The sequence below is a fragment of the Amaranthus tricolor genome, chromosome 11 (assembly GCF_026212465.1).
Source record: "Amaranthus tricolor cultivar Red isolate AtriRed21 chromosome 11, ASM2621246v1, whole genome shotgun sequence".
NCBI classification, from domain to species: Eukaryota; Viridiplantae; Streptophyta; class Magnoliopsida; order Caryophyllales; family Amaranthaceae; genus Amaranthus; species Amaranthus tricolor.
Genome location: NC_080057.1, coordinates 16883604 through 16944326, shown reverse-complemented (window position 1 = coordinate 16944326; position 60723 = coordinate 16883604). Strand labels below are relative to the sequence as shown.

Genomic DNA, 60723 nt, shown 5'->3' with positions numbered 1-60723 from the left:
GGTCGACCCATATTTAACCCATTTATTAACTCATTGAAAATTTTTAAAAAAGTCATAAAGAAATAAAGAATAAAGATGATTGCAATTGGGACAGTAATGTATTGTGCCATTGTGGTATTACTGGTATATAAGTCATATGACCCGTCTAGACTCTGGTACATTAAAAACCCTAAAAATTGCGGCGCCTTCTTCCTCAATTCCTCTCCACTCTCCAGTCTCCTGCTTCTTTGTGCGACTTTGGAGTGCGCCTTATTCCTTCCCTCTTCTCTGTGGCGGCACCAAGGTAAGAATTATTTCTTTGTTTTCCCATCTTTCTATTTTTTTTTATCGATTTTTTCTGATTTGGATTGCGTTCGTTTTTTCGATTTTTCAGTTCAATCTACCTGATCTTTCAGCACTTTGCCGCGTATTAAATCAGCTTCTCTTTCTCTTTTTTTTTGTGATTCATATGTTCTTTGATTTTTTCTTGTTCTTATTTTCATGTTCTTTATTTTCATATGATTGCTCTTATTTTCCTGTTCAATTCAATCTTCAATTATTCTTGGTTTTCCTGTTCAAAAAATTTAATAAAAATGCTTCACTAAAATGGTGTTTGGATTGAGATCTGGAATCTTTCTTTATGATGCTTGTACTGTTTTCGATTTTCAACTCCATTAATGGATGAAAGTATGTTATACTGTGTTCGATTATCAACTCCAGAAAAATTATTGAAAAAGTATTTCACGTATAAAAACATTTTTCGCAGTAGCATGAACAAATTCAACTCCAGCATATTGTAATGTTTTACAGTGTTCGCCATAAATTAGTTTATATATTGTAATTTTGTCATATTGTAATTTTTGTGTGGAAGTTTAAACTATTTTTTGTATTTCTTATTAGGTAATGGATACCATTGAATCTGAACATGTTCAAGTTGATTCAGAAGAAGATTTGGTGGAGGTTAAGAGTCCATGTCAAAGTTTCGATCAACATGAATTCAGCTCAAAAGCATCTTCCTCAGCCACCATATTTTAGATTATGATGATTTATAGAAACTAGAAACTAATTATGATACTTTTGGTTTTGGCTTGTCAACTTAACAATTTGTTGTGCTATTTTGCTTGTTTGTTGAGTTTTGAAGACTTTTAAGAACTTTAAAGCATGTTTAATTTTATTATGAAATATGAATATAATATATGGGTCAAATGGGTCAAATGACCTAAAAATATGGGTTCAATGACCTGAAAAAAAAAGCAGGTTAAATAGGTCATTAGCAGGTTGACCCGACCTGCTACAGATCAGGTCGGGGTTTCAATTTTTGACCCATTTAATTAAATGGGTCAGGTTCAGGTCAAAGGTTTATTGATCCATTTATATATGACCCAAACCTGAAAATGACCCAACCCGACCTGTTTGACACCCCTAAATTTTATTTGTTAGTCGATGTAAGTTTTCACAACAAATATTCATTACAATAATTAAGAAATATATTAAGAAATATATGATTTTTTTTCGATAGTAAATATATTATTTTATCGAATAATAGTTTTGATTGAGAAAAAGTGGCAATCATAAACATTAAAAAATATTAGAAGAAAGTTAGTGGATAAAATATAAAGATTATAACAAATATAAAAATAGTTTTATAAAGTTAGTGGGAAACATGCATGGACCACAAGTAATATGTTCAAATGAAATTAGTGGAAGATATATAATGTTATGAATGGTGTGACTTGAGTGCACAATTGATGTGTGGATTCATATGTGTAATTGATTGGTTCAAATCCTATGGGATTGGTTAATAAGAGAATTAAGTTAGTAACTTAATGTTTATAGTGTTTAAAGTGTGATTTAATACTTGAAGTAATCATGGGAGTTATGGGTCTTGATGATGTTTAATGAAGAAGTGCAAAAGTTTTTTGAAGATGCTTTGCAATATTTAGTCGAGCAGAATCTGTCCAGAAGGTACCTGTAGGTCGCTCGACCGAGCGAGTTTCTTTGGTGGGTCGAGTGGACAGTCAGAATGCTTCCAGTAGCCTTCGGTATCTCGCTCGACCGAGCAAGCTCTCTATTCTAGTCGAGCGGTTCCTCTGATGCGTTAGGATGTTGTTTTTGTCTTTTCAAGTCCTTGGAGTTGCTACAACTCATTCATTTTTTCAGCATTAAGAATGTATTAAGTGAGAAATTATCACTGAATGTACTTAGTACTATAAATAGAGAGGTCTTATACTCATCCATGATATCATCAAACACAACCCCTAAGCCAAACACATAGCTTTTGTTTTATCTCTCACTCAATTGTAATACTTCATTCGTAAGAGTATTTTACTCCATTGAAATAATATAAACAAGAAACTACGCACCACGGAGGACGTAGCCGTCATGGGGTGATCCACCTTAAATCATTATGTCATTTTGCAATTTTATTTTTCATCAAACATATGTTAGTTCATTGTAAACGTTATCGTTTATCAAAGTACTTCGTATCGTGTCGATCTTAGTAATTGTTTCAATTGGTATCAGAGCAAGGTTGTTGTTACGGTGATTAAGAAGTCGTTGTTGGTGAAACATGTCCACAATGAAGCTTGACATAGAGAAGTTTCATAGAAGTGTGAATTTTGGCTTATGCCAAGTCAAAATGAGAGCCATTTTGATTCAAAATGGTGTGCAAAAGGCTGTTGATGGTGTAGACAAGATGTCAGAAGGATTGAACACGGCAAAATAGAAAGAGATTGACACAAAGGCTCTATCGGCAATCCAATTATGCATTTACAATGAAGTGCTAAGAGAGGTTGTTAAAAAAACTACAACCAAGGGGATATGGGAGAAATTGGAATCACTCTGCATGGCCAAGAGTGTTACCAATAGGCTACTTTTGAAATGTAGACTCTACGATCTACGCTTGGAGGAAGGTAAACCTTTAAAACCTCACTTAGCTGAGTTTTATTCCATTGTTATGGATCTTTAAAATATTGAAGTCAAGCTTGATGATGAAGACTTGGCTACTTACCTCTTATATTCTCTACCTCCATCTTACAAGAATTGTAGAGAAACTCTACTCTATGGTAGAGAAAACTTGAGTGATGATGATGTAAAAAATTGCTTGACACAAAGGGATCTCATTGATACACAATTGTCACAAAAATCACAGGGTGGCTCGAGTGATGGATTATTTGTGAGAGGGAGGACGTTTGAGAAAGGTTCCACTAGTGGAAATGGAAACAAGGGTAAAGGAAGGTCAAAGTCACGAGGGCCTAACAAAAATAAGACTTGCAACTATTACAAGCTTAAAGGCCACATCGAGAAGGATTGTTGGAAATGGAAAAAGAAAAATGCTAATGATGATGGGGCTAGGGACGCAACTAGGGATGGGCATTTAAGGGTATGGGTCGGGTCTGGACCCTACCCGAATCTGGATCCTAATTTTAGGGTAGGGTCCAGACCCGGACCTTGATATTAAGGGTCTAAAAATTTAGACCCTGACCTTGACCTTAAGGGTCTGGACCTAAACCCTGATATTTGGTGACTCTTTCGTGATTGAAAATGACTTCTTCTTTTCTGCATAATAATGACATAATATAAAAGAGAATGTCAACTACTTAATCTTGGGTTTATTTGCACAATATCAGAGCCAAACATACCCTCTTACACCTTTCAACCATCAAACATTTTTATCCTCCATTATATCTTTTGTTTATGTTCTTTATTATTAGAGTTTTTGTTCAGTAAATGTGATGGTGGAATTCAATGTTGTAGGAAGACATATATCCATTTCAACTCGAATTTTAGCAGTTATTGCTGCAGGAATTGGGGTGATTTTGATAATCTTGATTCTGTTGTGCTGTTGGTGTTGCTCTAGGCGTAAACAACGAAAACAGAAGAAGAAATAAAGTCACAATATCCCATTACACAAGCAGAAGAAGAAGGAAGATGATGAATAGTGTTAGGATAATGAAAATTCTGATTTTCATTTTGGCAAAAGAGAAAAAAAAAGATATTATGAAAAAAAACATAAAATAAAATGAGGAGGGATTAAATACTGTTTTATAGTTAAGCCTAATTTATTTTCTCAAATGTTACAAATTATACTCTCCAACCCAAAAAAAATTTAAAAAATATAAAAAATAAAAAGGTCCAAGGATCAGGTCCGAGTCTACCCGGACCCGGAACCTTATAATATTTCTTAGACCGGGAACCTTAGGGTCCAAAAAAAATAGACCCTTACCCTTAAAAAAGGGTAGGGTCCAATAGGGTCCGAGTAGGGTCTTAGACCCTTGCCCATCCCTAGACGTAACTAGCAATGCATATGCTAGTTACCTGAATGATAGTGATGATGGTGATGTATTAGTTGCCACACATGGATACAAAGATAGTGATGAATGGATTCTTGACTTGGGGTGCACATTCCACGTGACTCCCAACAAAAATTTCTTCCAAACATTTGAAAGTGTTGATGGGGGAAATGTGACCATGGGGAACAACACAACATGTAGGGTGGTTGGAGTTGAGAGCGTAAAAATGAGAATGTTTGATGGGATGGTGAGAACCTTGACCGATGTAAGGTATGTTCCGGATTTGAAAAAGAATCTCATATCTTTGGGTTCTCTTGATAAAATAGGGTGTAGGAGCACTTGTGAAGGTGAAGTTATGAAGGTTGCTAGAAGATCACTTGTGGTGATGAAGGGAACGTTGAATGGGAGTTTGAATGCTCTTGAAGGTTCAATTATCTTCGGCTCGACAAATATTTCCACAAACACAGTGTCTGATTATGAAACAAAGCTTTGGTACTTGAGACTTGGTCACATGGGAGAAAGAGGTATGTTTGAACTCTCTAAACAAGGTTTTTTGATGGTAAAAAGTTCGGGAACATTGGGTTTTGCGAACAATGTGTTTATGGAAAACACAAAAGGGTTAGTTTCAAACCCACCATACACAAAACTAAGGGGATCCTTGACTATATTCATTCCGATTTGTGGGGAATTTCAAGAAAGCCCTCTCTTAGTGGTTGTAACTATTTGTTGACCTTCATTAATGATTTCTCAAGGAAAGTTTGGTGTTACTTCATTAAACACAAAAATGAAGTATTTGATGTTTTCTTAGAATGGAAGAAAATGATAGAGAAAAAGACTGGTAGGAGCATCAAGACCTTGAGAACCGATAATGGTCTTGAATTTGTTAATAATAAATTTCTTTAATATTGTGCTACTGAAGGTATTGTGAGACATAGAACTTGTGCAGGGCGTGCTCAACAAAATGGTGTTGCGGAGAGGATGAATAAAACGTTGTTGGAGAGGGCTCGGTGTATGCTAAACCAAGCCAAATTGGGGAAGCAATTTTGGGCCGAAGCGGTGCTACGTATGCTACTTGATCAATCGCTCACCTCATGCCACGTTGAAATTCAAATCACCACAAGAAGTGTGGTACAACACTCCGATAAATTATTCTAGTCTTAGAGTCTTTGGTTGTCCGGCTTATATTCATGTTAATGATGGAAAGTTAGAACCAAGGGTTAGAAAATGCATATTTGTGGGATATGGAATAGGTGTAAAGGGGTATAGGGTATGGTGTAATGAGTCCAAAAGAATAATAACCTCTAAAGATGTTGTATTTGATGAAAAAAACATGTTAGTCACTAGTGAGGAAAAATTCATAGAAAAAGATATTGTTGACATTGTAAATCCCATTGATGCACAAGAGGAGGATCAACCTCCCAATATTGATGAAAATGAAAATGATGCTGATATTCAACAAAGATCTCATCCTTTGTCCATAACAAGGCAAACGAGGAACATCGGAGCTCCAAGGAGGTACATTAAAGAGTGTAATTATGTTGCATATGCTCTCAACATTGCTAGTGAAGTCGAAGGGTTGCATGAACCAAGTACATACAAGGAGGCTATGGCCTCAAATGACTCAAGCAAATGGTTGATAGCTATGAAGCAAGAGATGGAATCAATTGCAAAGAATGAAACTTGGGATATCGTTGAAGCACCAAAGAAAAAGAAGATCGTTTGGTACAAGTGGATATTCAAGAGGAAGGAGGGTCCTTCTAGTGGTGTTCCTCCCATCTACAAATCAAGGGTAGTAGCTAAGGGATACTCTCAAATTGAGGGTGTCGATTTTCATGAGGTATTTTCATCAGTCGTGAAGCACTCTTCTATAAGGGCACTACTCGCTTTGGCGGCGATGGAGGATTTGGAGTTGCATCAATTGGATGTGAAAACGGCGTTTCTTCACGGTGAGCTTGAAGAGGAAATTTTTATGAAGCAACCGGAAGGTTTGAGGTCGCAGGTAAGGGAGGTCATGTGTGTAGATTGAAAAGATCATTGTATGGGTTGAAGTAATCGCCAAGGCAATGGTACAAGAGGTTCGATTCTTTCATGATTTCACATGATTTTGTTAGAAGTTCTTATGATAGCTGTGTTTATCTTAAGAAACTTAAAAATGGTTCTTTGTTGTATTTGCTCTTATATGTTGATGATATGCTAGTAGCATGTAGTTCTTTGTTTGAGGTGGAGAACTTGAAAGTGTTGCTTTCAAGTGAATTTGATATGAAGGATCTTGGTGAAGCCAAGAAGATTCTTGGAATGAGGATTTTAAGAGACCGGGCTAAGGGTGTCTTATACCTTAGTCAAAGAAAGTACATTGAGAAAGTTTTGCGACGCTTCTCCATGGATGATGCTAAAGGTGTATCTACTCTTCTTGCCTCTCATTTCAAATTGTCCAAAAGGTTGTGTCCACAAACAAAGGTGAAAGAAGAGCAAATGGTAAGAATTCCGTACACTAGTGTCATTGCTAGTGTGATGTATGCCATGGTATATTCTAGGCCCGACATAGCTCATACAGTGAGTTTGGTAAGTAGATACATGTCTAAACCGGGGAAGGGACATTGGAAGGCACTAAAGTGGTTATTAAGGTATTTGAAATGTACTTCTAATGTTTGTCTCATGTATGGGAAGGATTCAAGCAAGCTAACCGGGTTTTGTGACTCGGACTATGGAGGTTATCTTGATAATAGAAAATCCACAAGTGGATTTGTGTTCACATTGGGTGGTTCAGCGGTAAGTTAGAAATCATCGTTACAAGATATGGTTGGCTTTCAACAACCAAAGCAAAGTACATAGTCGTTCCCGAGTCATTCAAAGAAGCAAAGTGGCTTAGGTCTTGTTTGGTGAGATGTGCAACAAGTTGTGTTCGGTAAGTGTGCATTGTGATAGTCAAAATGCAATTCACTTGGCTAGAAACCAAAATACATTCCATAGAAGGTCCAAACACATTGATATCAAGTATAATTTCATCCGGGATGAAGTTGAGCACAAAAGGGAGATTTTGAAGAAAATTGATACAAAAGATAACCCGGCCGACATGATGACAAAACCATTGCTTACAACCAAGTTTGATTTGTGTGTTGACTTAGTTGGTCTAGCTCCTTGCTTGAAGTGATAGCTTTTTGGGGCATTTGAGGTGTGTATGTTATTTTAAGCTTGTTTTGTATTCTTGTAAGATGAAGTGAATTGATGAATGCTTTGACTTGGGTGAACTCAAGTCAAGATGGAGATTGCTATGAATGGTGTGACTTGAGTGCACAATTGATGTGTGCATTCATATGTGTAATTGATGGGATGGAATCCTATGGGATTGGTTAATAAGAGAATTAAGTTAGTAACTTAATGTTCATGGTGTTTAAAGTGTGATTTAATACTTGAAGTAATCATAGGAGTTATGGGTCTTGATGATGTTTAATGAAGAAGTGCAAAAATTTTTTGAAGATGCTTTGCTATGTCAGTCGAGCAGAATCTGTCCAGAAGGCACTTGTAGGTCGCTTGACCTATGCGCTCGACCGAGCGAATTTCTTTGGTGGGTCGAGCGGACAGTCAAAATGCTTCCAATAGCCTCCGATATCTCGCTCGACCGAGCAAACTCTCTATTCTAGTCGAGCGGTTCCTCTGATGCGTTAGGATGTTGTTTTTGTCTTTTCAAGTCCTTGGAGCTGCTATAACTCATTCGTTTTTTCAGCATTAAGAATGTATTAAGTGAGCAATTATCTCTGAATGCACTTAGTACTATAAATAGAGAGCTTTCATACTCATCTATGATATCATCAAACACAACCTCTAAGCCAAACACATAGCTTTTGTTTTATCTCTCACTCAATTGTAATACTTCATTTGTAAGGGTATTTTACTCCATTGAAATAATATAAACAAGAAACTACACACCATGGAGGACGTAGCCATCATTGGGTGAACCACCTTAAATCATTGTGTCATTTTGCAATTTTATTTTTCGTCCTTAGTTATCCAATGTCTCATAGTATCCTTCACCGCACATATCTTTTTTATGGTCCCACTAGCTATGATAGGGGCGTTAAAGATCTTCGAGATCTTGTTTTATTCGTTTCATTGCATATTTTTTAAATATTAAAATTATAAGATTTTAATATATAAGTTTAATAAGTTGTCTATAATTCCAAACAAACACATTAGAAGGTATAGAAAGGTGTTTGGGTGCAAAACAATGTCGTTCAATGTCGTTCCTAACCATTTTTGGGCCCTAGGCAAAACATAAAAAATGGCCCTTGTATAAGTAAAGTTTTGGTTCTTTTGTCTCCAACTTTGCATTATATAATTTCTTTGTTTTCCATGACATTAATGTGAAATAAATATACAAACTTAAGATCATATAATAATATGATACTTATGTACAAACTAAATTTTTAATATTAAAGATTTGCTCAATTAGGGCCCCTTTATAAGTTGGACCCTAAACGGTTATACCTCAAAACTACCCTTAGAAACGACCCTAGTGCAAAGTAAAAACACGAAGGAAGTATCTATATTATATAAAAGATTTCATTTTTTTCATAATTTTCGTGAATTTTCTTATGGAAACATTAAATAAGAACAAAAGGAGTAACAATCAAATTTAATAATTTATCATTTCAAAGAAAATTTTATAAATTTATCACTTTCGCTATCTCTAACAGTTTTTAATAGTATATTGTTAAGAAAATAATGAATACTATTCTATATTTTCACTCTTTTTTTTGATTAAATATTTTATTACAAATTCTTGTGAGAGACGGTCTCTTTGAGATATCATTTCTAATTGGACCGACCTATAATATATTTTTTAAAATATTGTAAGTAGACATTAAAAATGATGTAAGTAGACATTAAGAATGATGTAAGTAGACATTTAAGATATTAAAAGTAACCATTTAGGATACGGTAAGTAAGCATTAATGATAATGTAAGTAGGCATTAAGCATACGGTAAGATGTGTTGAGCTTGAATACGTTTTTTAAAGAGACAGTTTCTCAAGAGACTAGGTGTACATTTATAAAGTTTATGATTTCAAGTTAGCCTTTTGTAACTTTTAAAAATAAGATTTAAAATTTTCCTTTTTATCCTCTTTGATAATAGAATTTGATCTTTTCATTAATATGTAAAAATCTATCTTTAAATCATTTATTCATATAAATTATTGTCTAATTATTTTTATTGTAATATAAGATTGTATAGCCAGGCCCACATTTCTTGTTATTACACACCATGTTTGCATCAATGGTTGCCTGATAGGTCTTCCATGTGGTGACCGAAACTTTTAAAAAATTCACGCGGTAACTCAGATTTTTACCAAATTGTTCCACCGTGATCTTTTTGCACATATAACGTTTGCAAACTTTAATTTCGAAGCTTTAAGGTTGCTGTACGCCTATTTATACGACTAACCAATTCAAATGCCATAAGTTTTAATCTTTTTCCCCCAAAGCATAAACCCTAATTCTACCATCTTTGGATTTTGGGGTAAATATGATTTGGATGAAAGATGGTAGAGTTAGAGTTTATGATTTGGGGGAAAAGATTGAAATTAATGGCATTTGAAATGATGAGTCGCATAAATAGGCGTACAACAACCTTAAAGCTTCGAATTTAACGTTTGCTAACGTTTTATGTGCAAAAAGTTAACGGTGGAACAATTTGGTAAATCTCAGAATTACTGCGTGAATTTTTTTAAAGTTTTGGTTATTACATGAAAAACCCAAAACCTCAGGATTACTACGTAAAATTTCCAAAAACTTACATTAACAATTAAATTAACAAAAGTACATAAGATAATAATAACACAAAAAATTGATTTTTTTGTATATTAATTATAAGATGGAATTTTTATTTTAGCCAGAGTAAAGGCGATACTTTTAAAATTAAATTTTCCTTAAATTTTTGATAGTTCAACGTAGTTCATTCGTCACCCATATTCTTTGAAGATTGCTACACATAAATTTAACTATTAGAATCTACATTGATTTTTAGATTCAAATTTTATTGAATGAAATTTAGAAAATACAAACTATAAAATATGTAATAAATTGTTTGATATGTAATAATCTGTAAGGAAAAGATATTCATAAAGTTACGGTTGAATTGAAAAATTACATTATCATAAAAAATGTTTTTCAATGTAAAATTATCCCCATATTTATATTTAATTGAAAAATATGTGCAGGAAGCATAGATTTGTTTGGATGCCAAAATATTATTATTTTAATCTTTTTCTCGGACAAAATGAATATATTTACCAACTGAACAATGTTTTGTTCTTGAATTGCAAAGGGATAATTACAAGCTTATGTTCTCAACAAACGATACAAATCATAATATCGTGTTGTAAGTGTTCAAGAATCAATCGCAACATTCGAACACAATGGAGAATTGCTTTCTTACGTTCTATAATCTATATGTAACTGAGCACCTGTAATTCACTTGATGCATCGCCATGGCTCCTAATTGCTCTTGCTACGTTGCCTTTTATTTCCAAAACCTAGAAGACGAAGCATAAGAATTGAAAAGCATGAATAAACCTTGTGGTTTGGTTTAGATGATGCGAACATATTTGACCCTGCACACAAACCCGACACTAACAATCCCATACGGTGATAAACTAACCAAAAAAGCCCACGGGCTTGACCTGAAATCCCAGCCTAAACAGGCCTAGAACCCGAAGTTTACCACAAACCAAAGTAATTGGAAGGGAAAAAATCGAAATGCCTAGTACATTGGAGTTATTCAGTTCATCACATCATTAAGTTTTATCAAGTACTAATGAAGAAGTACCTCTGGTCTTGAATCGAGAACTCCACTCGACATCCCTACATCAACACGCCATATGCTACAGTTGTATTCACTGCAACAGTTCGGAACAACATCAATTATGTAAATAAAATAAGTAGTCATGCTAGAAATGTTGTAAGCTGCTAGTTTATAGAGCACAGAGGGGTCTTTGAGGGTGTATGAGGTGATTGACCGCACAGGGACCCTCTTTCTCCCGTATGTGAAAAAGTTAATTAAAAAAAGAAATATGTTAAGTTTATAAATAAAATAAATATATATATATGTTAAAATAAGGCGAAAAAAAAAAAATTTGCACAAGCCCTCAAATTTTTGAAGACGGCTCTGAATCGAGCACATACCAATTCACCCCTGCGGTCTGAGGTGTATGACCGACCACCATAGCCTTCGCATCGACAGTTTGTAATGTTTCTTGAAGGATATCGTGTATCTTCAAACCAAAGTCAAAAAAGCACCAAAGAATTTAGAAAAAAACATTTGTATCATCGTATGATCAGATATATGCTCGTTTTCCAGACAATCAATTGGGTATTGAGTATTTAACGTAAAAGTCTGAATCAAGAAAAGGCTTGCCTGTTTAATCTGATGATCCGCATAATCTGAAGAATCTCGGGAATACAACCGATTCCAAACAACACTGTCGTATCCTCTGGTGGCTATGAAAGACAGTGATGAAGTATCTTCGTCATGCAAACCTCTCATCCAACGGGAAACATCGTTGTTCATCCTCTCTATACCATAACCAACTAACAAAGTAACCAATTTCTTGTTAGATATTCGAGGTCAAGAAATCATACAAAAACTGTTCAAAACATATTTGATATAGCCAAAACAACTTATGAGCGATGTTCAAAGCATATACCGTGATGAGGAAGAAGGCCGCCATGACAAAAGACCCAATCATTAACTTTAAGGACAATGGGATGTCGGGCTAATTCACGAGCAAGCGGGCCTCCTGGTTGAAGGAGGACTGACCGTGCAAGAACTCCCCTCTGCCTCTGTCCTAATACGTATTATTGCAAAATTATAGTCAGAAAACATCAGGCATTTTACAGTTAGTTTTTTAAACATCGTATCAAGCAGAACATACGGTCCCAATACCTCCACTAGATTCCAAGGACCGAAATAATTTCGAGATTTTAGATGATCTTCCTTATATTTCTCAGAGATAGTGACCCAGTTAACGAAAGCGTCTTCCCAGTTGTGATTACGCTCATTTAGATACTCCAGGAAGGCTGTGCACTCATCGAATCCACCAGAATCGACATATCTAAAATCACCTTCCACATTCATGGTTTCATGATTTCCGTTCACCTGATATGAAACGGTTTTATTAGAAAATTTTAACGGAAATTTGATCCATTCTTGACGCTAAACCTTTTAACAACATGTAAATGAACTAGGAATATCGGAACAATCATAAAACATTTCAAGATCAGAATATCGGAACATTCCTATGACTTAAGAAAGCAACTCACAACAGACCTGAAAGACAGCTCCCCCTTCTAATCGTGCCTGCATATCCAGTGACCGCAACAATGACAAGATTGCGATTTCATCCTCCCCGCGATCAAGTATATCACCCAGCTGTACTAATACCTATGTCATGATAAACAATGCTGGAATAACTGGTCCATTAGAAGAAATAGTCAAGTTTCCGATCCATAAATCGGAATGAGCGTCATTTCAAAGCGTGAACTCATGTTTATGCCAACATTTTGGATTAGATATGAAAGGACTTGCCTTAGATAGCATATGTCATGGACAAGATGTCTTCTGTTTAAAGAAAAAGCAAGCCCTCTATCCTAGCAACATATTGTATTCCATGAACTACACAATGTCCAAGATATAGGTGTTCAAAACAGATCCGAGGATCTGATATTTAAAATAATGTAAAAATCAATGTGGACATAAGACTCGATTTTGAACATATCCGAAACATGTGATCCGAAATTGACCTGATGACACCAAATGAACACCTATAGTCCAAGGTATAGTTACTCAAGTTGTTTGTTTAATCTCTAGCACACCACTTGACAGCTGACACCACTCAAAATTCAGAGATGCTTTGGACACTCAACCCTGAAAAGTGGAACATCTGAGTCTCATAACAATATGAAGACATAAACTGATACCCAAGTTTGCATATTCCTAAGTCATGTGATTCAATCAACACCGGAAACTATATGAAGACATAAAGTGTTAAGTATCAGTAGTTCTTAATTTTCTTGCAAATAAAACAGACATTTAATATGAACACATGAGGTATTGAGTAAAATTTAATGGACTGGTATCCACCATGTACTTAGTTCATTTACACCATTATGTATAGATTGTTTCATTTAAGAACATGGCATACCGTCTCACCACCAGTCCATGAGTCGTGACCATCTGCACTCAAGACTCCTGCCATGTTGAGTGCCCATCGCGCCTTGGATAAATCTCCATGCAAATCCCCAACTACACATTTCAATAGAATCAAATCAAAAATAAACAAAAATTAGAACTTGAAATTAATTGTTCTACTTTTCGAGAAATAAAAATAATGTTAAAGTATTAAAGTATAACAAATCATAAGGTTTCAACCATTAGCTTATCACACGAAAGCCCTTTGGATTAGAAGCATAAATGGTGCTCTTCATACTTGGCGTGCATATTTCACTTTAAATCTAAGTGAGATTTGAACTTCTGACCTCTTATCACGTTGACTTCTTATATCAAGAAAACAATTTAACTAAAAACTTAAGCTAATGGTTGAGACCCCAAATTACATTACATACTCTAATAGATACATGTCCAAAAAAAGTGATAATTCAAATTAGATTTCATAATACACACTCTATTACAGACTACATTGTCATATCATAAAAGAAGTAGATAGAAAATCTCAACAAAATAGTGTCTTGTATACTCTTGTCATTAGTATAATTTCAAGGTTACCATAACAACACACTTAGGCCAGGCAAATTAAAGGAGGGTGAGTCCAACTTTATCATTGAAAGAAAAAACAAACAGATTACAAATATTATTTATGTGTTACAAAGTTACAATAGAAAGTATCATAACAATAATAATCACTTTCCAAAATTGGAATGATTTGTTTAGTATAAAATGTAAAGGAATGAACTTCATCCCTCCTATCCTTCCATTTTGGTAAACAAATGAGGAAAATGTCATCCATCAACTTTCCTCCCCTTTACTTCTCTCGCAATTTTCTTCTATCCAAACATAGTGTTATTGCGCCATTTAAAGGCATTGCAAGTTGATTCTCATCATTTGGAAAACTTTGGAGTTACCTTGTTAGCAAAACATAATACAAGCAAAATTTGTACTTTTTCTAGAATGGTGTGTTTAAGCAAACAATTTTTTTTACTTCCCATCTTATGGAGCTCCATGCAATTCCTAGGAGTTCATATAAATATCTAATGCCCCATCAAAGGAATAGTTTTTTAGAAGTTAAGTTATACTTTTTCATTCTACTTGCAACCGAGAGTGACAAAGGCGGAAAAAATAGCAATCAAAATTTAACATCAATTAATTTTAAACCACTAATCAATAATATCATAGAAAGACACGTTATCACCACTTATATTTGATAATAAATTATAAGGAGTTTTTTATAATACATGAGACTCTGTTATTTATGGGCCCTAGGCAATCACATTTTGAAACTGCCTAGAACCGCCCCTAAATAGTTAATTTTTTTCATACAATATGTCAAAATTGATGGATTTCTGTCTTTTGATCATTGTACTTGATAGTATCAGATTTTTTCAATCAAATCCAATTTTAACATAAACAAATTTCCAAACCCACTTTTAAATTTCCAATAAACAAAATATATAAAAACAATTGAATATTTAAAAAACACCATAGATCATATAGAAAATATAGTTACTTTATGCTAAAGAAATTTCAAAACCCACTTTCAAATTTCCAATATAAATTATATATTGAATCAATTATTATTAATTATTAAATAATAAAACACCATGAATCATTTCAAATTTAGAGAACTTTAAAATAGGCAGTAAAAAAGAAAAAAGAAAGAGAACAAACCAGCAACGATACGACGATCAGGAGCAGAGACAAAAGTGGGAGGATTTGCATTGATAATAATGGGCTTTAATTCTGGAGAGGAAGCAGTAATTGGAGTATAATTAGAGTTTTTATGAGGGAAATTTAGGTTTTGAGAAACAGAATAATTAAGAAGAGAATATGTTAATGGCTTGAAGCAAAGGGAGAGAGGTGCCATTCTTGTTTTCTCTTGTTTACTTTCGTCCACATATCACTTCTTCTGTTCACAAGTGGACACAAACAGAATAACCATGAATTGTGGAACTAAAATACTACTAGTACTTCTAACTCAGACGAAGTATATATTTATATACATGATTATTTTAAAATTATTAATGGTATTTCTGAGTTTTGGCATATTTCTAAATTTTTCTTTATTATCAATGGTATCTTCGTATAATTGTAATCTTTTTAAATTTTTTCCGTCCAAAACCGTTAACTTTTTTCTTTTTATTTTATTTTTTCTTTCGATTTTGGACGGAAAAAGTTAAAAAAGATTACGGTAGAAAAACGCTTAATAATACGAGAGTACCATTGATAATAAAAAAAACTGAGGGGTACCATTGATAAAGTGCCAAAACTCAGGGAAACCATTGATAATTTTTCTTTTTTTTAAATGTTAAAAATAAGAAAAAATTATCAAGAATAATACAACATTTTGCTTATTTTCTTACAATTATATCACCTTTTAATTAACCATGAATATTACCAACTTAGGAGTGTTTTCCTAGAATGTCTCTAATATGTTAAAAATCAAGGTACAGAAGATTATATGACAAAAAAAAATTAATAAATTAGTAAATATATGAAAGTTGGTATTATTCTAACAAAAAACATCTCTAAGTTGATTTATTCATAGTTGATTAAAATTGGTATTATTATAAAAAAGTTAATAAAAAATAGTATTATTCACGATAATTTTCCCAAAAATAATCGTTAGTGTTCTGCTCAATTTTTTTTTATTTCATATCTCAAAATAAACAAAAGAATGTTTTTTACTATGTATTTTGAAAATGTAATCCTACTTCACATCATTTTTAGAATGTTATCCTAATAGTACGGATTGTTTTGTGGTAATTTGGTAATTATTTTAAGCAAATTAGTCAACTATTATTTTTTTACAATTTTTCCTATGTATTATTATATTCATGGTTAGATTAGAAAATGTGGGGAAGTGAATTATTCTTTAGAAGAAAAATTATCTAACATTTTTATAATTTCTCAAGAATAATCTCATCCCTACTTTTGAGGATGTTTGCCCACAGTGCACTTAAATGACTGGTTACCTATTTTATAGCTTTGTTTCTAGTATACAAACTCATGGATTACAGGGAGTTTTTAGTATTAATAAATATATTAATATAATATAAGATTACACAGTATTAATAAATATATTAATATGATATAAAAATGTGATCGTTAAAGAATGATTCATATATAATTTATGTTTATCAAGTTAAACGGCTTTTCATAAAAATGTTACCCGTTTGAGAATAAAGAATTGGATGTCAAGAATAATACAAATACACATATGTATTTTACTAGTATAAAAACCTGTATATGTACGGAGTTTTTAATATTAAATATATGAAAAATTATGATTTTAAGAATATAAATGCAAGTATAAATTAAATTTATTAAGTTTAATTTCTTTCATTAAAATGTGATTATTTTTACAAAAATAAAATGATATTTAGAATTAGAGGATAGAGAAAGTACTGTAAAATAATATAAATATAAATAACAATTCACTTTAAATAAGCAATGAAGACTTTTTTTTTAAAATAGTAACTAATCAAAGAATTTAAAACACCACTTCGTATACAACATTCACTATGTCACAAATTTCAACATTCTTATGACATTTTAATTATCTTCAATAATTGTAAAAGTTACTCAAGTATTTTTTTTAGATGATAATAAGACTTATTGTTTTTTTTAAAGAAAAAGAAATTTTCATCCAATTCAAACCAAGACAAAATACATCAAAGACCCGGAATTCAAATCAACTGTATCAACATCAGTATGGAGGAAGCACACACCTTCTAGGAAGGGTTGTACAAACCCACTATTTATGTGCAACAGTAGGAAAGATCCTTAGAGAAACCAAAACCATATAGACTACTGCCTAAGATCTCTGAACCACAAGTTGGTTTGAGATTTTACAGGATACAAAGCAGTAAATCTAATCAAAATTTCCCGACGAATACAATATATGACTTTATCAACAGAATTCATGTGCATGAGCCATATAGCTGTGTTCCTAGTGTGTCAGATATGATAGCATAAGCTGCAAATACTAGTTATAATCACTATCTTTTTGAAGTTATCCCCTTTCCATCTCCTCTTTGTAATTGCACTAAGGTTAGGAGGAAGAGTCTGAATTTTAAGTCATTTTTGAAGTACTTTAAGGCACAGAGAACTGAAATGACACTCTCAAAGAATAGATGCTCGGAAGATTCAGTTGTTGCTAAACTCATCGGCAAAGGTCATTATCCAACACTCGCATTTTAATAAGCTTGTTCTTTATCTTGAGCTTATCCAACATAATCATCCAGAGTACAAATTTTCCTTTTGAGACAAATGTCTTATTCCAAACAAATTTGTCCCATGAGACCCTTCAAGCATCATCAAAATAGGTCTTGTAACTTATCCAGGTCCTCAACTTATTTTTCACATAACAAATCTTCTTGAAGGACCAACTAGCAATTAACAATAATTGAGGCATTGAAGCTTAACCAATCGGAATCCTTGATATATATGCCATGTATCCAGCGAGCCCACAAAGACTTATTGTTAATCATAAAGAATCTATATAAGTATAACCTAATCTTATTCTTGTTCATGCTTTTTTTTTTTTCTTATTCATATATGATTAATATCTATGATTATCATTATATGAGTACCTATATATTCTAAATATAAGCAAACTTTTTCAAATCAATATATCTATATATTAAATTAAATTGGTAATTAACTAATTGAGGATTAATTATATTATATTGAAATCAATTAGTAATATTTTTAAAATATGGTAAATAATTAAGTTTTTTGTTTAGATATTGAAAACTAGCTTAAGTATATGTCATATAGGTGTAATTTAACCAATAGGAATTGTCCAATTGTCAAAGTTTCTCTTAAATTGTCACTTGTCTTCACATACATCATCTTTAATAAATAGTATGATTTGAAATTATAATTCAATATAAATAAACAATATAGAAGTTTATGTCAAAATATTTGCATGTACACATATAAATTTTATGTTTATGTTTTTTTGAGGGGTTTGTTTGTAATTCCTGAGTTGAATCATTTCAACCATTAATGATATCTAAAAATGATGAAATAATAAAATTAAATATGATAATATGCATTTTTAATAGGAAAAATTATCGTGAATAATGCAATTTTTTGTTAATTTTCCTACAATAATACCAACTTTTAATTAACCATAAATAACACCAACTTAAAGGTGTTTTTTCCTAGAATAATACCAACTTTTGTTTATTAATTAATTTACCAATTTCTTTTGTCATGTAATCTTTTATAGTTTGATTTTTAACATGTTATAATACTATAGGGCAATACGCAAATACCTCCATAAGGTTGTATTATTCATGGTTAATCAAAAATTAATATTATTATTGGAAAATAAGCAAAAAATTATATTATTCTTAATAATTTTTCTTATTTAATATATAAAGTTGATTTTTCTAACACACTTTACCTAGAAGGTAATTCTCATCGTAACGATTTTCTATTAAGTCTAAAATAAAACGAAGTGGTATATTGAGCCGATTATAGCAATGTCTTGGATATTTTCTACTTCCTCCATTCCATAAATAAGTTTCCATAACAAATATTTATAGAAATTAAGTAGAATAAAATCTTTTATATGGTAGATATATTATTTTATTAAATACTCCTTCTATTTTTATATGTTCTTTCCAAATAGAATTTACGAATTTTAATGTCAAACTTTAATTATGATTTCTCATTGATTTATATTAAAAAATATATTCATGTAGGATCTTGTTAGATTCGTCTTCGTCGCAATGTATACTTTCTTTATTTCAACATTTTAGAATTTTTGAAAACTCACAATTAAAATTATTTGAGTTTTAAGTTTGCATTGAGATTTGCGGAAAAAGTGAATGGGAAGAACAAATGAAAATAGAGGGAGTAATAAATTTGATGGAGGAAAAGTAGGGGTCATAAACATTATAAAATATCAAAATAAAATTTAGTGGATAAAATATAAGGATAATAACTATTAAAAAATATTTTAATAAAATTAGTGAGAAACATGTGAGGATCATAAGCAATATAAAAGTATTAAAATAAAATTAATGAAAGATATTCGGGGATTATAAACACTAAAAATATTAAAATATGAGGATGAACAATGATAATTATATCCAAAAATTGTGATATAAATAGATTATTATAAATTTTATCAAAAAGATAATTCGCAATCATGATTGGTTGGTTGACTATACTCACAAATAGCGATGGCCACGGTTCAGGTTGGGCCGATTTCGGTTTTATTTGGTTTCAGTTTCTAAAAACTAAAACCTGATTCGGATCGTTGGATTTCGGTTTCGATTTCGGTTCAAGATAGTTCCTTGGCGGTTTAGGAGGCGATTCTTAAAGGTTTAACTTTCGGGTTGGACGGGACATACCATTGGTATTTGCTTCAATTTTTTTTTTTAAAAATATAAATATAAAAATAATATAAAGTACTATAACAATATATGGATGTACCTTTGTTGATAATTATCGAAATTCATTGTCTGTCAATCGTTATTAAAATATTTTCTATTATTATTTAGGTTTAGATTTAATTAGAATAATCAACAAAGTTACGTTCGAGGTGACCGATTTGCAATTTCGCAGGCCACTTCCTACTCGGTTGGTGCCGATCAGAGCCTGGGTTTCAATTCTTGGACGATTATTTGCGGTTTAGCCATCACCATTCACAAACCAATGTCTAGCTTCGAAATTTGTGGAAAAAAACAAATATAACTTTTATTCAGTAACTTTTGGAAAGTGTTGGAAGTGCTAACTTTCCGATAGAAACCATTATGGATGTTGCCTCTAAATATTAATTTCAAAACACACATTAGTTCGCTACCAATGGAATTTCTACATCAATCAATTTTTGTAAAATAACAAAAATTAGCAAATGAGTAAATTGAAGTTATAATTGTAAACCTTTTCATCAATGAGGGTTATATATATATATATATATATATATATATATATATATATATATATATATATATATATATATATATATATATATATATATAAATATATATATATATATATATATATATATATATATATACATATATATATATATATATATATATATATATATATATATATATATATATATATAGGGCTGCACACGGTCTGGTCTGGTCTGGTTTGACAGAAAAATCAGACCAGACCAGAAATTCCGATCTGGAAATTTTTCAGACCAGACCAGACCAGTCAAGAGACCAGACCGGACCAGACCGGACCGTTCTAGAACGGTCTGGTCTGGTCTGGTCTACGGTTTTTTTTTTTTTTTTTTATTTTTTTTTTTTAATTGAGTGAGAATCTAAGATAAACGATAATCTGTAAACAACATACATCATCCAATCCGGAACATCACAAATTTTCAATAGTTAAGTACTCACGTTGGTAGTAATATACATCTTATAGACACAATTTGATTACAAACTTTTCAATCACTTCACAGGCATGAACAATTGCAACACACAAAAGCCCAGAAAATACGAACTAATCGTAGGTACAATCCTAAACATTGATCATTCCCTCAGCATCCATTGTTTTGCATATTTTCACAAGCAATTCAACCCATCAAGATGAAACCCAGAAGAAATTCAAAACCCATAAGCATAATCAAACATTCAGACTAAACCCTAAAAAGTAAAAACAAATCTATCATCATCTGAAAAATTTAATTTCTATCATTCATAATTCTAACAAAGAATTCCATCAAACAAAAACGAAAATGCACAAATAAACATTATCTAAGTTCGAAAGTATCAAATGAGAGAAAGAAAGTATAATAGAAACAAAATCAATACCAAATTAATTGACCGATTAATTGAAGAAAGCTCGAAGAGTTGAAGCCTCGAAGGAGGCGAGGAATTAGAAAGGAGGCGAGGAAGGAATCAGAGAGGAGGCGAGATGAAACAAAAACCCTAAAAATCAAAAACTGATAAAAAAACCCTAAAAATCAAAAAAATCAACCAATATACTTACATTACGAGATTCTACACTTGATTCCGTGGTGAATGGTGAGATTGGAGGAGGAGCGTCAAAGCCTCGAAGAACCACAGAAGCAGAGGCGTCTTTGAAGGAGGTCGTTTGTCGATTGGCGTCTGGCGTCTGTCGACTGTCGATGGGTTGAAGCTTGAAGAGTTGAAGGAAGCGAGGCGAGGCGACTGTCGACTTCAGAGACTCAGGCGAGGCGAGGAAGAGAGAAGAATGGGAGAAGGAAGCAGAGGTCGAGGTCTCGAGGAAACAGGAAATAAGGATTAAGGAATACAGCAGGATAGCCCTAAATCTAATCCCTAGACCCTAATATTAGAGTTTATTACGGTTTATTGGTCCGGTTTGGTCTACAAAATAAAAAATCGGGACCGGACCGTAAACCGTTTAAAAAAAAAAAAAACCGGACCAGACCATTCAGACCGTAGACCAGACCAAATACTTAAATTACGGTTTGGTCCGGTTTGGTTTACGGTTTAGACCAAACTGTGTTCAACCCTATATATATATATATATATATATATATATATATATATATATATATATATATATATATATATATATATATATATATATATATATATATATATATATATATATATATATATATATATATATATATTAGTATGAAAATTTGTGTAATGTACGGAATTGTTAGTATTAAAATATAATTTTATAATGATAATATAATTATATATTATCATTATAAAGTTAAAATTTTCACATCTAAATTTCATAATTATATAAAGGAAAATTACCGTGAATAATACAAACTTAAATGAGTGTTTTCCTAAAAAATCTCTAACATGTTTGTTGTTATTTAGAGCGTATAATGTTCATCGAAAATGATAATTAATTAAATCAAATAAATAAATTAATTTATTAATTAAGTTAATTATCCCAATATTGCAAAATTGTTGTTTTGTGCAAAAGTATTTTTGCGGATAGCGAGATTTCAAGACAAAGATTCCATTTTGGAAATTGCTTAGGTCGCGGCTCCCGAATTTTGCTCTGGTTTTTGCAATGTTCGTTTTATTCGGTTTTATTAGTTATGCAATATCTACCTATGGTTAATATGGTTATATAAAATGAATTATTGGGATGAATTGATTTAATATCGACATTGATTCGTAAATCGATGTTGCAGTTCATAAAGTGACATATTACTTCATGAATGGTTGTATGCTTTCTATAAATATAGAAGGCATGTCTAAGTTATTTCTTACATGTACATGGAATATACATGTGATTTCTAATTTTTCTTTTCTTCTCTATACTTTACATAGAGAACTTGCAATCCTTGATTGTAAATTTCCGTTTATTCTTCCACTTAAGTTTTTTCATGTCGTTCTAAGTTCCTTGTGCCAAGAATTTTGGTGTAATTCTTTATATTTGTGAACATATTTTCGATTTATATTCCCAAGCACCGTAGTAGGAAGGAAATGATGTTTTAGAAAAGAGATCTCACCTAGAATTTATATCAAGTCACATACAAAATCTTCTTATTACTATGTTCGATATATGGTGATTCCCAATGATGAAGTTCACATTTGGTGTATGTTAAGCAAAGGTTTGAACTTGTCATATGTTTTTGTAACCCACTAAGTTTATGTAACTTTATTTATATGTTTGATAAACAAAATTAAAATCACATTTACAACAATGTTAAAAATCAATTTATAGGTGATTATAAAACAAACAAAAATTGGTATATTAATTAATAAACTAAAATTGGTATTATTCTAGGAAAATATCCCCCTAAGTTGATATATATATATATACATATATATATATATATATATATATATATATATATATATATATATATATATATATATATATATATATATATACATATATATATATATATATATATATATACATATATATATATATATATATATATATACATATATATATATATATACATATATATATATATATATACATATATATATATATATATATATACATATATATATACATACATACATATATATATATATATATATATATATATATATATATATATATATATATATATATATATATATATATATATATATATATAAATTGGATGTTTTTAAAAAATATGGATATTTAATAATAAATGAAAAGAAAATAAATTATGTGGAACAAATTTAGAGATTTAACATGCATGGATGAGATAAAAAAAAGTAGTATATCATTGTCTAAAATTAAAAATAATGCAAAATAAGTAAAATGATAATTGATGTTAATTAAATGAGACAAAAGAAGCATTTTTTTTAACCATGTTTGCTCCTTTATAAAACAATCTTTCACTGTTTCAAAGTTTATAATAGGTAACTCTAGTAATTATACAATTTAATTTTGGCATTTTTAGTTCTATTTATACTGCTTTGTTACAATATTTATTTTAGCAGAGGGAAACTACTGTTTATTTTTTACTTTATTTTGTTGTATAAAGTTTTGCTATTATATTTCAATCAATCTATCAATGTAGAAATTTAATAAACTATTTTCATGTAATAGAATAAAATCAACTTTACATTATTTTGTCAATTTACACAATTTAATTAATTTTTAGAATAACTAAAAGGTTGATTTATTATGTTTGTTACTTAAGCCAACATAAACCAATAAAATTCTTCCGTTTTCTGGAGCTCCATGAGAATATAACGTAAAATTTTTCAATCTTTTTATTAGATAGTATGATGATTGTTAACATTTTTGTGTCCTTTATACTCCCACGTGTGAGTAACTTTGACTGTAATTTTTCCAATTACCTCTATCTTTATTAATTTCATGTAAAAAGTTAAGACCTATGGTATGTTTTCTATGAACGGAAAATGAATTACTTTACCGGCCCGAATTGGTATGTAGTATTAAACGGTGGTATTAAACGGTGGTAATGGGAATGAAAACTTATGTAATTTTGGTTGAAAAATCTCTTAGCTACCTTGATGACCATACTTGTCTACCTTCAATCATCTCATTTTCTTTATAAAATTCATTTCAATGCATTACCATTGAGAGAGGTAGTATTAGTTGGTAATGAAAATTTTTAAGCAAAAAAACTATTTTGTAATTAAAGTTTCATGACCATGGAAATGACATAGAACTGTTGATGAAATTTTACACTATAAATTATTTTCTACCACCATTTAGTTCCACTAACCAAAGGAGTCGGTAATAAAATGAGAATGATTATGTTAATGAAGAAGAAAATGAAATGTTATTTATATCTATTTTAGATTTTATTACCTTTTAAAATCGATTGTTATAACTTTTAAAAATCACATTTATTTTAATTTTATTTAAAATTTATTTGGCTATATTATTTTGGGAATGATTTTAAAAACTAAAATCTATAATATTTTAGTGTTTTAATACAATGACAACATATGCCTTAATTATTAATATTTAATACAATAAAATTCAAATCAAATATCTAGTTGACTTAAATTTCAAAACAATGCTAAAATGAATGAGTTCCATTTCTTTGAGAAGTGGCTAGAGATAAAACTAGTTAGACATCCTATTTGGATAGTCACCTGCATCAACACCTATGCTACCTATGCCTTGATTATCGTTCTAGCATTTATGATTGCATTTTAAATTTTTTTGATCATATTTTTACCTTTTATCTTACACTGTTTGTCGTGATTTCTATCTTTTCTTGCTTTGCTTTTCTCTGTGGTTCTTTCTCGAGCTGAAAAAGTCTTTACGAGTATGATTTGTCGTTTTCCATCCAACCCAAACCTTGATTATAGTTTTCACGAGCAGAATACACTTGGTATTCTCTTTTACGAGTATGATTTGTCGTCTACATATAACATTGAATCAATTGTATTTTTGTAAAACCTATTTTTAGTCCTTTATACTTATAATAAAGTGTCTAATGGATTAATAGATTGTATAGTATTTGGAATTAGTTTGTTTTAAATAACTTAAAAACTATTATGTTTTAGATAATCTAATCGATTGTTTATTATCTTTTAGATAATCTAATCGATTGTTTATATTAGTTTCATTTACTCAATTAGATTAAGTTTGGATTATCTAATATCACTTATAAGCATAATTACATGTGTATATTAGACCTATTAATAGTTTAGATTACTTTCATCCACTCTAATAAATCGAGTTTTCAAATATTCAACTTTATGATATGATCACTTTAAAATCATTAATTGATTTGCGTTGTAATAATTTAATTTTCTTCAGGTAAAGAGAATTAGTTCATACGTAATATAGAGCTTGAACCTGATCAATATTTGCCTGATCGATAATAGCCCGTAATCTAGTCCGACACGAAAAATAAAGCTTGAACCTAATCTGTACCTGGTAAAACCAATTCATGATTATTAATCAATAACAACATGATTTAGATTGACACTTGATGGACTTGAACTTCAATTGGTACCAAACCAGTGCTAACTTGATAACTCGAATAGTTGTTCTTCAACTAACCAACTAACTACCACGACCCAAGTGAGCCTCGATACACCACATATCTAAAAAATGATAAATTCGAAATTGAATAGAATCGAATAATATCCTCCTAAAACCGATTTAATGACTCAAATAAATACCTCCATTTATGATGTAATTGATAAGTTTTTTTTTACCTAAATTGTTAAGGGGATATTGTTCTATATTTAGCTTCTTGCATTGTTTCCTTTTATAAAAAATTACAAGTAAAAAGAGCCGAGAAAAGTAATAAATGCACACAAAATAAGGAAAAAAAAAAAGAAAAAGATTAAACACAAAGTGAGGAAGAATGGAAGGACTAGATTGTACAAGTCACAAAGCTAATTAAAATGGAAACTAATTGCCTTATTTAACGCCTAACCATCCTTCAAATTTCCCTTTCTTCTCACTTTCTTTCCTCCTCTTTCACTTAAACATTTCTTCTTGAATTTCTCTTACATAATTTTTAAATAAACCAAAAAAAAATTAAAAAATGCTCCCAAAAACCAATTCTCATGCAAGATAATTATAATTTTGTTACATAATTAATCCATTTTCATAATTATGATCATATCATCACTTCTTTGATCATGTTCTTATATAAAATCAAACTAATTTTTTCGATTACATAGTAGACTGAAGGAAGGGGAGGACTACGTGGTCAGAATCAAACCCAAAATCTTTGTAGAGAAAAATCGCTCTAGTTGATACAAAACTCGATTCTTGTTATAAAATCAAAGTGAATATTGTTGATTAAATTAAAAAGGTGTTGTGATGGATGAAACCCTAGCAGAATTAAATGGGTCAGCTGTGATTGATTATCATGGAAAAGTGGTTGAGATAATATGTAGAAGAAACAAAGGATATCATGCATTTTCAGTATTAAGAGGCACAACCTCTCTTGATTATTCCTTCACATTACTTCTATTAGAAATTTCTTTAGTTCTTATTTTCAGTCATATTATGCGTTTCCTATTGAAGCCTCTCAAACAACCTAAAGTTATCTCTGATGTTCTTGTAAGCTTCTTCTTTTTATTTTTTTAAAATTTTTTTTTGGAATTCTACGAGGTGACTCTAAGTTTTTGACTTTTTTACGTGGTAGACAATAAATCCCGTAGTGACCCTATGCTTCCAGCTTTTTCATGTGGTAGAAAAAATGTTAAATTTTTTCTTTAATTAAGTACTTATTTAGACTCGATTACAAAATATGTGGTCTATTAGGGTGCGAATGTCTATTAATTTTTTTTGTAAAAAATAAATTCATTATGTTTAAGAAAAATAGTGTAAAGTTAACAAAAATACTTCCTTTTTGTCTACCATGTGGAAAATTTAGAAATTTAAGGTAACCGCATAGATTAACAAAACTTTTATCTACCACGTGAAAAAATTAATAATTTAGGGTCACAACATAAATTTCCCTATATTTTTATTCAAAATTTGTATGCATTCTTGTTGAATTATTTGATTGTTGGTGTAGTTTGAGTACTACCCAAAGTTTTGGATAGGATAATTTTGTTTGAACTAACTTCATGCAACATGCTCCCTATGTTTATAATGTCTTCTATTGTAGAATAGGGAAGAAACCAAGAAGATTAATAATGATAAGAGAGAAAATCCTATTATGAATACTTATTTATTAATATAAATAAAATAATGATTACTATTATTTAAAATAAAAAAGTAAAGGAGTTAATAAAAGAAAGATGAAGTATGTTATAATGATTGTATTAATTATTTTTTGAATATATAATTGTATTAATTAATTTTTGGGTTATAAATATAACTATGTGAAGAATTTTAGTAAAATATGTTAAATAAATAAGGATATTTTTATTCAGAAATGTGCAAATATGAAACAATTCATAATGTAATGTGAAAACGTTTGCCAAAACCGATACGATGCTAAGAACAATACAAACAACAATGAACAAAACAATGTTTGACAATGTAAGCTAATCAAAAGGACACAAGGATTTAAGGAGGTTCACCCAATGATGGCTACATCCTCCGTGGTGTGTAGTTTCTGTTTATATTATATCAAGAATGAGTATAAACAACACTTTTAAATGAAGAATTACAATTGAGCAAGAGATAAAAACAAAAGGCTATGTGTTTGGCTTAGGGGTTGTGTTTGATGTGTTTTGTGTGTGAGTATGAGAGCTCTATTTATAGTACTAGGTACATGAATATGAATAGATCACTTGAATACAAAGTTAATATTGAGTAATGAATACTATGAAATAACTCTAAGGATTTGAAAGGTCGAAAACAAGCATCCCATGCATATCAGAGGATCCGCTCGACCGGATCAGAGAGCTCGCTCGGTCGAGCGGCTCGGTCGAGCGAGCATCAGCAACAATCTGGAGCATTCTGTCTGACCGCTCGACCCACCAAAATAGCTCGCTCGGTCGAGCAGGTAGGTCGAGCGACCTTACTGCTTCCTCTGTTAGAATTTTGATCGAGCATATAATAAATCAAACCCTTTCATTTTCTTCATTATTCTTCATTAACACCCATAATTCTTCATGAATACTCTTCCACATAATTACACCCTTTTAGTTTCCATCAACCAAGAGTCACACACATGAATTCATCCTTTAATGTGCACTCAAGTCACACATGCTTATTCATAACAATCTCCACCTTGACTTGAGTTCACCCAAGTCAAAACATTCATCAATCCACTTCATAAACAAGAGAAAACATACACACCTCAAAATGCCCAAAGGCATTATCTCAAGCAAGGAGCTAAACCTACCAAGTCAACACATAATTCAAACTTGGTAGTAGGTAATGACTTTGTCATCATGTCGGCCGGATTTCCTATGGTGTCAATCTTCTTTAATAACACCCTTTTGTGCTCAACTTCATCCTGGATAAAGTTATACTTAATATCAATGTGTTTGGATCTTCTATGAAATGTATTTTGATTTCTAGCCAAATGAATTGCACTTTGACTATGACAATGCACACTTACCTCACACACCTTATTGCACATTTCACCAACAAGACCTTTAAGCCATTTTGCCTCCTTGAATGACTCGGCCACGGCTATGTACTCCGCTTCGGTTGTTGAAAGAGCAACCACATCTTGCAATGATGATTGCCAACTAATTGCCGAACCACCCAAAGTAAACTCGAACCCACTTGTGGACTTTCTATTATCTAGATCACCACCATAATCCGAGTCACAAAACCCGGTTAGCTCGCTTGAATTCTTCCCATACATGAGACAAACATTTGAAGTATCTTTCAAATACCTCAATTACCATTTTAGTGCCTCCTAATGTCCCTTCCCCGGATTAGACATATATCTACTCACCAAACTCACCGCATGAGCAATGTCGGGTCTAGAACATACCATAGCATACATAACACTACCAACGGCACTGGTGTATGGAATTCTTACCATTTGCTCTTCTTCCGCCTCTGTTTGTGGACACAACTTCTTGGATAATTTGAAATGAGAAGCAAGAGGAGTAGACACACCTTTAGCATCATCTATAGAGAAACGTTGCACAACTTTCTCAATGTACTTCCTTTGACTAAGGTATAAGATACCCTTAGCCCGATCTCTCAAAATCTCCATCCCAAGAATCTTCTTGGCTACACCAAGATCTTTCATATCAAATTCACTTGAAAGCAACTCTTTCAAGTTCTCCACCTTAAACAAAGAGCTACATGCTACAAGCATGTCATCAACATATAAGAGCAAATATAACAAAGAACCATCTTCAAATTTCTTAAGATAGACACAACTATCATAAGAACTTCTAATAAAATCATGTGAAATCATAAAGGAATCAAACCTTTTGTACCATTGCCTCGGAGATTGCTTTAACCCATACAATGACCTCTTCAATCTACACACATGATTTTCCTTACCGGCTACCTCAAAACCTTCCGGTTGTTTCATAAAGATTTCTTCTTCAAGCTCACCGTGAAGAAAAGTCGTTTTTACATCCAATTGATGTAACTCCAAATCCTCCATCGCCACCAAAGCAAGCAATGCTCTTATAGAAGAGTGTTTCACCACCGGTGAGAAAACCTCATGAAAATCAACACCCTCAATTTGAGAGTATCCCTTTGCAACTACCCTTGCTTTGTAGATGGGAGGAATGTCACTTGAAGGACCCTCCTTCCTCTTGAATATCCACTTGCACCCAACAATTTTCTTTTTCTTTGGTGCTTCAACGATATGCCAAGTTCCATTCTTACCAAGAGACTCCATCTCTTGCTTCATAGCTATCAACCACTTGCTTGAGTCATTTGAGGCCATAGCCTCCTTGTACGTACTTGGTTCATGTAACCCTTCGACTTCGCTAGCAATGTTGAGAGCATAAACAACATAATCACACTCTTCAATATATCTTCTTGGAGCCACGATTTTCCTTCTTTGCCTAGTCGTGGACAAAGAAGGAGACCTTTGTTGAACATCATTATCATTTTTCTCATCTTCAATATTGAGAGGTTGATCCTCCACTTGTGCATCTTTATTTACATCATTATCAATGGACTTTTCTACACTAGATACAAGCATGCTATTTTCATCAAAAACAACATCTCTAGAAATAATTATTCTTTTTGATTCATTACACCACACCCTATACCCCTTTACACCCACTCCATATCCCACAAAGATACATTTTCTAGCCCTAGGTTCTAACTTACCATCATTTACATGAATATAAGCTGGACAACCAAAGATTCTAAGACTAGAATAATTTACCGGAGTGTTGTACCATACTTCTTGTGGCGACTTGAACTTCAAGGCGGTATGAGGTGAACGATTGATCAAATAACATGCCGTAGACACTGCTTCGGCCCAAAATTGTTTCCCCAAGTTTGCTTGTTTTAACATGCACCTAGCCCTCTCCAATAATGTTTTATTCATCCTCTCCGCAACACCATTTTGTTGAGGATGTCCTACAAAAGTTCTATGTCTAACAATGCCTTCATTAGAACAATATTTCAGAAATTTATTATCAACAAATTCAAGACCATTATCAGTTCTTAAGGTTTTAATGCTCCTACCGGTCTTCTTTTCAATCATCTTCTTCCATTCCAAGAAGACATCAAAAACTTCATTTTTATGTTTTATAAAATAACACCAAACTTTCCTAGAGAAATCATCAATAAAGGTCAACATGTAATTACAACCACTAAGGGAGGGCATTCGTGAAGGCCCCTACAAATCGGAATTGACATAGTCTAAAATTCCCTTAGTGTTGTGAATGGCGGGTTTGAAACTAACTCTCTTGTGTTTCCCATAAACACAATGTTCACAAAAACCAAGGTTCCCAAATTTCTTCCCATCAAATAAACCTTGTTTAGAGAGTTCAAACATACGTCTTTCTCCCATGTGACCAAGCCTCAAATGCCAAAGTTTGGTGTCATGATCGGACATAGTGCTTGTGGAAACATTCGCCGAGCCAAGGATGGTTGAACCTTGAAGAGCATACAAACTTCCATTCAACTTACCCTTCATCACAACTAGTAAACCTCTAGCAACCTTCATAACTCCACCTTCACACGTGATTCTACACCCGATTTTATCAAGAGTACCCAAAGACAAAAGATTCTTTTTTAGACTCGGGACATACCTAACGTCGGTTAAGGTCCTCACAATCCCATCAAACATCTTGACTTTAATGCTCCCAATCCCAACAACCTTACAAGTTGTGTCGTTTCCCATGGTAACACTTCCCCCATCAATACTTTCAAATGTATGGAAGAAAGTTTTGTTGGGAGTCATGTGAAATGTGCACCCCGAGTCAAAAATCCACTCATTATTATCTTTGTACTCATGAGTGGCAACTAAAATATCACCATCATCACTATCATTCACATAACTAGCATTGGCATTGCTAGTTCCTTCCCTAGCCTCTTCCTCATTTTTCCTTTTTAACTTCCAACAATCCTTCTTGATGTGGCCCTTAAGCTTGCAATAATTACAAGTTTTATTTTTATTTGGCCTAATGGACTTGGACCTCCCTTTACTCTTGTTTCCACTCCCACTAGTGGAACCTTTCTCTTGTGACCTCCCTCTCACAAACAAACCATCACTAGCATTGCTTTGTGACTTTTGTGATAATTGTGAATCGATAAGGTCCCTTTGAGTCAAGGCACTCTTCACATCATCACTACTCAAATTATCTCTACCATAGAGTAGAGTTTCTCTAAAATTTTTATAAGAAGGGGGTAAAGAACATAAGAGGTAAATTGCCAAGTCTTCATCATCAAGCTTGACATCAATGTTTCGCAAATCCATAACAATGGAGTAAAATTCATCTAAGTGAGGTTTCAAGGATTTACCTTCCTCCAAGCGTAGATCGTAGAGTCTACTTTTCAAAAGTAGCCTATTGGTAACACTCTTGGCCATATAGAGTGATTCCAACTTCTCCCATATACCCTTGGTTGTTGTTTCTTTAACAACCTCTCTTAGAACTTCATTGGAAAGGCATAATTGGATTGCCGACAAAGCTTTTGAGTCTATCTCTTCCCATCTTGATGCGGACATTCCTTCCGGCATCTTATCTACACCATCAATGGCCTTATGCACACCATTTTGGATTAAAATGGCTCTCATTTTGACTTGCCATAAGCCAAAATTTACATTCCTATCAAACTTCTCTATATCAAGCTTCATTGTAGTCATGATTCTCAAATAACAACTTCTTAAGACACCGTAAAATCAACTTGGCTCTGATACCAATTGAAAACATTTGCCAAAACCGATACAATGCTAAGAACAATACAAACAACAATGAACAAAACAACGTTTGACAATGTAAGCTAATCAAAAGGACACAAGGATTTAAGGAGGTTCACCCAATGATGGCTACGTCCTCCGTGGTGTGTAGTTTCTGTTTATATTATATCAAGAATGAGTATAAACGACACTTCTAAATGAAGAATTACAATTGAGCAAGAGATAAAAACGAAATGCTATGTGTTTGGCTTAGGGGTTGTGTTTGATATGTTTTATGTGTGAGTATGAGAGCTCTATTTATAGTACTAGGTACATGAATATGAATAGCTCACTTGAATACAAAGTTAATATTGAGTAATGAATACTATGAAATAACTCTAAGGATTTGAAAAGTCGAAAACAAGCATCCCATGCATATCAGAGGATCCGCTCGACCGGATCAGAGCGCTCGCTCGGTCGAGCGACCTTATTGCTTCCTCTGTTAGAATTTTGATCGAGCATACAATAAATCAAACCCTTTCATTTTCTTCATTATTCTTCATTAACACCTATAATTCTTCATGAATACTCTTCCACATAATTACACCCTTTTAGTTTCCATCAACCAAGAGTCACACACATGAATTCATCCTTTAATGTGCACTCAAGTCACACATGCTTATTCATAACATAATGAAAAGAATTTTATTAAATTTTCATTGATGAAAAATAGGTTTAACAAATAAGAATGAAATGCGGATGAATTGTTGTAGTGTTTGGAAACAAGTATTTCATTTTAAATTATGGATTTTAATTATGAAATCATAAATGAAGAATTTGATAATGACAAGGTTTAGGTAGTTATTCTTAAATTCTCAACTTTAACTATTTTAAAAATAATATTGGAATTTGATTCAAATTCAAATTTGAATATTTTTTATTTGCATAGTCCTATATTATGTTTCTATCCAGGTGGGTGTCTAAGTGGCAATAAAAACTCATCTTTTAAGGTCTTTAGAGAGGCCCCTATAATGTGGGAAACGAATTTGTTAATAAGATGCTTAATTACGTTGATGCATTAATTTATTAATATATACTAAATGCGACCTAATAATTAACGTGATGTGATTTGGTGTTATTTGGTGTGTGTAGGCAGGCATAATCTTAGGACCATCCGTACTTGGACACAACGAAACATTTGCAAAGAACGTAATCCCAGAGAACACAAGATTTGTTACACAAAATATGGGCATAATTGGCTTTTGTTTCTTCCTTTTTGTCATGGGCGTCAAAATGGACTTAGGCGTAGTCCAAAAAGCAGGAAAAAAACATTGGATCATAGCCATAACCGGTATAATAATCCCCATCCTTGTAGTAGGCCTAGTATCATATCTCCTAAGGCCATATATGGACACCGAACTCCGAAAAGTCTCCTCCATCGGAGGCGTGATTACTGCAGTCGCGATCACAACATTTCCGGTCATTTACTCGATGCTTAAAGACATGCACCTTGTTGGGTCCGAAATTGGACGTTTTGCCCTTACGACAGTCATTATTAGTGACATAATCGGTATTAGCGTTATTATTGTATTTGAAGCGATCAAACAATCTGATAGTAAGCCAATTAATGCGTTATATTACGTAATTACCATAATTTTAGTATGTGGTTTGGTAATTGGGGGTGTACCTCAGATTATGTTATGGATTAATAAACAAACTCCCGAAGGTAAACCTGTTGATCAAAGATATATAACTTTTACGTTACTTGGAGTTTTTGTTATTGGTTTTATTACTGATTTTATTGGTGCGGCTATCGGTAATGGGCCTCTTTGGCTTGGGCTTGCTATACCCGATGGGCCTCCTATTGGTGCAACTATTGTTCAAAAGAGTGAGACTTTTATGAATGATATACTTTTGCCGTTTTCTTATGCTACTATTGGGCTTAGCACGGATGTATATGCTATGAGTGCTTGTTGGTCTTGTGTGCTTCCCATATTTGCTGTGGCTGTTATGGGTTTTGTGGCTAAGCTTGTTTCGGTTGTTATGGCGGCCCGGTTTACTGATATGCCTTATAGAGATTCTATTGTCTTGGGCCTCATGCTCAGCCTCAGGGGTCAAACTGAATTTCTTTTATACATGCATTGGTTTGATTTAAAGGTACGTATGTTTCTTAATGATCACTTTGTTTATATTTTGATTATTGGAAAAATAGCCACATGTGATCTCACATCGAATCATTAAAGAAAGGTTGACTAACCTATATATTAGATGAACTATTCCTTCTAATACTAGATGGTTTTGGATGGAACCTTATCGGGTCTGTGTTCAGTCAACTCTCATCAGTGTGGTCATGTGTAAAAGCCCAAACTTATCATAGTATCAGCGCTCCACAGTTTTCGACCGATTGTAAACAATAAATCTCGGTCTTCCATAAAAAACAACAATGTGCGAGTTCAAAAAGAATGACAATCCCGCTCAATTAGAAAAATAAGCTCACATATGAGGAGTGTTGGAAAAATTGATAACCCACAAGTGATTTTACATAGAAGATTTAGAATTTGATGGGCTACTTCTTTTATCATCAATTGGTTTTAGGATAGATACTCATCGGATTTGTGTGCAGCCAACTAACTATCGGCCTTTTATGCGGGTCTTATTGTGTACAAGCCCAATAACAAATTTATCATATACACACAATTTGTATTTTCATGAGGCGATCTCATTATGAGTCATACATAAAGGTTAAATAACAAATCTAATACAAATTTTTGAACTTCAAAGCATATTCAATAAATGTACTTGCAATGTGAATTTGTGTAGCTCTAACTCATATATATATCTTTGAATGCAGTTCATAAAGACATCATCGTTCACAATAATGGTGATTGTAACTATCATAATGACGGCCATAGCAAGCCCTATAATAAACCTATTGTATGATCCAACAAAACCATACATGGTAAATAAGAAAAGAACTATACAACACACAGCCCAAGACTCAGAACTCCGAATTCTCGCATGTATTTACGATCAAGAAAGTGTGGCAAGTTTATTTAACCTCTTAGATTTCATGAACCCGACTACAAACAACCCATTTAAGGTATTGGCTCTTTATCTAGTCGAACTTGTGGGTCGGGCTGCCCCAGTCTTCATAGACCACACAAAACAAATCGACGAGTATTGGGACAACAACGACGAGGCCATTCACAATGCCATTAATCTCTACGTAGAGGATCGTACAGACAGTATTGATATGAACTTTTTTACAAGCGTTACACCTCAAAGGACCATGTACCAAGATATATGTGAAATTGCCTTGTTGAACAAGGTAGGGTTTATTATTTTACCCTTCCATAAAAAATGTATTGAAGATGGGAATGATTTTTCTACAGCCCTACTACGGCCCGGGGTACAAACCGCTAATGCTAACACGGTTACACATGCACCATGCTCGGTAGGTTTGTTAGCATGCAAAAATGCCGCTTCATGGGGGACCCTCCCTAATCGAATGAGCCAACGAGGACACCGCCAGTTTGCGATGTTGTTCCTCGGTGGACCAGATGCCCGAGAGGGTCTCTCGTTAGCAGATCGAATGGTGGGCCACCCTGACGTGTCATTAGTAGTTGTTCGATTTCTGGCAAGTGAGTATAGGGGTGACAATGAGTCAGAGCGAAAATTAGATGATGGGGTTGTTACATGGTTTTGGGTGAAAAATGAAAGAAATGACAAAGTGGTGTACAAGGAAATAAGTGTTAGTAATGGGTTTGAAACGGTTTCGGCTATACAATCGTTAAATGAGAGTGTTGCAATTGATTTATGGATTGTAGGGAGGAAAAGTGGAATTAATCCAAGATTATTGTATGGTTTATCAGAATGGAGTGATAATCCTGAATTGGGATTAATAGGAGATTTTTTGGTATCAGTAGATTTTAATACCTCAGGATCTGTATTAGTTGTTCAACAACAAGTTTTAAGAGATCAACGGGCTAGTCCTTGGGCTTGTTACTAGTCTTACTTCTTTTTTTATTATTTTATTTTCCTTCTGTAAACTTAATAGATTTAATGTTTATTTATTTCACAAATTCTTGTTCTTTCCGTTTTTTTTATTTTTTATTTTTTTTTATTTTTTTTTCAATTCTACATTGTATATAAGTTAGAATGGATACTAATAAGCTTTAGCTAGGACTTATTCCCTCCTACTCAACTAATAAGCTTTAGCTAGGACTTATTCCCTCCTACTCAACTAAATGCCCCATTTCATTTTGCATATTTGACAATGCAGTGATTCAATCCTAAAAAATATCTCTAATTGATCTATATGATAAAAATTATAAAATTTAATTTTATTTAAATTTACAATGAAATGAATAAAAAATATCAATATATTGCTATGTTTTAACTTATATATTAAAAATATGATACAAATTAAAAATAAAAATGAATATATAGTGCAAAAATGCAGATAGGACAAGGGTGTTACTTTTAATACTTTAATTACTCATTTCACTAGAAAAATTAATAAAATAGTTACATATACATACTCCATCGATCTCTATGGACTATGAGAAAAAATCATATGACTCAAGTATGTGAGAACTTTTTAATTCATATAGTACTTTAATTTCTCAAAAAGCCCAATGGATATTATTAGGTCAAAAAAGGAATGAATTAATACAAAATATTTTATCACTAAAGACCTAATCAAACTAAGTCTAACAGGTTTAAATTTCTTAATCTTAATCTTCCGATTAATTATTCCGAAATTTCTTTTCGAATTTCTAATCCTTTGGTTATCTAATTCAAATCACCTTTAATTTCTAAACCTTATTCCGATTTTTGTAATTTCTTCCAAATATTAAACTTAAAAATATATATAAATATATATGTATATATATATATATATATTTATATATATATATATATATATATATATATATATATATATATATATATATATATATATATATATATATATATATATATATATATATATATATATATATATATATATATATATATATATATATATATATATATATACATATATATATATATATATACATATGTATATATATATATATACATATGTATATATATATATATACATATATATATATATATATATACATATATATATATATATATATATATATATATATATATATATATATATATACATATATATATATATATATATATATATATATATACATATATATATATATATATATATACATATATATATATATATATATATATATATATATATATATATATATATATATATATATATATACATATATATATATATATATATATATATATATATATATATATATATATATATACATATATATATATATATATATATATACATATATATATATATATATATATACATATATATATATATATATATATATACATATATATATACATATATATATATATATATATACATATATATACATATATATACATATATACATATATATATACATATATATATATATATATACATATATATATATATACATATATATATATATATATATATATATATATATATATATATATATATATATATATATATATATATACATATATATATATATATATATATATATATATATATATATATATATACATATATATATATATATACATATATATATATATATACATATATATATATATATATATATATATATATATATATATATATATATATATATATATATATATATATATATATATATATTCTTAAATTTCTTTATAAGCACTAAAATATCATTTTATTATTTTATACTACGAAAAGTAAAATTTTAATATTATATTTACGGTTTTATTAAAACGTTACGTTTCAATTTCGTTTCCTTAAACTAACTTTACTACTTATCATTTTAACCTTACAACTTTGATTTAATTATTTTATACCTAAAAATTAACTATATTTTTCTTATTAACTTTAAGTATAGTTTTAACTAAAATTTTCTAAGTAAACTATCATATTTTCATAATCAAACCTTAATCATACTTTCCCATTAATCTAAAATATTTCACTAGTATAAACTAGAACAAAAATTTGATGAACCAAAATCCTTTCTACATCAATCCATAATGTTCATCACTTACAGAAGCTATCACCATTTCCTTACACAAGTTAACCTTTTTCTACACTCCAAACTCTTACACATCCACTTACACACTCCAACTCTTACACATTCACTTACACACTCTAAATCACTTACACAAGTTAACCTTCTTTTTCATACAATCTTATGAACTAAAAAGTTGCCCAAAACCCATTATAAATACCTCTCCTTAGCCATGAGATCACTTGCACCCCCATCATCAAATCTTTCTACCATTCTTTCTTATATCTTCACTTCATTAACATCTTACTAACTTTATATCCTTTTTATTTGTTGAAGAATCAAATGAAGATGGAGCTTGATCTTATCACTTCTTAAGCCAATAATCATCAACTTTTAAAAAGTCAAGTATTATCTTTTGGAGCTTGGATATCATTTTCTTTTGGGTAATTGAAGATCTAATTCTTTGAAGCTTGGAACCTTGAATACTTTCTCTTTTGGAGCTTATTTCTTTAAGTTCTTATTTTCTTATTATTATTCTCTTACTTGGTTTAGCACCACCTTTGGAGGAAAATGATACACATTTTCTTAACTCTCACGTTATGTGATATTTATTTATGGTTACTCGATAATATAAAAGCATAATCAACATGATTTTATTTTAGTCATTTAAACTTTACATGGTAATATTAAAGTCATATCCAGTTTAGTGATATTTTCGTCAAAACAATAATACTTTTGGGACACTCGAAAAAAAAATTCATATATATGGAAATTTTTGATTAATATGATGATATAAATATATATGAATTTTACTAGTTAAATAAACTTATGTGTTTAAAATGATTCCATATCATCTTGGTGTTTTGATAAATTTTTAATCGGTTTATTGGTAAAATAGTCAAACAAATTTGTTAAAATGCTTAGCGTTGTTTTTCTCGAAATCTCATTTCATTTAGATTTTGGACCTTTAATATTTGTCGGATTATGTTTTTTTATAGTTATGATAGATCGGTTTTACTATTTTACTGATTATTTGATAAAATACGTTATTAATATTACTCTTGACTTTTATGATTATTTATGACATAATAATGACCTAGTTTAGCCTCAGGAATCTTAGTATAGCTATGAAAATTTGTTATTTAATTAATATTAATTTATTAGATACTAGTAATTCGTTTCTATTAAAAGGGTAGAATTGTCAAAATTTTGACTAGTGCCAGTTTGACTTATAAGAATGTAAACTATTTCGGTTTAGAGTCTTGTTTGATATTGCATGATATTGATTGTATGACTCTAATAGTAAGATAACGTCGAACCATGGACCGGCATGTAAAATCCCGGCGTCCGAGTTAGCCGGCACGTAAAATGCGGTGTCAGACAGGGGGTCCGAGAAAAACCCATCCTGTGAAGTCTCGAGCATAACAGTATTGAGAGGAGTGAAGACTCCCACCACAGTTAGGGTTTAGGACTACGGTCCTCACCTAACCAGACCCTTACATATATCAGTTGTCATTATTGTTGTGATCTTGTGATGTGCTATGATGGTAAAATTATGAGGCTTAATTGAATTTGATTAAATAAGCATTAAGGTTACCAAGTATTTAGTAGCAATAATGAACTTCTGCAAGTATTGAGAATATAACTTAATGGCTTAGTAAAGGTCAATAATGAGTAATAACATTCTATATTGTACTTGATGATTATTTTGTAAGCATGATTTAACTATCGCATTATAAGCTTGTTGAGAAAATTGTACTCGGCTTTATCGCTGACCGATTTAATCGGCTATCATCCGTATTATGGATGACAGTATTTTGCAGGAAAATTTAGCTCTAGTTTCGATCCAGGCCGCAACTTTAATTATTCTATCGAGGACTTAGCTTCAATGATTTTACTTGACGACAATATTATACTTATGTTTTTTTATCGTATTTAAGTAAACCTTATTTTATATTTTCTCAGTTGTAAGATATTTTTTTACTTATGTTTTGAACAATTTTAGTTTTAATGGTTTTTAGCAGTTCGGCGTTTTACACTTCCGCATTATTTATCTTAAGTATAATTATTAATGTTAATTATGTATCGAGAGTGCCGCTCCTGCTACACTAAGTTTTTCAATTTTTTCAATGTGTAAAATCCGTGTAAAATTATATACTTCATTTTTATAATTTTACATTAATGGCACACATTCTAAGATAAACTAAAAAAGACAAACACATTATCCAACAAATGACAATATTGCATGATCCTAAATTCCTAATTCTCCTAAAGCGAAGTTAAAAGTTTAATACTTAAAATAATTTAATCTTTTCTACAATAATTTTATCTATTGATTATCATGAATAATCCCACTTTTATGGGTTCTTTGCCTAGAGCAAACTCGGGTAAACAGATGACCTGCTATAATAGGTAATTTAACAAAAAAATAAACTGAAAATCAATGTAAAATTAGAAAAATTTTGAAAATTTACATAAAATTTTGAATAATAAACAACAGAAAAAATTATTTAACATTTCTTACATTTTTTTGATATATTATTTTATTTTATCTTTTTGTAAAATAAAACTTATTATAGCAAGTCATTCAATTACCAAGTTTACTCTAGTCAAATATACACTAAAGTTTGGATTATTTATGGTTAATTAATAGAGGTGATTATTATAGGAAAGTCAAGAAAATGTTGGATTATTCTAGATAATTTATCAAAAATCGTTAAATATGCAATCTTTATTATATTCACCTAAACTTATTGTTAATGCCAGTATAAAATTGGAAAAATATAAAGTGCACGCATTTCATAAACCATAAACCATGGAGATAGGAGATGAATTGGAGCTTCTTCAACGCTAAGTTTGTTTTTTTTTTTTTTTTTTTTTTTTTTTTTTTTTTTGCTTTTGCCATTATCTTCTTCTCTAAAGCTTCAACATTATTTGGATGGTGGACTTTTATATGCCTATTAATTAGAAATACAAAAATATAAATATTTTTTCTTATGTTTAAAAATCTATTCTCAAAATCTTCTAACTTTAGTATTGTTTTATATTTTGAGTTTTCCAGTATTACTAAATTTTTTATTTTTAATCTATAATGTCATTTATTTTATAATTCATCTTACTTTTGTAATTATGTTATGTGATATTGTGTAATCGTAGGATATTTGTTATGTTTAGTGATAATGCATGTCATGAATCAAATACTAATATGGGTTAATTTTTGCTCGTCTTGTATGAGACCGTTTCACCATGAGACGGGTTTATATAATAGTCTATTTTTATAATTGATTACTTTAAGATCATAAGTAATCGTTTTGAGGTTATAAGTAATCACTCTAAGACTAAAAAAAGTAATTATATTAAAATTATAAGTGATCGCTTTAGCGTTAATTATAAGTGATCATTTTAAGACAAAAAGTGTATATTGGATTAGCCTAGTAGAGATGGTCTCAGATAACATGAAAATAATATTGAACATATGACTAATATTATTGAAGCATATGGTTTGTCTATATATGTTGCAAGTTATAAGTTCTTACTTGGCTTGGTGTTTTGATATGAAATTATTTTCTATTTGACAATAACTTCGTTGAAAAATAAATATGACAATTAGAGCTATTTGACAATAGTGTTGGATTTTTATTTGATTCTATAAAAGGTTGAAATTTTAATTAATGATGAATTACGAAAGTTTAGCAAAAATTTTATGAATGTAGATGATCTTTTTCAAGAACTAAAAGAGTTGCAGATAATATTGCCGAATGAGTTGATCACAACATTTGAAAATTCTAATGTTTGTCAAAGTTGCAAATTGTTATCCAAATGTTTCAATTGCTTATCAGATACTTTTAACTATACCGGTAACAGTTGCGTCTATGGAAAAAAGTTTTTTAAAGCTAAAATTGTTGAAGACATATTTGAGTTCAACAATGTCACAAGAAAGGTTAAATAGTCTATCATTTTATCTATTTAGAAAAATATGTTGGAGCATATTGATGTAGACACTATTAGTGATTTTGTTTCGAGAAATGCTCGTAGAAAATGTTTTATTTAAATAGTTAACATTAAAATTGTTATCCAAGTACTCTTTATTATTCTTTTCATTTGACATTAGTATTAGCAGCAATTTTCACAATTTTGTAGAAATTTGAAATTTAATTTGCTTTGCTATAATATTTGAAAGTGCGGCAACAGCCTCTATTTCTAATATTGCCCCTATGCCACCCAAAGTTTATAAAGGAACATGCCCTAGTTTTTAGGTGGTTGGTGCCATTTTGAACATATTTGTTATGTATTATGTTGGTAGTCGTATTTTTGTCATTGGCTTGATTGTAGGTTAAGGTTACATGACTAATCGTAAGACATATTCCAGCTAGGTAACGCACTAAATTGCTGAGGCCTAATCCCTAAATAAATTTATATATAAGTACAATGAGTGGTTCAGTCAGAAAATAAATACTTATATGAGTTTGAGTATAAATACTCATATGAGTTTGAGTTAGATCAGTGTGATTCATAATATTAAATGGGCCTTAGTAAATTAAAAGAAAAAGATCATCTCTATAAAGGATTGATATTAGTTTTTAATGAGTGTTTGACAAAATATAAGAAACATACCCTATAATTTATAATTATCATTAAAAAAGTAAAATGCTTTATTTACATCTTAATTGATAAAAAAATTAACCTAATAAAAAATGCATGTGAGTTGAGGTATTGGATTAAAGTAAAGTTATAAGTTTACAAACAGTGTTCTACATCTTATGTGACAAGTGACAACATTGCTTAGTTGAAGAATTATGTTGCTTTCTAGCTCAAGGCCTAAGGTAAATGTCTACTTTACCTTCCCTCAAGAATAGTCCTAAGTTAGATCTACTAACTTTTAAGTTTGATGGATTTGGAGGCACGTGCCTGACCCTGAGGGTATGCCAAAAGGGCCACCGCCTAAGATCCAAGCTAAAATTTAGAAATTTAGTTTAAGAGAGGGTCCATTAAAAAGGATAAAAAAATTTTAAAAAAGGGCCCAATTTAAAGCCAATCAATGAAAGTATTAAATGAAAAGTTTGAAAATAAACAACAAAATGAGATAATGACGATATTAATTGCATCCTCCTATCCTTCATCATTTCCCAAATTTCTTCATTAATTCCAAAAACTAACTCTTTTATCAATTCTCAAAATTAGTTCCTCCATGGCTATTATTATATCTTGGTGGTTCACGGTTCATCAATTCCTTTTTGCTTTTGTCTTGATTTTCAAGTTCGTTATCTCTCTAATTTGGTTGTTGATTCTTGATTTCTTAATTTTCTTGTATTTCATCTTGATTCTTGAATTTCATATTGATCGTTAGAATTAATATGCGGAAGTTGTAGTGGATTATTGAATTTAGTTAATAAATATTGAAGATGCTAATATGAAAAAATAAAAAGGAGAGTTGATGGCTTTTGTGAAAAAAGGTTTTTTGTATTATGTGGCTTGGTTACAAATGAGAGCATGCAACATATATATATATATATATAGTGCTTCTATGTTGGGTGCTTTCACCATCATTATGTTTCTAGTCTTTTCTACAACTTATAGATAGTTCTAGGCTATTAGCTTTAAGGTGTTAGTCTAAATATTTATAGGATATCATAGATTTTTGTTTACTTATTTCTAGATATATTATTCCTTAGATTTTTCTAGATTATATTATTTAACATTAATTCTTAATTTCATGTTTTGGATGCTTAATTTCTTGTTTTGAATATCTGATTTTGAAATCTGCATCATTGTTTACTCGTTAATGGTTTCACTCTTTGATGGTGCATCTCAGTTTACTATTTCATTCTTGATTTCCTGATGTCCAAATATGAATTACAATATGGAGGTCTCAAAATCTTGATTTCCTGATTTCCAAATTCTTGATTCTTAGACGGTGCATCAGTTTACTCGTTTATGCAGTTATTTTTAATTTTTGAGTTGATTTTTTTAGCATTATACAGAGTCAATCATATTAAGAAAAAAATAATTTAATGTGATATACTCTATAATTTTGTTATTGTATTCAACATTTTTATATTATAAACATGAACATGGAAACTCAACGACTATTTTCAAAACAAAGAAAAAGTTGTACATGTAATAGGACGACCAAAATACTTAGTAAGGCCCTAACTTACTATCTCGTGTGAAACAAGTTTAAATAAGTTTTAAAGTGTAAATATAACACTATTCTATTGTTTTGTTGATAACTCCTCAACTTTAAATTATAATGATCATAAATGCAATATCACGAAAATTGAAAAACAATCAACTACTTTTCAACAATATATTTTATAATATAATATAATATAACATTTTTTAGTAAACAGTGATAGAATTATAATTGTCTTAGTTGAATAAATGGATCTTTAAAGGCTCAAAATGGACATATCTAAATAACTAGCCAATGCGAGATAGCTTTAGGCGGGCTAGAGCGCACGGTCCAATGGTCATGAGCGCATCCACTGCTTTTGGAGCACTTGCTCTTTGTTCACACAAATTTATCTCAACATGTGAGTTACCGCAAGTGCACTGTGGTATAGCATATACGGGTTGAACACAAGGAGCAAGGGCATGCAATTTTCGTTGCTTATTAGTCGGATAAATAGGCGGTTGTTGAATACAATAACAAAAAGATATGCAAAAGAAATAAGGGTTAACAATCAATGTTAAAGAGGGGGCAAGGTTAACTCATTCATGATCAATATTCGATGGCTATACACTAGCTTCTTAAGGGTCATTAAGGGATAGCTAATCGCAATAAGGGGAGAATCCTATCCTTGATCGGGCTTGGGAACGCCTCCAAGTTCTTCACCATCCTCACTTTCGTGAGTGAAGATTAAGGGCTTGGGCTATAAATTGTTCGTTACTTGCTTATCCTTTCCTACTCTTGTAGATGAAGGATGAAGCCCTTAGAAGAGAGGTTGGATGCACAATTCAATCCTCATTGATCCCTTACACCCGATTTCATCCATTGATCAAAGATTACATTACTCAAAATCCAGCACTCATTGGTATATTAGGAGCAGTGATAACAATCCTTAGACACTGGGTAAAATAACCCCATATCTAAGCCTTTTATCAACTCAAATCAACTAGAATCTCATCATCAGCAAGTCATCACATGGGTTCAGTTAACCCCAACCCTAAAAAACTACTCACTGCTCATAATCGAAACCATCAAATCCATTATTAACATAACAACCAATCATTTAAACATTAATATCATAAATATGAACAACGACAAAATGAATAGACAAGAATAGGCATGGCCACGGGGCGGGTTACCCGGAACCGAACCGGTGCCGAACCGCTTGGAACCGGATCCGGAATCGGAACCGTTTGCGACAGGTTCCGAACCGCCCCGAACCGCGAAACCGTGAAACCGCCGGAAAAAAATTGCCGGAACTGTGAAACCGCCGGAAAAAACCGTCGTGAACCGGGTAAAAAAACCCGCGGTTTGGAACCGGAACCGGTCCGGGAGAACCGGTCCAACGGTTCCATGGAACCGGTTCTGGAACCGGAACCGGAACCGGTCCGGTTGAACCGGCTCAACGGTTCCGTGGAACCGAAACCGGGACCGGTCCGGTTGAACCGGCCCACCGGTTCCATGGAACCGGTTCGCCAAAAAACTAGCCGTTTGTTACCGTTTATAGCCGTTGGGATATACTCTATATATACTCATCACTTTCAATCATTTTCATTCACAACTCATCTCTTCTCCTACTCTCTCTACTTACTCTCTCTACTTAATTCTTTAATTACGCAATTATTCTCTTAATTACATAATTAGTCTTCTAATTATTTCTTAATTTAGTTAGTTACATAATTAATTATTTATTTATTTCTTAATTCTATATTTCTATTATTACTTCAATATTATCAATCATGTCTTCATTTTTGAAAAAAGCCACAAAAAAAGTTACTAAAGTGGCAAAATCATTAGGAGGTTCCAGTTCCTCCAAAAGAAAGGTCACTTCTACTCCGTCGGTATCAACAACACCCTCCATTAGTAATTATAATTATGAACATAATTATCCGGAAGGGTACGACCCGGAGTTACATAATTATGCAGAAGAAGTGGAAAGAGATATACAAATTGATGAAGAAGAGGAACCAACGACCCCAATTGGGATACATATATCTCGACAGTCATCAACAAGATCACATGAAGAACAAGGAGAACAACAACAACAAAGACAAGCTCGTGGTAAACGAGTCAATTTCCAAACTATTGGTTAGTTTTATAATTTTATTCTTCAAATTAATTAAACTTTAAATTATTTATTTATTTAATTATAGTTTTATAATTTTAAATTATTTATTTAGATAAAGATGAACCAGTAAGACAACCTTTTCCGGCAATGCCACCTCCTAGTGGTAGAGCTGTTTCACATGTGTGGTCGTATTTCACAAAAGAACCAACTGAGAATCCAGATATTTTCTTATGCACTTGTCAAATTTGTGAAAGTCAAGGAGTAAAGCCCTTAGTTTCATACAGTTTCACCAGAGGTAAATACTTTTTAAGTTTTTTATACATAAATAATACATTCATACATTATATATTCATATTTTATAAACATTTATTTATTGTGTTTTGTGAATACGTGTTAGGTGGTGGAACGGGATCTTTTAACAAACATTTGGCAAAGAAGCATGGAATCACAAAAGAAACTCATGCAGCAAGCGGCAGCGGGACCACAAGTGGAAGCCGACAGACACAATGGGACATTCCCAACACAGGTATGCCTTTTAGATATAATCGTAATGACATGATTGATGAATTTTCTAGGTATGTAATTTGTGATGAATTGCCTTTTAACCACGGTGAAAGTAGGGCATACGAGCGTCTCACTAGACAACAATTGCAACCACAATATAGAGCAATCCCTAGGAGCACTCTTAAAAGACGCACAATTAAATTATACGAATCAATGCGCTATGAATTAGTTGAAATGTTTAAATCGTTTAATGGTAGGGTTAGCATAACAACTGACATTTGGTCTGCTCCCCCACATTTAGAACCTTATATGTGTGTAACAGCACACTGGATAGATCGAAATTGGATTATTCAAAAAAGAATAATTGCTTTTGAGACAATGCCAGAAAGACATACCGGTGAAAACATAAAATATAGATTAGTAGAGATATGTAGAGAATGGAACTTATTAGATAAAATATTTTGTCGTTCAACTGATAATGCAACCGCAAACATTAAATGTATAGAACTTTTGTTTAACGAACCTGCCTTTAGTTTAATCCTTGGGGGTAGCTTATTACACATACGTTGTTGTGCGCATATAGTTAACTTATCTTGTCAAATAGGCATAAAACAATTAAGTGAATTATTAGAACCAATTAGGGATATAGTGAAATGGCTTAGGATCGGAAAGATAAAAAGAAGATATAAACAATTATGTGACCAATACCAACTTAAAAAAGTGTATTGGTCATTAGATACTCCTACACGTTGGAGCTCAACCAACGATTTATTAAGAAAGGCGATTGCTTATCGCCCAGTAATAACACAAATATATAGTGAGTATACAGATAGTTTCATAGCTGATGAAACTTGGGAATTAGCAATAGGTGTACATAACATATTAGAAGCGTATGACCACGCGACTAAGATTTTTTCTTATGTTTATGAACCGAACGTTCACTTAGTAATAAGTGAATGTATTACTATTTTTTATCATCTACTTAAACATACACATGAAGATACTAACCCACAATTAAGGCCGATTCTTGCAGATATGATGGAAAAATGGAAATCATATTTTACCGATTTTCCTTATATTTATGGAATCGCAACCATTTTGGACCCACATTTTAAAACTAAGGTCCTAACTAAAGTAATAGGATTTTATTATCAATCGTTAGATCGCCCGTCTTCTGATGTACAATATTATGTAGGAACATGTAAAAAATATTTAGCTGAACTGTATGATTTTTACGCTAGTGTATATAACCCGAAACGCGATATGTCTAGGCGTGCTAGCGTTTCGGCTCGTCCCACTTTCTATAATTCAGTAATAGCTAACATAATGACTCAAGATGATAGTTTTGTAGGATCTTCTTCTTCCTCGACCACATATTTAGAACTAGATAGTTATCTTAAACACCACTTTGAAATAGACCCAAGTGTCTATAATATTTTGGAGTGGTGGAAAGAAAAATCTGTTAAATTTCCCATTTTATCGAGAATTGCAAAGGATGTCCTTGCAATTCCCGCGTCAACTATTGCGTCGGAGTCTGCTTTTAGTGCAGGTAGAAGAGTTTTGGACGAAAAGCGATCTCGTCTTGCTCCACATAGTATTCAAATATGTGTTTGCAAGAAAGATTGGGATCAAGCTGAGATTCGAACACAAGGACTAAGGAACGATGATGATCAAGACGACGATGATGATCCATGGATGATGATGGATACAACTTCATCATCGTCAGGAGGAGAGTCAGCGGAAGCATCTAATCAACCACATGATGATGACGAAGACGAATAGGATCAATCCGATAAGCGACAACGATGAATCAACACTCAACAACTATAAATAAAAGGTATGACAAAGAACTACGTGGGCTTTGATTCCTTCGGGATACGTAGGCAGCTTAGTATTCATTTGGGTACTAGGTTCAAGTCCATTTTCTCCCTCTTTTTTTATTAATCATCTTTATCGACATTATCATTGATTCGTTTCTTATTAATTTATTTTTTTCCATTCTTTTTAGTAAATATTTCAATAACGATGACAACTTGACATGCAATGAATTTCGCTAATAATCAAGTAATCATCAAAGGTACGTCCGCGATATTATAGTATTTTTTTATTATACAAAAATTTAAAGAAAAAATTAAAATGGAACCGATGGTCCGACCCGCCCGTCCCGTGAGTTGGAACCGCCGGAACCGCCTCATGAACCGCCAAGGAACCGTTTGGAACCGCCCGGAACCGGAACCGGAACCGGAACCGTTCGCGACAGGTTCCAAATGGAACCGGAACCGGGTGGAACCGGAACGGAACCGGACCAACCCGGACCGTGGCCATGCCTAGACAAGAACAATCGAGAAAAACCATAAACTAATTAAAATTAATAAATAAACAATGAAAAACTAAAATAAATGAAATTAGGAATTACCCATAAAATATAAGAACAATTGAGAAATAACAAAGAAAACTCATATATTATTTAATCACTAAACTCCACGAAAGTACCTTGAATTTTCAAATAGATACCACTAAAAGAGAGAAGATAAACGTAATCAACTAAAATAAACAATAAAATAAAGGTTTGGTTAAAGGAATTAAAATTAAGACAAGAAAAACTAAGAAAATAAAGCTAGGGTTCATAAGAGTAAAAAGGTAGCAGAGGAAAAAGAAGTTAAAAATGCTACAGCCGTATATTCTTTGACTGCCCTTCTGTTCACCGAAAAATTGATTCCTTGAAGCTTAATTTGCTGAAATTCGGCGTGGGAAGTATAATATACTAGAAGCCTCAAAATCTTTTTTGAGACGGTCTGTCTGTGAGACGTTTTCTATATATATGGGATAATTATTAGCATATAAATTTCTAGTTTTGAGGTCGTCTCACTCTGAGAGTTGCCAGAGAAATATCACAAAAATAAGATTGCATAGTTGGTGAGAGTTGCCTTGCTGCGCGCACCAGGTCGCATGATCGACTCTCAGTAGCTGCGTTTTAATCCTCTTATTTTGCTGCTTGGTTTCCTACTGTTGGCACGCGTGGATTTTGGGAAATGTGCAGACGTTCTAGATGAAACGATTGATCGTTCTCTTTGTTTGCCTTAATGGCATTTTATGCCATAACTCTTTTGTTATAATTCCAAATTCGACGTGTGACCAATCAATTTGAAGCTATTTTCTGTGTCACATCAATATATCACCAAAACCCAAGCGAATTGACCTCCATGAATAATGCTTCTTACTTTGCTCGGGTTGCACTTTTCTCCGCGTCTTGGCCTCATTTCTTCGTCGGCTTTGATCCATGCCTCCTCCAAGCCTCTGGGAATTTTGGGGGCATCTTTCTAGCATGCTTTAAAGCTCGGAAATAGGTGATTATTCTGTAAAAACGAACAACAAACATGCTACCCTACAAAGGGGTGTGAAACCAACCAAACGCAATGAAAATGTACTGCAACCAAGGAACAATCAATCAATATTATGCCCAAATATAATGTAAATACGAGGTTTATCACTCACCTTGATCTTCTAAATGTCCCCTTTAGAACTTTAATTCACTGTCATTCCTTAATCTATTGGTGATCTTCTTTTATCAGTTGCAAATTCACAATAATACTTTCAACAACCATATTTTCATTCATACGGTGATTTAAACATATTAAACATTTATATTCTTTGGCTATGCTTAATGAGGTTGAAATAGAGCTATTGGAAAGTGCCTATAAATTGGTGTTGTTTCATTCATTTGGTGATACACAATTATGAGTTTCTTATCTCTTCTTCTTATATTCCTTTGTGCAAGAGTGGTATTTGCTCCATATCTCAAGTAGAAAGTGTACATTGTATTTGTTAGGTATGTTAACCTTAGAAAAGTCTTATCTATTTATACTTGAGATAGTAAAGAAATAACATTCTTAATGCAACGACAATTATGTGTCACACCATACCTTTTTTTATCAAGCACATGCTAAACACAAATCTAAATACATGTCTCATAAACAAAATTATACATATTATACTAATGTGTATTTATGATTCCCCATAAAAACACTAAGATGACCTTGAAAAAAACAATATTTTCAACAATCTCAACTCTCAAGTCACCAACAAAAACTAGAATTTTCGACCATGTTGGACAAAAAATATTTTTCAATGTTAATTAGTTTCAAGCTTAGCGAAATATAGGTTTCTCACTTTTGATTAAAATCCTATTATAGTGTGTGAACCATAGCTATATAAGTAGCTATCAATGGTGTAATGAGTTATAACTTATAACATTTCAAAACTAAAACTATCTTTTTAAAAATATTATAATTAACTCAAGAATTATACTCAAAAAAACTACCATAATTATTACTTTCGCTCTAAACATTAATAATTTTACACAACTTAATACTTAATGAGGTAGTCTAAGTAAATAAAGGTGATTTGTAATATTGACAAATCACCCTTATGTGATAGAATTTGATAGGATAGGGGTTCTAAAATTTTAATTTTATTTTATTTTATTAATATTTATTGTCTTTTTATAGTAGTTTACAAATCACACTGATTTGATCAGAATTTTTGATACTTAATTATGATAGTCAAGTTAATTGAACATTTAGCCTTTTTATTTTTGAGCTTTGTTTTGAAAAATAATAAATAATAATCTATGGTGAAAATAATTTGGAATATAAGCTTCTAGCAAAGTCGCCGTCGTAAACATCGACTTTAAACCTATTGGACTAAAAGTTGAATTTCGGGTTCAAAGGGTAAAAGTCTCTACCCTTGACGACGACTTTGGTTAGAGTCGAACATTGACTGTCACCAAAGGTTTTTTAATATATTTTTTTACTTTTTACATCATCTTTTTATACTAATGGATACTAACGTATTGTCAAGGCGGTTCTAGGAATTCTAACTATGGAGACCAAAAGAGTTGTTCTACATATTGATAATGAATACTTGGTACTTTAGGCTTTTATATTGTATCACCATAGATAACTATTTAGTTTTATCAGTTTTATTTGATGTAGCATTTCACTTTAGTTTTATTTGGTAGAGCCATGTCACTTTAAGCTTCTATATACTTTCTTCGTTTCAATTTACTTGCAATATTTATCAATTTTAAATGTTTCATACTACATGCAATATTACCCTATTTTGAAAAAAAGCAACTATACAATTATCCCTACTTTATTCCTTCCCCCACATATCATTATCAACCATACCTTTTTTACTTTGATTACTTTAATGCATCTTCACACTACCTACATTAATTACTCAACAAATTTTTCTCAAATGATAAAATAATTAAATTTTTCTCTGTCTGTTATAAACCCTAATTCATAACTGCTTCTACTTCCTATGCATATCAATTTCCAACAACTAAATCCCTTCTATGCATATCAATTTTCTCTCTCCCAGAAACTAAACGCTTCTCTTTATCGATCTTCATCTTCTTGGGATAATCTTCATTATAAACCCTTGATATGAATTTAACGGGTAATCCTCACTGTTTTTGGGGTTTTTTTCGTTGATATCATGATCTGAATTTAGATCACAATTTTTGTAGTTTTTTCGGCTGTATGATCTTCATTTTCATGTTTTGCTGTATCATCTTCATTTTCGGGGGGTTTTTTTTTAAGATAACATCACTTTTGTGGTTTTTTCGATTGTATAATTTTCATTTTTGTTTGATTTATCTAATCAGTTTTTGGGTTTTTTTTCGATTGATATCATTTTCATCTGATTAAGTTGTGATTTCAATGGAAAATAATGGTTTTGAAGAAGAAACAAAATGGGTTTGGTGTTTTTTCTGATTGGTGCCTTGAAAACATTAAGCATGACAATGTTTTTGGGTAATGGTATGATCATTATTACGTTAACTATGGAGATTCATTGGTTCTTGAATCCGCGGATCAAGATCCCTCTTTCTTATGACGGTCTTCCTGATGATGAAGAGGTCATCTTGAAATCACCCAAAAAATAGTCGATTTTGCCTAAATACCATGGTTTTTAAGATCCTCACATACCAAATAAAAGGATACACTCAAATTGAGCATCCACGGTTGCAAAATATGAGCATTTCTATCCCTTGTCTTTTAGTTTTTAATGTTGTTTGATTACTGATCATGTTGGATAAAATATTTGATCTTGTTGGATAAATGTTTGATGATGATCTGATTAAAAACTCATAAAATCACAACTTAGCACGTAATTTCTAGCATATAACTATGATTTTCAATTCTAACCACTTCAACACAATAATATATACCAAATAGTGTTGTGTGCAAAGTTTCGTACAAAACAAACCATTTGAGCTACTTTATGCGCGAAAGTGCCAAAAACACTTTAAAAAACCCTTAAAATCGAATAGTGTTGTGTACCTTTACTGCTGTCCATTTCGAAAATGTGGCTTTAGATATAGATCCCATTTCTTTACGCACTTTCTTCATTGTGCTGAAACGCATGGGAAACATATAACTATTTATATATCAATGCAAGTAATAATATTAATGTAATACTATATATATATATATATTTATATATATATATATATATATATATATATATATATATATATATATATATATATATATATATATATATATATATATATATATATATATATATATATATATATATATATACATATATATATATATATATGAGATAATACAAGGACGTTTTCCTAACTAATCCTCGACTCCCTCCATCATCTTATCAACGCGATCCACATCCTCATCGACATTCTCTTCATCTGTCTCACACCCATCAACACGATCTACTACATCCTCATTGACATCGGCCACATTATTGACATCCTCAACAACACTTTTCTCTTTGTAAACTCCCTCCTCACCATGCTAAACCCAAACATGATATTGAGGCCTAAACCAACATCGAAGTATGTGCTCCCTAAGGATATGAACACTATCTACCTTTGATACATTGCCACAAGTGACACATGGGCAATAAAAACCAACTCCCCCCGTCCTAACTTGATGTTCAACCGCAATACTACAAAATTCTAATATGCCATCAATAAATTCTGACGATTCAATGCTTCCATACATCCAAAAACGATCGTTTGTCATCCTAAGTGTGATTATTAATTCAAAACAAAACTAATACACAACTTTTAACATATATGCTTAACGAACTCTAATTAACCACAAAATTAAGTAATAATCATTCATTTAACCCTAATTTACAATATTAATAATAAACCATCATAATCTATAAATTTTTCAAAAAATTTGTATATTCTAATAAGAAGATTGTTTTAACTCAAATTAACCCTAATAATAATAAATTTAACCATAAAAAACCTTAATTAAACCTAATTTACAAACTATAAAAAAATTATGATAAATTTAAAACTTAAAAACCATAACTACATACACATTCATAAATAAAATGAAGAAATTACTTAAAAATATAACAAAACATGAAATGTATGATAAATTTAAAACTTTAAACCAACTACATATACATTAATATATTATGATAAATTTAAACCCAATTTACAAAATCAAAATGAAAATTATACTTTGAATTTTCGTGGATTTTGGGATGTGTATAACCTATGCAATGAAAAAAAATAGTATAAAAAAACTAAGCCCTAAAACACAATTAATGAAGCTTGAACAACTTAACAATGGGTTTGAGAACTAAGCTTTAAAAAATTATACCTTGAAGAAGAGCAAGAATTAAGCCCAAATTTCGTGGGTTTTTCGTGGGTTTAAGAAGAGCAACAATAATGAGTTTTTCGTGGGGTATGTAAGCAGCAGATGATGAAGAAGAGCAAGAATGATGAAGAAGAGCAAGAACTAAGATGATTGTAGCTTGAAGAAATAGTCGTGCATTTGAAGGTTTGAATAAGACAGCAGGTTTAATGAAGCAGAAGAAAGGTTTTGCATTGTAACGTTAAAAGGCGCGTTTTTAAAGGGTTAAATGCTGCGGGTAATTTTAAAACTGCAGCATTTCATGTGTCCAAATGGTTATATGCTGCGGGCACCATAAAAACCGCAGCATTTGTTTTCTATTTTTTTTCCTAATTCTTTTTCCTTTTTATTTCTGCGTATATAAAAAACCGCAACAAATGATTAGCAGCAGATACATTTTTTTCCACTAGTGTAGCCATGGAGACTTTAGACTGACCCTACAGAGCAACACAAGTCTTTTCAACCCATTCTGGCCTCACTCGTGGAGAGAACTTAGCAAGAGGTCACCCATCCTAGAATTGTTCCCCACGAAACACGTTGAACTGTGGAGTTATTAGGAAATGGGCTCCTATAGAAAAGATGGATTTTGCTGATATAGGTAAGGAAAAATTTTAACTAAATAATCAAACCTTCACTCGATTCTCTTATAAAAATCCCAACTATAGATTAACCATGAATAATCCGAACTTGAGGGTATCTTTACCAAGAACAGACTGGGGTAACCTGTTACAACAGGTAAAATTTGCCCAAAAAAAGAAGAATTAAATAAAATTACAAAAATTACAAAGTTAATTAAAAACCTAAAAAATATATATATAAAAAAACCTTAACCACCTAAATTCCTCCCAAACTGCCACCGCTTCCCCCTCCTCAACTGCCACTCATCCTCCACTGCCATCATCTTTTTCCTTCTCTTGTAAGCAGCCGCCACTTCCACCATCACATCGACCAACCTCACCTCCTTCCTCCACAACCAACAACTATGTAGCTCACATGAACCAGATCGCCGCCACCACCCTGTAGCCAACATGAATTAGATCGCCTACACCACCATGCCATCCACCAAGGCCTTGGCCAGGACCTCCTTCCTCCCCTCAACCTTATCTACGTGCCCCTTGACAGCAACAATGTGGATAATGGATGGAGAACAATGGACATTATAAAGGGTGGTTGGTTAGTAGGATCGGTGGCTTAAGTGGTAGGAGTGGGGTGGCAGTTGGGGAGGGAGAGAAGGCTTTTGTTTTTTTATTTTTTCATTTTTCCTTTTAATCCTAATAGTTTTTTTTTTTAATTTTATCTTTTTTATGGAAGGTAACTTACAAAAACAAGTTACAATCTGAGCAACAACATTCTTGGATAATTAACCCAATAGTTGAGATTATTTATGATTAATCAAAAGTTAAGATTATTGTAGGAAAAGTAAAAATTGAATTATTCAGGGTAATTTTTCATTTAGATAATGTATCAATATTTTTAAAGCTCAACCAGATATATCATAGTCACTTTATTTTCCAAAACTTTAAAATAAAAATTAGGAAAAATTACCCTGAATAATACGAACTTTTACTGATTTTCCTACAATAATACGAACTTTTAATTAACCATGAATAATACGAACTTTGATACATATTTCCCGCTGGCATACCATTTTGATCAATGTTTTACAATCTTCAGCATGCACTAAACACTATTTCATAAGATATCAATGCACAACCGTAAAATTTATAACTCAAATAATAGACATAAGTCACATAACAGAATAAGCCATCAATATACATTAGCATAAAAAACTTTGGTTAAACTTTGATTTTTGTAATAGTCAATATTTAGCTTTGATCAAAATCGTAGACAAGAAAACTAACTTTTCGATTTGCTGATGACTTATTTTCAAAATTACTTTCATCTCAAGCTCATTTGTCTATTAAATAAAAATAGAAAAAAACTCTTGAACATAGAATTATGTACTTCATCTAGTTTTTAATAGTTACTACACTTTTATTTTTCACGCTATTTAATGCACGATTTTAATTTTCAATATCTTTAATTTCATATGATAAAAGTTTTTAAAAAGTTAATATTATGAAAATACGCATTAAGACGAATTAAACAAGATCTCAGTTGACTATGTTTTATTATAAATGGAGAAATATATACTAAATAAAATCAATTGATGAACAGTAATTGCTACAAGAATTGTAGCAATTAATAAAATTCAGAGGAAGTATTTTATAGTCTAATAGGCAGTTGAGTCATTGTGAAGGACTTTTCTTCAGGTCTTGTTTGGAGGGAGGGAAATTGCGGGAAAAAGAAAGGAAAGGATTCGGAGGATTAGGGATAGCAAAAAGAGTAGACGAGGATTAGGAGGGAAGGGATTTGAAGGATTAAGTTTCTTCATTTTGTTAACATTCAAATCTCTTCATAAGAGGAAAAATTTAATAGGAAAATATTATTGTTTTCTTTCCCTCCCTTTCCTTCCTATTACAAACAATGAAGTTTTTTCCCTCTGGTTTCCTCCCTTCCTTTCTTCCCCTTTCTTCTTTTCTTTTCTCTCCTAATTTTCTATCCAATTATAGTGCAAAATTCCTATCTATAATCTATAAACTATACTAATAAATAAACGGCTTGAGACACGTGTCATATTATCATTATAACTTTTTTCGCCTTTTTCTATTATTGACAGGGAAACTTTTGATATTTGACTTGATATTTAGGGAAATAATTCACTCATTAAAACATGTAATATATTGAATACTATATTTTCTTATATAAATCAAAAAAAATAATATACATGTAAATCTTTATTTTAACTAATTAGATAATAATCATCATACTCCTATACTGAATAAGCTAATTAATTTGCTATTTTTTCAACTAAATCGTTCCTCCTATCTATCATATTGAAGACTTTTTAAATTTTATTTGTCTCAATAATCAATCATTACTATGAGTATAAATTTTAATATTGTTGTATAAAAAATTATTTATTCATTTTGATAATAATAATAATAATAATATATTAACACATACAAATATTTAATAATGAAGTTTATATTGTAAATAAATTAATTTTATAAAATAATATTATTATTAATACTAGTAAATATTTATAACATGTGTGTTTTACACAAAATCTATCTAATTTCCAATAAACGCCCAACATTTTGTGCTTTGCATTTTACAATCGCGAAAAAGCGTCGAAGTTAAGCAATGGGCGGCGATATCTCGTGCATTCCGACGAACATCGACTAGAAGTCGTATCGTCGCTTCTGAATCCGTGGCTACTCTTGCTAAGTTCGAAAATCGTATAGGTGACTATGACTTCACTCTTCTCACTGAAAACATAGTCAAAAGAATCAAAATTATTCGTAAAAATGATTTCTGAAAGAATGAATTTTGTTTTTCTAGGCTGCTTTGTCAAGGCTTGAAGCTTCGTAAAATTAAAGATCGTAGAATCCGTCAAAATTAACAACTATGATGAAGCTTCTCTTGACGACGATGATAAAAGTAGGTTTCCATTTTCCTATTTAGCATGATATGAGGTTTATTTCAGTGGTTTGGTAGATAATTTCGTAACATAACTGGTGTTGCTTTGAATGAAAATTTGAATCTATGATGTTGAAAGTTTCGATTATCAGATATTACTTGTTCGACTTAATTTTGCGCGAATTTAGGTTTATTCGGTAGTATTATGACGTATATAGATAGCTTGACATTTTAGTATTGTCCAGAGTTGCAAAATAATGAAATATATGAATTTTTCTATTGTCATTGCTCCCCAACTTAATTGGAATTGAACTTAAACTTGAGATTTATGAACTATCAGAACTTATTATGTGAAAAGCCTCAAAATTAAACAATGCTAAAATTTTTCCTCTCAAATAGAGGAAACATACAAATTTGGAGGCAATGCATGCACCATTATGTACCAAACATTTTAAAGCAGCTGTAGAACCTCCTAGTTTTAGTTTCTCGTCACACATGTGTGTGATGTGTGGTGTGCCGTTTTGTGGCAGAATATACACAAAGATACCCGTTGTTTGAAGTTTGCTTCTAATTGACTAATAGGGTTTTCTTTGCAGAAACTTATAACTCTTAAAGGCTATTTGCTGCCATCTTGTAAGAGAAATGCTCTAATTAGCTTTCTGATATTTGATTTAGATGATGTATCTAATTCATTGGTGTTTATGTTCAAGGTTTTTAGTAGCTTTGTTTGGTATATATAGTTCAATTGTGAGTCGTAAGATCGAGACGCGAGAGATGTTATATAATTCAGTAATCGTAGGCAAGACTTCTTGCCTCATAATTTTTTTAATATGAACAGATTTGTTTACACTTTACATTAAAATAAAACTCACACGGCACACCAACAAGTTCATCTGCTCAATGGAGCTAGCCTTTAACCTCGTTTTTACAGCCTAGAAAAAGTGAATGACTACAGAAAAAAACTAATTCGGATGAAGGATATCTCTTCGGATTATGAAATAAGAAAACCAATATTCACTTCCAATAAGGCAGATCTGACTTGAGTTCAATGCTTTAATTGGGCTCAACATTGAGGAAGCCCAGGTGGAGGAACCTGAATGGAATTTAGTTCACCAAAGCCGTTCTCGACCAAGAAGGCCATAGCCAAACCCCAGCCAATATGGACATCTAGATGACAATGCATGAGCCAAACCCCTGTTCAAATAATAAACAGTAAAGACAAATATTAGAGTCACTAATTTTGAATGGTATTTGTGCGGCAGTGATGAAGTTTTGCAAATTTATAAAACATAGGTAACTTGCTTATATATTACCTGGGTTATCAGCCACAAATCTGATGGCAACCCATCCTCCAGGTGTTGTTCCAACGGTATTCCTAACCGGTGGGTCAACCAAATTAAAATTAGCAGGGTCTCTTTGTGGATTAAAGTTACCTTTTCCGCTGCCAACAACAAAGAACTGGTATCCATGGAGATGCATGGGATGATCTTCAATTGATGAGATGTTAGTGTTCTGTAAAACTATTTGTACATGAGATCCAAACTTCAACTTGTATAGTTTAGTCCCACGTGAAGGTGTCCACATTGCTCGGCTTACTTGACCAGTGTAATCGAATTGGACGGGGGGCACTGGAGGGAAGTCAGTGGTGAAGACACCTGGTGTATTTTGATATAGAGCCTGTAATATAGAATTTCTTCTTGGCAACACAAAAGATACATTGTTCATACTAGCAGTGAACCTCGTATTATTGGGGCCTTGACAACGGAAACTTGGACGCGAACAATTGATTAGCCCAAGGCTGACTGTGAAAAATAGGTTTTCATGAATCTCAAGTGGCACTTTTCCTTCCGAAATGCCTCTAAATTGCGCAGTGAATGCATTCGCGGTGTTTGTGTCATTCCAGAATGGTAATTGTGGAAGAATTGGTTTTATTGGACTTCCGTTTTTGGTTTTGCAAGCAGCAGACTTGTATTCAAGGACTGCAGTAGTGGTAGTGTTGTCGAAGGCAACCCCAGGAGCACTAGCATACGCTGTAGCTGCAATATAGTATCGGCCTGGTGGTTGATTAGCAGTGACTAGGACATTAGTTGT

General features: G+C 31.7%; 3 protein-coding genes across 3 annotated transcripts in view; 1 reads left to right on the top strand and 2 right to left on the bottom strand.

The window, feature by feature from the left end:
- Nucleotides 1-10524: 10524 nt before the first annotated feature.
- On the bottom strand, nt 10525-15464 carry LOC130827372 (shewanella-like protein phosphatase 1). The gene is made up of 9 exons (XM_057693071.1): nt 15171-15464; nt 13471-13571; nt 12597-12710; nt 12213-12425; nt 11974-12109; nt 11685-11857; nt 11453-11541; nt 11097-11166; nt 10525-10803 (listed from the first exon to the last, which is right to left on the bottom strand). The coding sequence occupies exons 1-9, from the start codon at nt 15364-15366 to the stop codon at nt 10717-10719; spliced, it is 1179 nt and encodes a 392-aa protein (XP_057549054.1). The 5' UTR covers nt 15367-15464; the 3' UTR covers nt 10525-10716.
- An 11241-nt stretch (nt 15465-26705) lies between these two features.
- LOC130827278 (cation/H(+) antiporter 24-like) lies at nt 26706-36631 on the top strand. Its single transcript, XM_057692945.1, has 3 exons — nt 26706-26948; nt 33775-34779; nt 35474-36631. The coding sequence occupies exons 1-3, from the start codon at nt 26706-26708 to the stop codon at nt 36629-36631; spliced, it is 2406 nt and encodes an 801-aa protein (XP_057548928.1).
- Nucleotides 36632-59414: 22783 nt separating this feature from the next.
- Nucleotides 59415-60723, bottom strand: part of LOC130827288 (laccase-3-like) — a 3506-nt gene continuing 2197 nt past the window's right edge. The window contains exons 5-6 of the mRNA XM_057692956.1: nt 59946-60723; nt 59415-59826 (exon numbers count right to left, since the gene is read on the bottom strand). The exon at nt 59946-60723 is cut by the window's right edge and continues 176 nt beyond it. Coding sequence (XP_057548939.1) covers nt 59696-59826; nt 59946-60723 — 909 coding nt within the window. The 3' untranslated portion in view covers nt 59415-59695. The remainder of the gene's footprint in view (nt 59827-59945) is intronic.

Excerpts from the sequence above, each read along its gene's own strand:
- LOC130827372 (XM_057693071.1), bottom strand. The coding sequence starts at position 15,366 with ATGGCACCTCTCTCCCTTTGCTTCAAGCCATTAACATATTCTCTTCTT. Across the intron at positions 12,711-13,470 it reads CATGGACTGGTGGTGAGACG|GTATTAGTACAGCTGGGTGA; the intron begins GTATGCCATGTT and ends ATCATGACATAG. Across the intron at positions 11,167-11,452 it reads CAGACCGCAGGGGTGAATTG|TGAATACAACTGTAGCATAT; the intron begins GTATGTGCTCGA and ends GAACTGTTGCAG.
- LOC130827278 (XM_057692945.1), top strand. The coding sequence starts at position 26,706 with ATGGATGAAACCCTAGCAGAATTAAATGGGTCAGCTGTGATTGATTAT. Across the intron at positions 26,949-33,774 it reads AAGTTATCTCTGATGTTCTT|GCAGGCATAATCTTAGGACC; the intron begins GTAAGCTTCTTC and ends TGGTGTGTGTAG. Across the intron at positions 34,780-35,473 it reads TGCATTGGTTTGATTTAAAG|TTCATAAAGACATCATCGTT; the intron begins GTACGTATGTTT and ends CTTTGAATGCAG.